The 72089-nt window shown below is 39.2% G+C and overlaps 3 protein-coding genes across 3 annotated transcripts; 1 reads left to right on the top strand and 2 right to left on the bottom strand.

The window, feature by feature from the left end:
• Positions 1 to 12385: 12385 nt before the first annotated feature.
• Positions 12386 to 17743, top strand: LOC109238367 (sarcolemmal membrane-associated protein). Its single transcript, XM_019404801.1, has 6 exons — positions 12386 to 12790; positions 15747 to 15869; positions 16295 to 16471; positions 16567 to 16648; positions 17092 to 17156; positions 17254 to 17743. Exons 1-6 carry the CDS (start codon positions 12500 to 12502, stop codon positions 17542 to 17544), a joined length of 1029 nt encoding a protein of 342 aa, XP_019260346.1. The 5' UTR covers positions 12386 to 12499; the 3' UTR covers positions 17545 to 17743.
• A 5637-nt stretch (positions 17744 to 23380) lies between these two features.
• On the bottom strand, positions 23381 to 28666 carry LOC109238366 (protein trichome birefringence-like 19). Its single transcript, XM_019404799.1, has 4 exons — positions 28202 to 28666; positions 27929 to 28067; positions 25008 to 25297; positions 23381 to 24036 (listed from the first exon to the last, which is right to left on the bottom strand). The coding sequence occupies exons 1-4, from the start codon at positions 28564 to 28566 to the stop codon at positions 23514 to 23516; spliced, it is 1317 nt and encodes a 438-aa protein (XP_019260344.1). The 5' UTR covers positions 28567 to 28666; the 3' UTR covers positions 23381 to 23513.
• Positions 28667 to 28848: 182 nt separating this feature from the next.
• On the bottom strand, positions 28849 to 60939 carry LOC109238365 (protein trichome birefringence-like 19). The gene is made up of 3 exons (XM_019404798.1): positions 60353 to 60939; positions 30120 to 30558; positions 28849 to 29441 (listed from the first exon to the last, which is right to left on the bottom strand). Exons 1-3 carry the CDS (start codon positions 60782 to 60784, stop codon positions 29131 to 29133), a joined length of 1182 nt encoding a protein of 393 aa, XP_019260343.1. The 5' UTR covers positions 60785 to 60939; the 3' UTR covers positions 28849 to 29130.
• Between the last annotated feature and the right edge of the window lie 11150 nt (positions 60940 to 72089).

The following is a 72089-nucleotide window of genomic DNA, read 5'->3' as shown; positions in this document are numbered from 1 at the left end:
CTACATTTCAAAATCAAGCACTTAACCTCTTCTTTAATGGAAAATCCTAGACAAACAAATTTCCATCAAATTAAATAATTTTAACTTTTAGTTATTCTACTTTAATATACTTAGTTATGAATATACCCCTACTTTTAAAATTAAGCATTTATGAAAATCTAATTCAAATTAATATTTTAATCTACAATTTTCATTATATAAGAGTTAATTATGTAAATTTGACATATAAGAGGTGTACTTGCGATTGCATTATGTTAGAGGAGTGTTCAGTGTATTTTAACCTTAAGTTTTCCCTAGCTATATCTGATTTTCTTGGGATATTTGTTGGTATTTGACAAAGTGAAAGGAATATGTATAACTGCTGCAAATTGAGAGGAGAAAATGATATAATTTGTCCTCTATTTGAGTTGAGGTTTAAAGTAATTCTTAAATATACGAATGAACAATTTTAATTTTTTATGTTTGCCAAAAGTAAAACTTTTGGATTCCATCAGATATTTAAAATTTTGACAAATACTTAATTTTGTGCAAATTTTTGTTTAAAAAAATACTGTGAAAGTAATATATGGTCAAAATCGATAAGCATGATTTTGAAATCTTAAATCGGGCTTTAGGTTCGAGTCCGGGAGACCCGAGGTGGAGGTTAGATCCGGCTAAGGGATACCCACCTCGATGAAGCTGATTGAAGGCCTGGCACGACCTGCATCGAAGGTAGCACAATCTCGAAGTGTATCAAGAAAGAGCGGGAATTTCTCAAGGACACGTGGACCAGGGCATTAATTAAAGGATAGGGTTTGTACGAAATGGTATAGGTCCGTACTAGGTCGTTATACACCTGTACCAATAGAATTTTTTACCTTTATGAGGAATGTACTATATTGGGGTTTTCTCCTCCTATATAAAGGGGACCCCAAACATTTTGTAAGGCATCTGAGATCTTTCACTACAATAGAACATTCTATTCTTCTCTTGTTTAACGTGCTCTACATTTATTCTTCAGCTTTATTGCCTTTACTTTATTGTTCATACTTTATTGGTCTCAGCTGACCTCGAGGTCCCTAAATAGCCAAGCTCGAGGCCTCTACTGTTCCAACAACATTGATTTGGTTCATTATTTCTTCTTGCTTAAGCTCAACATTACTTGTATAATCACTAGTATTAGAATATATCACATATCTTTAAAACCACAAATTATTTTTGATTGTTACTTACATTTTTCGAGGTAAACAGTTTGGCGCCCACCGTGGGGCTAAAGATAATAGTGCTTATTTTAGTGCTAGTTTTCTGATAACACACGTTATTTTTCACACTTGTTCTTGTCAAAAATTCTTTGATTTTAGGCTTAATCATGTCTAGCACACAAAATGCACATGCTCACGACAGTGAAGGACTTGGAGAAAACAGCGGTGTAGGGCTCAGTGTACCACCCGTGAACCCTGAGGGAGTGCCAAATGTGGAGCCAGTTGATATCAGCTCCCACAACGCTCTAAACACGGACGCAGGCACAGACCCCGCAAGGAACGCGCACAGGGAAGCCCAGACCGGAGGCCAGGAAGCACGAGGATTGGAAGAAGGAGGAGTCAGCCTCCAATTAATATTCGAGATGTTGCAAGCTCAGCAAGTCGCCATCGCTCAACTCCAAAGTCAGAACAGAACTCCTAATACCGCCGAACCAGTAAATACACAGCACGAACCAGTGCTTGAAAGGCCCGATGCAAGCGGCTCGGGGACTGACCCCACAATCATGAAAATGCTTGAGGAACTGACTAAAAGAATCGAGTCAGGAGAAAAGAGGATAGAAAACAACGATAAAAAAGGTGGAAACTTACAACTCCCGGGTGGACCAAATACCGGGAGCACCTCTAGTTTTGAAGGGTCTAGATGCCAAAAAGTTCATACAAAAACCTTTTCCCCCAAGTGCGGCTTCGATGCCCATTCCCAAGAAGTTTTGCATGACCAATATACCGAAATATAATGGGACAACTGACCCTAATGAACATATTACTTCCTACACTTGTGGAATTAAAGGAAATGACTTGAATGATGACAAAATTGAGTCAGCATTGTTAAAAAAGTTTGGAGAAACACAATCAAAAGGAGCTATGATCTGGTATCACAACCTAACTCCTAACTCCATTGATTCGTTTGCTATGTTGGCGGATGCCTTCGTGAAAGCACACGCCGGGGCCATAAAGGTGGCCACTAGAAAATCGGACGTATTCAAGATAAAACAAAGGGACGACGAAATGCTAAGGGAGTTCGTGTCCCGGTTTCAGATAGAAAGGATGGAATTACCACCGGTCTCCGATGATTGGGCAGTTCAGGCCTTTATGCAAGGTTTGAATGAAAGAAGCTCGATAGCATCTCGACAGCTAAAGCAGAACTTGATCGAGTATCCAGCTGTGACGTGGTCGGATATGCACAATCGATATCAGTCAAAAATTAGGGTCGAGGATGACCAGTTGGGAGCCCCCTCGGGCTTAGTTCACCCAATTAGATTCGCAGCCCAGCCCCCGAGGGACACAGATCGGGGATCAAGATTCAACAAAGAACGATATCAACCATATGATCGAAGAAACAACGGCCCGAACCTCAATACCTCTCGGAGCGATCGAAGAAGTGACCAAGGTCCAGGTTCTCGGGGGCTCATGAGCAAGAGCGGGTGCGATAAGCATGTCTACCCCGCCGAAGCCCCCCGATTATCAGAGTACAATTTCAGCATAGATGCATCAGGGATCGTATCGGCTATTGGGAGAATCAAAGATACTAAGTGGCCCAGGCCAATACAGACCGATCCCTCCCAAAGGAACCTGAACTTGATGTGCAAGTATCATGGCAAGCATGGTCACAGAACAGAGGACTGCAGACAGCTAAGGGAGGAAGTGGCTAGGTTATTCAATGAGGGCCACCCACGAGAATTCCTAAGTTATCGGGCTAAGAATCACTTCAGGGAGAGGGATGCAGGAAGGAAGAGTGGACCAGAAGAACCCCAGCATGTCATTCACATGATCATCGGCGGAGTCGACGTCCCGAAGGGACCAATATTCAAACGCACCAAAGTATCCATCACAAGGGAAAAACGGACTCGAGATTACTTGTCCGAGGACACCCTCACATTCAGCGAGAAAGACATCAAGGCTTTATCTCAACCTCACAACGATGCACTGGTAATTTCTATCCTTTTAAATAAAGTTCAAGTTAAACGTGTTCTCGTGGATCCAGGTAGTTCGACGAATATAATTAGGTCCAGGGTCGTGGAGCAGCTCGGGCTGCTCGATCAAATCATACCGGCATATCGGGTCTTGAATGGCTTTAACATGGCAAGTGAAACAACAAAGGGAGAAATCATCCTCCTAGTCAACGTGGACGGAACCATACAGGACACCAAATTTCATGTCATCGAAGGTGTCATGAGATATAATGCTTTGCTCGGAAGGCCGTGGATCCATAGCATGAGGGCAGTACCATCGACCCTCCACCAAATGATGAAGTTCCCGACGAAGGACGGCGTGAAAACAATATATGGAGAGCAGCATGCAGCCAAGGAAATGTTTGCAGTGCACGACTCAGCAACGGTGTCGACTCCATCCACATCGGAGAAGTTGAAGGATGAATATGTGACCAAATAGCAATCACAGCTCGTGCCCTCGGTTGATCCCGAGGGACAAATGTCCGATGAATAGGTGGTCGAGAACGAGGAAGAAGATTTCCTCACCCCTCGAACTTTCGTTGCCCCCGAGGGATCAGATGCAATGAAATCCACAATCGAAGAACTCGAACAGGTCATATTAGTCGAGCATCTTCCAGAACGAAAGGTACACTTGGGGACGGGGTTAACCCCCGAACTCAGGAGAAAACTCATTCAGTTTCTCATTGATAATATTGATTGCTTCGCTTGGTCCCACTTATATATGATAGGGATTCCACCGGAGATAACTACCCATCGACTAACCGTCGATCCCAAATTGAAAACGGTGAAGCAAAAGAGGAGACCTCAGTCTGAGGTAAAGCATGCATTCATCAAGGAAGAGGTAACCAAACTTCTCAAAATAGGATCCATCAGGGAAGTAAAATATCCTGAATGGCTAGCTAAAGTAGTGGTAGTCCCTAAAAAGGGGAATAAACTTAGAATGTGTGTAGATTACAAAGATTTGAACAAAGCATGCCCTAAAGAATCTTTCCCATTGCCCAACATCTATTGTTTGATCGATGTTATGGCCAACCACGAGATCCTTACCTTTCTCGACGCCTACTCCGAGTACAACCAAATCCAAATGAACCCGAAGGACCGGGAGAAAACTTCATTCATCACCAAGTATGGAATGTATTGTTATAATATAATGCCCTTCGGGCTAAAAAAATGCAAGAGCCACATATCAACGTTTAGTTAATAAGATGTTCAAACATCAAATAGGCAAATCCATGGAGGTTTATATTGATGATATGCTAGTTAAGTCCCTGCGCACAGAGGACCATTTGACCCATTTGCTGGTAACATTCGACATCCTTAGAAAGTATAACATGAAGCTCAACCCCGAGAAATGCGCTTTTGGAGTCGGCTCGGGCAAGTTCTTGGGCTTCATGGTGTCGAACATGGGTATCGAGATCAACCCCGATGAAATCAAAGCCATCGAGGAAATCACCGTGGTAAACAATGTGAAAGCCGTGCAACGGCTGACCGGACGGATATCTGCCCTAGGTCGATTTATCTCGAGGTCATCATATCGGAGCCATCACTTCTTTTCCTACTCAAAAAGAAGAAGAACTTCGCATGGACCCTAGAATGTCATCAAGCCTTGGAAGAATTAAAACGGTATCTCTCGAGCCTACCCCTGCTCCATACTCCAAAAGAGGACGAAACACTCTACTTGTATCTTTCCGTATCAGAGGTAGCGGTAAGTGGCGTGTTGGTTCGAGAAGAGCAAGGTACGCAATTTCCTGTCTATTATGTGAGTCGGACCCTAGGAGATGCTGAAACCAGGTACCCATTTGGAAAAATTAGCACTTGTATTAATAAGCGCATCTAGGAAATTAAAACCATATTTTTAAAGCAATCATATATATGTACTGACTACATAATCGGTTCGAAATATCTTGCATAAGCCCGAATTGTCGGGCAGATTGGCCAAATGAGCCATCGAACTTGGAGGATATGATATCGAATATCAGCCTCGAACGGCTATCAAGCCCAAATTTTGGCAGACTTCGTAGCAGACTTCGCGCCTGCCCTCGTACCCGAAGTAGAAAAGGAACTCTTGCTAAAAACGGGTACATCATCGGGGGTTTGGACCCTCTTCACAGACGGTGCCTCGAATGTGAAAGGATCCGGGCTCGGCATTGTTTTAAAAATACCTACGGGCAGTGTTATTAGACAATCTATCAAAACTTCTAAATTGACTAACAGCGAGGCCAAGTATGAAGCCATGATTGCAGGTCTTGAACTAGCCAAGGGCCTTGGAGCAGAGGTCATCGAGGCAAAGTGTGATTCCCTTTTGGTGGTAAATCATGTAAACGGAAGCTTCGAGGTTTGAGACGATCGAATGCAAAGATACTTGGAAAAACTTCAAATAACACTACACCGCTTCAAGGAATAGTCACTGGACCATGTACCTCGAGAACAGAACAGCGAGGCCGACGCACTGGCAAATTTGGGATCATCAGTCGAAGAAGACGATATTGTCCCGGGGGCTGTCATCCAACTATAAAAGTCAGTGATCGAAGAAGTCCATGCAGAGATTAACTCAACAAGCTTAATGTGGGATTGGAGGAATAAGTACATCGATTACTTAAAGCATGGGAAGCTCCCCGTGGACCAATAGAGTCAAGAACACTTCGAGCCAAAGCAGCTCGATTCTCGCTCGATGAGAATGGAACGTTGTACACAAGAACCTTCGATGTACCACTAGCAGTGTGCTTGGGACCCGGGGACACAGATTATGTACTACAGGAAATCCACGAGGGCTCTTGTGGAAATCATTCTGGTGCAGACTCTCTGGTTCGCAAGGTAATCAGAGCAGGGTATTATTGGGATGGCATGGAAAAGGATACCAAGGAGGTCGTTCGGAAGTGTGATAAATGTCAGAGATTTGCACCAATAATTCATCAACCCGGTGAAAAAACTCCACTCGGTCCTATCCCCATGGTCATTCATGAAAAGGGGATGGACATCGCCGCCCCCTACCAACGGCGCCAGGTAAAGCTAGATTCATTTTATTTATGACTGACTACTTCTCAAAATGGGTTGAAGCGCAGGCCTTCGAGAAGGTAAGAGAAAAAGAAGTCATCGATTTCATATGGGACCACATCATATGTCGGTTCGGGATACCCGCCGAAATAACGTGTGACAATGGAAAACAATTCATCGGCAGCAAAGTGACAAAATTCCTCGAGGACCATAAAATCAAAAGGGTCCTATCAGCACCTTACCACCCAAGTGCAAATGGGCAGGCCGAGTCCACCAACAAAACCATTATTCGAAACTTGAAGAAATGGCTAGATGATGCAAAGGGGAAATGGAGAGAGGTGTTGCCCGAGGTACTATGGGCATATCGGACAACATCGAAGTCAAGCACGGGGGAAACCCCATTTTCTTTGGTGTATAGATCCGAAGCCTTAATCCCAGTCAAAGTTGGGGAGCCTAGCGCCAGGTTTCAGCATGCCACTGAAGGCTCAAATCACGAAGCAATGAACACTTCTCTCGAGCTACTAGATGAGAAACGCGAGGCCGCATTAATACGAATGGCCGCGCAAAAACAAAGAATCGAAAGTATTACAACAGAAGGACAAGCCTTCGATATTTCAAAGTCGGGGACTTAGTACTGAGGAAAGTCACTCTTAACACTCGAGACCCAAACGAAAGGAAGCTAGGTCCCAATTGGGAAGGACCGTACCGTGTCCTCGGAGACATAGGAAAGGATCCTACAAACTCAGCACAATGGAAGGCAAGCAATTGCCAAATAATTGGAATATATCAATGCTCAAGCGATATTACTGCTGAGCTCGAAGACTTTGGGTTTGAAAGCATGCGTTGCACTCTTTTTTCCTTGGATCGGGTTTTATCCCAAATGGGTTTTACCGGCAAGGTTTTTAACGAGGCAACACCTATATGCTACCTAAGGGTCACTCAACAAGTATTCAAGGCTTCTTTTCAATCAACCTCGAATACTGGGTGGCATCACCCTCGGAGGTTATAGCTTTGAGAAAGATATTTCGCGCCTAAGAGGGCCTCAGCAGGAGAACTTTGTAATGGGACAAACGGTCAAATGAACCGTGTCCATATAGAAAAATCGAGCCCCGATGGCAAAGCATGTACGCATGTATTAACTATTTTGAAGAGCATTCTGGTTATATCAAAAAACACTTTGTATCTCATACGAGCTCTATACTTACAAATCCTACGGGAAGCGACTCAAGGGCCAAAGCACCCCGAAATACCCGGGGACGGTCATTGACAGTCAACATATCCGAGTCATCAAAAATTCGGATTCATAAGACCTCAAAGAGGTATCCCCTCGAAACGAAGGCCAAGGCCAACTCACTCGGGGACTAACTTTTCAAACGAGTTCGGAAAGTTATCGGGAAACGAGTCCAAGTGACAAACCCGAAGGCTACGGCCATACTAAAGACTACGGTCACATGAAAGCTACAGCCATACTAAAGACTACGGTCACACAAAGGCTACGACCAAAATAATGCGACTCGAAGACGTCCGATTTCTGCTGTAAAATTAAAGGCCTTCAAACATTAAAAACCAGTTAAATCAGGCTACCCTCGACAAAAGCAAAATATAAGGGGCCTCGATAGATTCGGCCCCGAAAAATCTAAGGGCTTCGATAAATCAGCCGTCGAATAATCCAAAAGGCTTCGATAACACCAACCTTCGGAAAACCCTTAGGAGGCATTCGATTATGTTCATGCAAACAAAATGACTAATAAGGTTCCGATACGTCGAGACTTCGAAAAACCCAACGGGTACAAAAACACATGCTAAGGAATAACTAAATTTCTACCAAGTCTTTTAGCCGAAATGAGGGAAAAATTATACAGCCATTTTTAGAGGCCAAAACGGCCCAACTAAAAGAGCCTAAGGGTCATCCTTAAAGAGCCTAAGGGCCGACCTAAAAGAGCCTAAGGGCCATCATCAAAGAGCCTAAGGGCCATCCTTAAAGAGCCTAAGGTCCAACCTGATAGAGCCTAAGGGCCAGCCTAAAAGGCCTTAAGGGCCAATATTTAAAGAGCTTTAAGGCCGAAGCAAACCATGCTCGGAAACCTTACCCAGCTCGAACTCAAAAGTCCCGAGCCAAAACTTAGCTCGAAGATCGAACATTAGGCAGTGACCTATTATCCATCGATGATCAAAACACAAAGATTTGAGGGTCTACTCTACCCTGAACTTGGCTCAACAATCAGAGGTCAGAGCATCAAAAATTTAACGAACATTGAAGGAAAATCGAAGGCAAACAACCAAGGAAACTCCTTTTTATATATACAGAAAGATATTACACGGGGGTCCTACAAAGCAAAATATACAAAAAGATAGAAAAAATTCTACCTACTCCAGAGGGGTGTTCCCCTCCAGACCTGTCGTTTCCCCGGGATCAACCTCTTCCCCGGGGGTAACCTTTTCGACAACCCCCTCCTCTTCATCATCTCCAGCATCATCGTCGTCATCGGAGGAAAGGACAAATTTGGCATTAGCCTCATCCGCCTTAGCTTGCTTTATCTCCTCGGAAAGATCAAAGCCCTTAGCATGAATCTCTTCGAGGGTCTCCCTTCGAGATCGGTGTCGGACATAGTCATTACTTCTTTTTTCCCGATCAGAAGACTCCCTCAACTCCCTCTGAGCATCGGCAGAATCTTTCAAATAGATGGTCACCGTCCTGTCAGCCTTGGCCTGTATTACGCTGGCTTCGGCTCTGACTTCCACCACTTCGGCCTTGGCCTTCGTGAGACCGGCCTCAAGCTCAGTTGCCAGCTTGATCCAAGATGCTCCCTTGAGCGTTTCGAAGTTGGACCTCGAGGGCCGATGCCTTCGCCAACGCATCATTTTTAGCCACAACAAGGGCGTCCATCTTCGCTTTCCATTTATTGCACTCGGCTCGAATTTGATCGACCTCCCCCCAGAGCTGCCCGATAGTATCTAGCTTCTGTTGTAGCTGAGACATTGAAGTATTAGCCTCCGAAGACGGGAGAGGTAGCCCGTATTTTTTCAGAACAGAGGTTACCTGCTTTTCTAGCTCATTCTCGTATTCACGAGCTTTGGTCAGCTCCGATCGGAGGTGTTTCGGTTCTTCTTCCTTTTCGTCAAGGAGAATCCTAAGTGTTTTCTCCTCACTCGAAGCCCTACGCAATTCGGCTTCACAATGGCGCAATTTTGTCTTCAATTTGTGAAAGGCCTACACAAAAGAAAGGAATAAATAATTAGACAGGAAAAGAAAAGTGTGGCAGTGGAGAAATATCAGGGCCACTAAAGCTTACGATTAAACAAAGACGCTGAGCCTCCTCGAAGATTGAACTCGCATCCGCTGGGTCGGTCTCATCTACCCCGGCAAAATAACGCTGGAAGGGGTTGTTTTCACTCGGGATTCTGCCGAGCTCGGAAATCTTCACATTCTGAGCATCCCTGATGGTATCCTCGGAGAATACCGGAAACGACAAAGGTTGACCTGCTGCATGGCCTCGGGGATATCACCCGAGGCGTTCTATTCAGGCAAAGGAGCTTCGAAGCTCGCTCCTTTTGGGGTATTTCCAGAAGTCTGAGAAGCCGTTGCCACATCAGATGGTGCAGGGCCTTCACTCCCCTTTTCTTTTAAAGTTCCTCCCTCGAGGATAGGGGCCCCGATCTCAATAGGCTTGATAGCCTCGGAGGACTCCCCGGTTCGAGTCACCAGCATCGAACCTTCCGTCTCGCCACCACGTCATCCAAGAATTGGTGGGCCGAGTCAATGTCCACGTTGATAACGGCGCTTCTCCTACGCCTCCGAGCAGGCTCTATTTGGCTTCGAGCATCCTCTCTTGTCGAGGACCTTTTCCTCTTGTTGTCCTCCTTAGGCTTGGGAGCCGAAGATCCTGCTTTCTCCTCAGATGGGGGCGGCCTCATTTCGAAAAACTCACCAATACCTGCGATAAAAGAATCAGGTGGCATGAATAAAAACATTCTTAATGAGGAAAGAGACGTTATGGCACGTATCGTGATGTTTCGCTTCCCACTTGCCCTTCGACAAGTCCCGCCATTTGCGTTTGTTATATGGTGAAGTAGCAGCTAGTTTGAAAACCAGTCCTCGAGGTCGAGGATCGCATTTGGCATCCGTGGAACCGCTGTAGAGAGAGGAAAGAAGTAACTATGAAAAGTTTAGAAAAATTTACGAAAGAGGATTGAGAGAATTCCACTCACGTTCGAAGTTCCATTTCTCGGGGAACGACAGGAATTTCTCGGGAATAATATCGACGGTCCTCACCGGATGAACCGACTCATCCAACCTCGATCCTTGCCTTCGTCGTTACTGGCAAAGAAAGTCTTGGTTGATCGGCGTTGGAGTTTGATTAAACCTCGGAAATGTTGAGGTCGATATAATCGGATGAGGTGGCTAAGGGTGAACTCGAGCCCGGCCTTTTCACTGAAGAACCTTATCATTATTACGATCCACCAAAGACGGACGAATCTGGCCCAGGGTTACTTGATATCTTCGACAGAATTCAAGCACAAGCGGATCAAGGGGACCCAATGTAAAAGGGTACGTATATACACTCAGGAATCCCTTCACGTAAGTTGTGATGTCTTCCCCTCGAGAAGGTATTTGCAGAACGACCTCCTCTCCCCACTTGCACTCCCTCCTCACGGTATCGAGATGACTTTCCTCAATTGACCTTATGTACCTCGATGCATGCTCTCGACGGCCCAACGTCGGGAGGGTTTTCGACTATAAAGTCCTTCTTTAAGGAAAATCTGCTCGGTACGATCTCATGAAAAGCTGGCGATTTACCACCGGCCTAACGGGAAGTAGAAGTAGAGTTCTCTTCTTTCTGAGGAACAGACTTGGAAGTTTTTGCCATCAGTGCCTTAGGAAAAGAAGGAAGAAAATAAGGGAACCAACAAGGTTTTGAGCTGATGCAACGGAGGAACTGGGGAAAAGTATAGAAGAGAATAGATATTGCAGGGTGGAAAGATCCTTAATGAGAAGAGAAATCGAATAAATATAGTAGAAGGCGGCGACGGTTCACTAGTAATGATGGCCGCCCGGCTCTGACGTGCATTTATTATTTTTGGGGAAATGAATTGACAAGATGCTTCGATCATTTCAACGCTTACGTCATAAGACTGGTGTCATCATAAATGACTTCGGGAATCCAAATCGTTTCATATTATTTCATTCTAAGAAACGCGGGGACTATCTATATACGGTCAAAATCGATGAGCATGATTTTGAAGTCTTAAATCGGGCTTTAGTTTCGAGTCTTGGAGACCCGAGGTGGAGATCAAATCCGGCTAAGGGATACCCACCTCGAGGAAGCTGATTGAAGGCCTGGCACGACCTGCATCGAAGGCATCACAATCTCGAAGTCAATCAAGAAAGAGCGGGAATTTCTTAAGGACATGTGGACCAGGGCATTAATTAAAGGATAGGGTTTGTACGAAATGGTACAGGTCCGTACTAGGCCGTTATACACTTGTACCAATAGAATTTTTTACCTTTACGAGGAATGTACTATATTGGGGTTTTCTCCTATATAAAGGGGACCCCAATCATTTTGTAATGCATCTGAGATCTTTCACTACAATATAACATTCTATTCTTCTCTTGTTTAACGTGCTCTACATTTATTCTTCAACTTTATTGCCTTTACTTTATTGTTCATACTTTATTGGTCTCAGCTGACCTCGAGGTCCCTAAATAGCCAAGCTCGAGGCCCCTACTGTTCCAACAACATTGATTTGGTTCATTATTTCTTCTTGCTTAAGCTCAATATTACTTGTATAATCACTAGTATTAGAATATATCACATATCTTTAAAACCATAAATCATTTTTAATTGTTACTTACATTTTTCGAGGTAAACAAAAGTCCCATCAAATCCAGGATACTTCGACAAACATTGAAAAATAGATAAAAAATTATAGAAACTGTACTAAATAAAAAATTGATAAATAATGTACTAAATAAAAAAAAAATTGATAAAAAATAGTCGAAATTACAGCAATGTTTCTCCAAATTTGAGTACAAGTTATATATTTCTTCCTTTTCATATTTTTCATTAATTCTAACCGTCAAAATTTATTAAATATTTGAGGTTGACCAAAAGTACTAATTTTACAAAATTAAAGGACCAAAATTGCTCAAAAATATATTTAAGGAATTATTTTGTACCTTACCCCAACATAAGGGCAACTTATGTTATTTTCGTTAACACAGTTAAACATCCATGGCAGGGTGAACAAAGTTAGAGGAATTACTGCTACTTAAGAAGAAATCAGAGACGCTCTCTAGAAACTGAGCAAGAAATGGCGGGTTTATTGGCATGGGCAGCAGATGTAGTAGGCGGCGGGCAAAGCAACGACGAAGATGACAACAACCCCAATTCGATTCCTTTAATCTTTACACCAGAACAACAAACCTACCTTCAGGATTTGAATCGAAAGGCCACTTCTCTTAGCCGTACGATCCAAGATCTACGGCTCAGACTCCCTCCTCCTGACATCTCACAGCGTCTTCCTCATCTCCACGCTCACTCCCTTGCTTCTAATAATGCTCTCGCTCTTCAACTTAATGCTCACTCTGCTACTAAAGAACAGGTCAAATTTTCTACTTTACCCCTCTTTTTCATTTTCAGCTTTTTTATGACTTAATTTATTTTGTTTGCAACTATAGACATTGTAAAGACGCGGAACAAGATTTTAAGTCAGTGTGTGTGGAGTTTTACAACACCCATTACTCTTTTGTGATAATAAGTGCTGACTTTGTATAACAATATAATGTTGAGCCAGTAGCAATAAGTGCACCTGAATCTGTTACTCAAGGAACCAACTAAAGACATTGTAAAGATTCAATATTTTGTGAAAAAAATGATTTGTACTGTTGTCTGTAGAGGCGATCAAGATTTTTAGATCGATGTGTGCAGAGTTCTACAACACTCGTCACTCTTTTGTCACAGCGAGTGCTGACTTATATAAATTTATACCTATATTGTGCCGATAGGAGTGGGTGCATCTATTGCTGTAGGAGCCAACTAAAGACATAGTAAAGATTCAACATTTTGTGTAAAATGCCTCTAGAGGCGATCAAGATTTTTAATCATTTGTCTTAAACAACACTTATCACCCCTTTGTGATAATGGGTGCTGACTTTATAAATATATACTCCCTCTATTCCACTTTATGTGAAAGGATTTTTCCTTTGACCGCTGTTGTCAATCACATATATATTTTAAAATATTTTGAATTGTTAACTATTGTGGCTTATAGTACTTTTTACGTAGTTTCCAAATATGTAAATTTTATTTTAAAAAGCTTGAAGATTCTGTGTCCAAATTCACACCGAACATTAGTCAGTTTGATCCTCGTACTCCAAACTACGACACATAAAGTGGAAAGAGAGAGTACTCATATTGAGCTGATAGAAGTGTCTGCACATGAAACTATTGCTGAAGGAGTACATTCTCCGGTGATTTTTTTGAAATCATATGTTGGTGTACGGCCCTTATCGTCCAAGTAACATGATTTAAAACCAATACTTTCCATATCTGTTTCAGCAAGCAATTTATGGTGTAGGACAAGAACAAGCCATACTCAACTAGTAGGACCAGGAAATTGGAGGTCTAGCTCAAGTATCCCAAAATTGACCTTTGAATGGATTCAGAGAATAGAATCAGGGGAAAAATTTAGAACTTGTGAAGAAAGGTTGAGTGAAACTTGAGGAGAAAAAGTTATCTGCAAAGATTCACTTTTTTCAGGTCTCCCTTTTCTTTTTTTTGCTTAATGGAGGAGACTTGTAATAGCTGCTAAAAACTCCCTATGCATACAGAAATTATTGTAATCCGGTGACAGAAAATGCCAACATAATCTGAACCGCTAAGTTAATAACTGCCTGTTTCCCCTGATTTCTTGGTGAATTCGGCTAACTTAGGTCTGATATTGTTATTATTGATTATGTTGGGTACACGAGGTCAGGAAAACAGTTAAATCGTTAAACTCGAAAAATGTTCAATGGCCCCTGGCACACTTTATTTATTCTAGATATAAATAGGTGGCATCCCCTAAAGCAAGCAGTCAAAGTTTTATACTAGCTATGGCTGATACCACTTGCTTCACGCACACAACTCGCGTTGTCAAAAATTTCCCATCCATCATCTGGAAGATCCTTGTTGTGTGTCACTTATGTTACATCTCCATATGCCTGGTATAGCCACAAACAGGAGCTTTCAGATTTTCGACAGAAGATGGGATCAGAACTTAATAAATTTATAACTTTCTACTCCATTGCCTGTGGGAGCTTGCTGATAGCGATAATCTATCTATCAGATTGCCTATTTGTCTATTTGTCTGGTGAAGAGAGAATGGAAAAGCTCTCAATAGGGTAAGCACAAAATACCTCGTCAAGTCCAAAGCTCCAGTTCAAGCAAAATAAGTCCAAAAAAGAGATGTCTGCCTTCGTCTCACTCAAGCTAAAGCTCAGTCTGCTTTAAGCAATTCATCACTTTGCATTATCTGGATCTAAAGACCAGTCAAGATATGATATATAAGTCATATATTTATAGCAACAAATATTTTGCATAAACAAAAATTATACTAATGTCAATATTCATTATTTTCTTGTGATCAAAGATATGATATACTAGGAGGCTACTTCATTGAGAGAGCAAGTCTTATGGGATGTTTGCCATTCCTAATTGCTTTTCACACTGACATTATAGAAGTCAGAAGAATCCAAACAGCCCCAGAGCAGAAGTATTGGAATTAGATTTATCTTTCCAATTGGCTAGAAGTAGAGCATAGGACCTTGCTTAATGTATTACACAAAGTTTCCAAATGATATGAATACAATGAAGGTTTTGCCTAGGTGTCAGTTTTCTCGTTACTTTCCTCTGTATTCTTTGAATAGGTGAGGATGTTATTAATAGTACGAAACTTTTACTAGCTCTCCTATTGCTTAACTATTATATTTAATTTGTATTTGCTTTTGTTATTAACTTTAACAATCTGTATAATTATGATTCTTGGAATGCCGTATTAGATTAAGAGATGGTGCTATTTATTGAAGACATAATTTAAGTAAATTAAAAGTGTGCTCTTTCTAACAGCTTAAGCTTTTAGATGAGATGATCACACACTTCCATATGGTATCAAAGCGGGCTAAGGTCCTGGGTTCAAGTCTCACCACCACCAAATATCAAAAAGAATGTCCAAGTGCTTGGATTCAATTATGTATTCGACACGCCCCCTTAGGTGCGGGCTTGATTCTTTTTCAGTAGCCAAGCACGTGAAAATCTTTTTAATAATGGGTGGTGGTCTGACACGAGGGCAAGACCTCTGCTTGCTCTGATACCATGTTGGAGGTGCGTTACCATTTCAAGTAAAAGCTTAAGCTGTTAAAGACAACTCACTTTTATCTATTTATTATATTATGTCTCAACGCTATTGAGTTCTTTGGCTAGATATTAAGGACTTCAAAGATGATACTTTTGAATGCCCTGGAATATGCATTTAGAGCTTGGAAATTTACGTATAATAGTTTGTGCTAACTTGATGGCAGGCACAATTAAGAGAAATTACTCTGCAAGAAGAAAATTCCGAGTATGAGAAGGCTATCTCAAGTTATGAGAATAAGATTCAGGAGAAGTCAAAGGAAGCAGACCTTCTACACAGCAAGTTGAAGGTTGGTCATAACCACCTCCTTTAAAGAGTCTTTTATGAGTCTCTCTCTCTCTCTCTCTCTCTCTCTCTCTCTCTCTCTCTCTCTCTCTCTCTCTCTCTCTCAGAGTTAAGTAAGAATTCAACTTTTTTTTCTGCATGTCCCATGTAGCCATAAACTGATATAAGCTCACCAGCATGCACAACAGATGAGTCAGTCCTCTGTGTAGTTATGCATGGAGTAGAAGATATCATGTACAAATTGTTTTACAAATTGTATTAATGGATAAGTTACATGATCGCCTGTATCAAATGTCTGAAGTTCTCACAAGTTTTTTCTGGCTATATTAACCTTCATCCAGTCCACTGATTCCTTTATACACAATCATCTCTGTTACTGGGATCTTGATTGATATAGAACGAGATTTATGGATCATATCCAATTAGCAGGAACTGGCCTTAATTGAGGAAAACTTGAAGTCAGAGTTAGAACAGGCACAGGCTGCAGCAGCCAGCCAGTCTAAATCAAATGATTTTCTGATTAAAAATAATGGTGAAGATCAAGAAGATGAGGAATCCGCAAATTCTGCATTGCTGGAGAAATTAGAGGAGAGAAAGAAAGAACTGGTGTGTAGCTTAGTTTATCTCTGTTGCATCATAATATCCAATGTAAACTGGTTCTCCTCCTTTTCCATAGCTTGTGCTGAACTATTTTATATTAGACATCAATGGAAGAAGCAGTTCATGACATGGAGAAAAAATGGGCAAAAATTCAAGATTATGCGCTCAAGCAACCTTCCCCAGGTACCCAACTACGAACATATACTAGCTTACATTATTGTGTATAATGAAAGTGGCACCCTTTTTATATTTTAGATTTTCCATTATAAGATTATAAGTTACGAGAAAGGGTCTTTTTTTTATTTTCCTGAAACGGAAAAGGCTATTAAACTTGTCGAATTAGCTTGATGTATTCGTTCATCGAGATTCATCAACACCTATTGTGTATGGTCAAACCATTATAGATAGATTGGTGTCTTTAAGATTTCTTTCACTTCATGCTTATAAAGAAACTGGTTTATTTCATATCTCCATGCACGTTATTTTAAATAAACATTGGTAAACTAGTTAGAAATTTTAGGGGAATAAAGCTACATAATGACATTTTATAACATGATGAGCCTAAAGAATGACATATTATAACATGATATGCCCAAAATCACGATCTCTCATGCTATTTCTTTCAGCTCAGCGAGAGAAAATATTGGATAAGCAGCTTCATAGTCTAATGGAGCAACTTGCTTCAAAGCAGGTGAATGACCTGCTCGTTTGTTATTCTCTTTATATTTGGCTTCTGTTATGCAACTATCGATTTGTGGCTCCTAATTGTTTGTGTTTACCTACTTTAGGCCCAGGCGGAGGGCCTAGCTAACGAAGTCCATCTAAAGGAGATGGAATTAGAAAGATTGAATGGCCTTTGGAGTAAGCTTGAAGCTAGCAATGCCGATATTAATGCTGCCCGGAATAGGTATACAAGAAGCAGCATCGACAGGGGACGTGTTTCTTCAGATTATATTGTTGATCCTCGTCAAAAGCCTGGCAGAATGGAGAATTTGCAGAAGCTTATGTTGCTTAGGTCAGCTTTCGTTGTGTACATTTTAGCACTCCATATTTTGGTATTCATTAAGATATCATTCTAGAGTTGAGCCCAGTAGTATTTGCTTCGTGAATTTTTGTTAAACTTTTAAATGTATAAAATGTAAAAAGTCCCTGCATACAATGTAGTTTGCTTGAGAAGGAACATGTATAACCTGTAATTTCTGCCTAGAAATATTTGAATATTCACAATAGTATTGTCTACTCGGTTATAATGTAACTAGCTTCTGTTCTTTGTTCTAATGCTTCTTATTTAGAGACCAGGAATGTTCCGCGATAACTTTGCTTGATGTAATTGTTTTAGCTTAAAATTTGTCAAATTCCTATAAGTTTTTCAAAAAATATTACGTTTAGTATAAAATTTGACTTAATGTTAAGTTTTTCAAAAGAAAATTTATAGCTGTCAAGAATGGCCGATGAATTCCATGAGCTTTATGTTATTTTTTTCAGAGAGAAGCATTGTCGACTGAATCCATCTACTTCCATTTTCAAAAATGTGAAGCGAAAAGGGAATTATCCTCCCCCCCCCCCCCCATCCCCCCCATGAATCATAGGTCCATTTTCAACTGCTTACAGTTGATCACAGATTTCTTTTGATGCAGTTAACGCCCATAATAATTAGTAGGAGCTACATATTTTCAAAGATCGACTCGGAGGTAGCTATACTTATCTTATGATATAAGTGGAAACCACGAGAGATATAATAGAACTGGTCAGCCTTTGCATCACGATGTCGGTTTAGCAAGGAATCCCCCTTCGAGTTAATGATACAACACGCGATAACTCTTTGAATCCAGAGGAAAAATACTCAAAGGTGAATTTTGGATTTGAAGTCTAAAGATTCCTATAACTACCTCAAGATAATATACAATAATAACTAGGTCCACAGTCAAATATCTATTTGGGCAAAAGTTACGGGGTTCACGTGAATTCATAACTTATAAGCTAAATCCGCCCTTAAAATACTTATACCTGATGTTTACACTAAATTAAGCAATTTAACCTTATTTAATTTAGTTACATGACTTTAATTTTTTCCTGTAGAGGGTGGGGGTGTTTAGTTGGTTAGCAGCTATTGTTTGAACGCTTTAATGTAAGGCTGTATGGTGGGCCGGTCTGGGACCGGGACCGGACCGGGCCCGCGGTCTTAACGGGCTAAACGGTTCCGGCGGGCCGGTCCTGGTGGGCCGGTCCCTGATGGTGTAGAAAGCCCGTGGCGGGCTGGTCTCTTGCGTGAGGCCCACGAGACCGGGACCGGCAGGCGGTCCTGGCCGGTTCAACCGGGCCTAACGGTCCTAACGGGCTCCAACGGCTCTTTTCTAAAAAAAAACTTTTTTTTTTTTAAAAAGACCAACGGTCAGATTTTAAAATCTAGCCGTTGGCCTTTAATTTTCAACCGTTTGGAACTTTAAAAAATAGCCATTTGGCCCCCAAACTTTATTTTAACCCCAAACTTTATATAATTACACTTTTTTCCAATTCTCAACTATAAATACCCCCTCATTCTTTCATTTTTACTCACCAATTCATCAATCTATCTCAATCTCTCTCAATCTATATCTAATTTCTCTTCTATAATTGCTTATTTTATTATTGCAATTTCGTGAAAAATTGTGAAGTTGGTGAATTGAAGTATTCAAGTCTTCAACGATTTTCAATTTTCAAGAAGTTGTTCGGCAATTCGGTAAACTCGTTCCAACTCTTAAGTTTTAAGAATATATTTTTGTGTGTTTAGTTTGCATAATTATAATTAATATGGCATTTTCTTTGAAAAAAATGTTTGGTGGTAAGGGAAAAGCTAAAATTGGTGAAAGTAGTCTCCAACCTACTACCCTTCCCCCGGCTCCCCGACCCAGACCTATTACCCGTCCTGCTGCTCCTATTATTCTTGATAGTGATAACCCTTGTTTTCAATTTTCCGATAGTGAATTTTGCCATAATGTTGCACAAGATGAACAATTAAATGAAGAAGTTATGAATGCTCTTTATCCTAATCAAACTATCTTAGAAAATGATGAGGAAAATAAGGATGTAGATGAAACCCAACCGGATTTAGATGATTCACCTACTAGTCCTGTTAATAACCCAACTGATGCCCCGCCCGACCCACCTGTAGAAACCCCTACTTTTAATAGACAACCTTCTAAACGCCTAGAAACATCAATAGTTTGGAATTTTTTTACTCAAGTAAGAGAACAAAATAAGGCTAGGTGTAAAACTTGTGGGAAATTGCTGGCGCATAAATATACTGGAGACCGTAGCGGTACGGGTAGTTTGGCTAGGCACATACAAACACACCCTAGAGATAAAGTTAAATATTTACAAATGAAAGCGCAGCAAGAGGGGACAAGTGTAGATACTGCGGTTAACCCTAGTACAGGTTCAAATCTAGTTCAACCAGGAATTAACACTGTGACCGGTGGTATTTTATATTACGATCCTAATAAAGATCGTGAAGAATTAGCAAAGATGGTTACTGTTATGTGCTTACCATATACTTTTCCTTCTAACCCTAATTTTGTGCATTATATTAGAAAAGTTTTTAATCCTACTTATAAAGGTTGGCCTCGCGCAACAGTTAAGAGCGATATTTATAAATATAAACATGAATATGAACAATATTTGCGGTATTTATTTACTCATATAACTAATCGGATTTCTATTACTACTGATATTGGTAGAAGTAATAATGACTGTGATTATCTAACTGTTACAAGTCATTGGATAGACGAGGAGTGGATAATGCAAAAACGCATTATCACGTCACACAGGTAAGTTTATTGCTAACACTGTTGCAGATATTTGTAGATATTTTTGCATTAGAGATAAAATAATGGCAATTTCTATGGATAATGCTTCTAGTAACACTAGTGCTATAGCATACTTACAACAACACTAAATCCTGCATTTAGTAATTGTTTCCATGTGAGATGTGTTTGTCACATTTACCATTTAATCGTCGGTGATGGTATGAGAATTTTAAATTTAGAAATTGAAAAGGTTAGAATGGCTCTTAATTGGCTTTTTTATTCAAACCGTAGAAGTAGACTTAGAGAGTATTTTAAAAAATGTGATGAATTTGGCCTTAGAGAAAGAAAGGTTCCTAAACCTTGTCCAACTAGATGGAATTATATGTACGAAAGTTTAGTAGTTGCATATGAATATAGAAACCCAATTAATGCAACGTTTAATGCTCGTGTTGGTGGTGAGGATGATGATGAAATCCTTACAAATCAAGATTGGACGAATATAAAAATTCTTATAGATTTTTTAGAACATTTTCAAATTGCTACAAATGCATTTTCTGGACAATATTATCCTACTATTTCAAATTGTTTAGTTTATATTGCAGCACTATGTGATTTGTTTGTTGAATTTTCGGAGGGTGGGGAAATTTATAAACTTGCTATAAATGCAATGAAAGAAAAGTTTAAAAAATATTTTTCCCTATCCCCCCTATTTATGGTGTTGCTGCAATGTTAAATCCTACAATGAAATTAGGAGGTCCTCACTTTTGGTACTCAAATATTTATAAGGCTTTAGATCTTTCAGTTGAGGAATTTTCTACACTTGCAGAGGCAAAAGCCTCAATTAAAATAAATGCTCAAACAATTTATAATGCTTATCAACTTGCGTTAGATAATGCTAGGCCAAATGTTCCAACCCCTACTTCGTCTAGTTCACAATCATCTAAAAGAGCTGCGGGCCTAAAAGCACTTAAATCTTGGACGGAGTTTAGGGGTTCTCAAGGTGATAATTTTGATGAGACTTCACATCTAAATGAGCTTCAAGTTTATTTGTCGCAGGGACTTGAAAAGGAGAATCCAGACGGCACCTTTGATCTTTTGGAATGGTGGAAGGCAAGGGAAAAACATTTTCCGGTTCTTGCAAGGATGGCTCGGGATATTTTATCTATTCAAGCTTCAACAGTTGCATCAGAGAGCGCTTTCAGTCAAGCAAGACTTCAAATAGGTGATCATAGAGCATCTATGAGGGAGAGCTTGGAAAATCAGTACTATTCAGAGATTGGATCCGCTCGGAAAGAAGAAACTTTGGACTTGTAGAATCACAACCGAGATAGACGAAGCTTATGAAGAAATGATAGCGCGAACTTGCCGGAGGATGCTGCTTCGCCCGGAAGCGGTGATGAACAAGCTTCTTTCCGCCACCACCAACGGAACCTCCTCCGAACCTTGAAGGATTTATGAGATTTGTTAGAGATACAATGTAGGTTATGGTTGTAACTTGTACTTTGGCATATCTTCTTTTAGTTTTTTTCCTTTTAATGGTGGTATTAGACCTTGTTGTGCTCATTCCATTGGGGGAAGAAGACTAAGAAAGATATTGTCATTTTTGGTAATAAAAATTACAAGACATGCCCTTGAATATCTCTTTGCAATATTTTTTTGTCTTTAACTTGCAATTATTTATAAGCTATAATATATATACATAACATACAATATATACTACAAGAAAATATATAAGGGAATATATATACATAACATACAATATATACTACAAGAAAATATATAAGGCTCATATATACATAACATACAATATATACTACAAGAAAATATATAAGGGAATATATATACATAACATACAATATATACTACAAGAAAAAATTATAGGGAATATATATACATAACATACTATATATAGTATACTATACTAGTATACTATACTAGTATACTATATATATTATATTTACATGAAAAGTAGTACTATATATACTACAAAACAAGATTTTTCAAAATGAGGGCCCCACCCCCAATGACCACCAACGGTCATATTAATTGAAACAAATAGCCGTTTTTTTTTTCCAATTTACAAAACTAACCTTCTCTAACACTATGAAGTACCCCCTCCCTCTTCTTCATTTCAATACTCAATACTCATTTCTCAATCTAAATTTCTCTCAATCTCTCAATCTCCAATTTTCAAGACTTCAAGTCTCAATCTCAATTTTCAAGTTAAATCATGCCTCGTTCGGAAAGAGTGCGCTTATTTGTTTCGCAATACTATGAAGTGCTTGAAGAAAATGAAGAAGGCCAAATATTAAAGTGCAAGAACTGTGGAAGAGTCTTAAATTTTCGTTCAGGGTGTACCACAGGCATTTTAAGGAGGCATATAAAGTATTGTGTTGAGGGTATTTATCCGCAAATTCGTCTTTAAAATTTTTCAACAATTTGTGTTATTTTAAAATTATTAGACGTATTTATGCTTCATGTTGTACTTTGTTATTAATTTATTATGCATGCCAATTTAGTTTTACTATTGATTTGTTATTTTACATTTTCGTCAAACACTTTAATAATTAGATTTCTATATTATATATACTACATATATTTATATAGCCATGCATAAGAGCAATTTATATATATACATACACATATGGTTTACAAGAAATTGCCTTAAATAAAAAAAATTAAAAAAAAAACCCGGAAATAAAAAAAGCCCGTTAGGCCCGCTAAGCCCACGAGCCCGACCCATTTAGCCCAGGACCATATGGGCTTAGGCCCGTCACGGGCTGGTCCTACCCGTTGAGCTCACGAAGCCCGGGACCGCGAAGCCCGGGACCGCCAGAGCCCGGGACCGCTAAGCCCAGGCCCGTTTAGCCCGGCCCGTTTAGCCCATTTAGGCCCGGGCCCGGCCCACCATACAGCCTTACTTTAATGAAAAGTAGTATTACAATAACATTTGGACATTACCACCAAATGGCACGAATTAATAGTTACGTCTGCTATAACGCCCTATATTTGGAGAGTTACCGAAGGTTTTTTGTGGAGAAATTCATCACATTAAACTTCAAGCTTACCTGTGAACGTAGTTCTTGTCTCCAGAGGTCAATGTTGTGTAGTTTTAACAGGTTCGACCGTGTTCTATTTTTACACGAAACATAAATATATATGTGAAAAATTACTAACATTTCAACAAATATTAAATTCTAAACTCGTAATTATAGATGTGCAATGAATTCAATGGTTACGAAAATAAATATTGAACCTTTTGCTTAGCTCCATTGTTTCATTAATTGAAGCTTTTCCTCATGAGATCTCTTGCCCTCCAACTTCAACATATGAAGTAAGAAATCACTCCAAGAATCTATAGGACCAGGCAAACACCAATGAACACAGTCATTATACAACACTACATTCTCATTTGGCCAATGTCCATATCTACTTGGATGACCATCTGGTCTTAATACCATGGCTTGTGTTGTATCCAACAATCTAAATCTCTTTCCCTTTTTCTTGCCTGCCTTCTGTGCTGCCTTAAATTCTTCAACTTGAATAGTATATAAATCCAAGTGGAAACCCTCTAAAGTTGTCTCATTGCTTGAAAATGGCTTTCTCCTCACACAATTCCCACCATTATTCCATTCTCCACCTTCAAAATGAGAAGGTGCAAGAGTCCTTAGAAAAGTTATGCCTTTAAAGTTTTCCAAGTTGTTGATGGTTTTCAAAACAGTCCTAATTGCCTTTTGGTAGCCATAACTAGATGGGAGGTCAGTAACATTTGGAAGTCCACAGTACCTGCATAGCGGGTTAATTTCACATAAGGTAACTGAATTTTATCCATTATAATAGTAAGTCATAAAACTATTGTATGCCATATCAAAGTAACTTAATCTTATTTACTATACCAACAAAGTCACTAAACTTTACCAACTACAGCAGTAATGTCATAGGACATTGTCACGTTAAAGTAATTTTGAATTACCTCTATAACAGTAAAGTCGACAAACTTTATCCATTATAGTAGCAAAACTTATCCATCAAGATGATTTTACTGCAATACTGGGTAAAGTTTTGTGACTTTACTGTTAACTTAACCTTATCTGTTATAACAACAAAGTCACTAAACTTTACCAACTACAACAGTAATGTCATAGGACCTTGTCACGTTAAAGTAACTAACATTGACTTACTATAACAGTAAAATCGGCAAACTTTATCCAATATAGTAACAAAACTTACCCATCTAGTTAATTTTACTGCAATACTGGGTAAAGTTTTGTGACTTTATTGTTAATTTAACCGTATCTGCTATAACAAAGTCACTAAACTTTACCAACTACAACAGTAATGTCATACAGAGGCGGACCTGTGCAATAAGTAGAGGGGTCACCGGCACCCGTAAAGTTTGGAAAAAATTCCATATATACATGTATATATCCTTAGAAAATAGTGATATGTTAATAGTGGGTACCCATATACAAACCATATTTTGATTGAATCGAAAAGTGCATCCGCGACCTTCAAATTCTAGATCCGCCCTTGTCACGTTTAAGTAACTGAAATTTACCCACTATAACAGTAAAGCCGGTAAACCACTGTAGTAGCAAAAGTTACCCATCAAGTTATACTGCAATACTGGATAAAATTATGTAACTTTACTGTTATATAGTAGGTAAGTTCAATTCCTTTAATATGACAAGAGATAATTTTACGATTTTATTATTATAGCGGGTAAGGTGAGTGAGTATAGTTAAAATTAGGTGTACCTGCAGCCAACTAGTTCGTTTTTCTCGTAGTATACACTGCACCTAGTAAACCAATGGCCAGCATTGAGGATGACATAGTCAAATTCTTCAATTTGGTTTGCCCATTTCTCATCAACTTCGTCAAGATAAAGATTGAAGAGTCCAGTTTTAGTTGGACCATCAGAGTCTGTATCTTTCATTCTGACCAAGAATGGTGACCAATATGTTGCTAAGGTAAAATTGTAACTCGTATATTTCCACCTTTTGAAGTTTTCATCTGGAGTAGTAGAGACATCAATTGGATATACCGCCTGTAAAAATAAAAGAAATCAAGAAAAACAATTGAAAAAGCCAAGAATTCTCACATAACAATAGGGTCATGTAACCATCAATATATTTTAATATATTATAACAAGTAATTTACTTTATTTTTTAGGCACTAATTCAACTTAATATGAACGATTACCTATAACTGATTTTCAGATGATCGAAAAATTATTTAACGCTGTCGGTTAATTGAAGTTAAACCTTTTTACTGAAATAGTTAATTTATATACACTAATAGTATAATTTTGTTTTGCATTATTCCACTCATTATAGGTAATTATTTGTTGTTATCTTTTAATGACTTGATAGCGTAAAATTTCTAGAACAATATCGATGTATAGAAGTTAAACTCAACATTAAAAGAGTGTAGCTTTTATATATCCATCAACAACGTAAAATTTGATTACACAATTCTACACATCATAAATGGTTGCGTATAGTTATTTTGTAGGAAGTCGGAAAATGTAAAAACTCGTTAACACTGTCAATAAATAAAAGTTAAATTCTTGTACTAAAACGAATATTTAGACACATGCAGAAGCACATGCGGTGTTTAGCAGGCCTCGACTTAAAAAAGAGAAAGAAAAGCACCGATCTTGTTTATGTCAGGATGTAAAATATATAGAAAAACCTGCTGATCCCTGGCTTATTCTAGAGCTTAAATATTTTTAAATTAACCAAAAACCATTTTTATAAGGAGAAAAAGATAAAAAGACCATGGTGTTGGACCTTGGTTGTCAATGAATTTGTCAACAAATCTCTGAAAAAAGACAGTTATCCTCTCATTTCTTAACATTTCTCGAGGGAATAACATGTTAGGAACCCACGTTGTCATGCTTGGATTCTATCACAAGTTTGTCATAACTGGTGAGAACTTCGGATCTACTAAGCTAACCAGTCCTGATAGGATTTTACAAGTATATAGTCTCTGAGTTAGAAAATAATTTTTTGCATCATAATTATATCTTAACATGTTACCAATGTCTCAAAAGGTTTTTTCGGGATGCACTTAGGGTTTACCCTTTGGGCGGGGCACTTGCAAAACACATTGAGGTTTACGGGTAAGACTTAGTTCTGTAAGGTTTATTGTCTCAAGCGCCCAACTATGTGCCTTAAACACACCAATTATTCGAAGCTCGCTTAATAATTCTTATTATGTGTAGAATTTTCTAATTAGTACAATTGATTCCCCAAATTCTTTTAACAAATGAATGATAGATTAGAGTTCTATTCATCTATAGATATGAAGATTGAGAGTAACTTAAATAATGAACCATAGAATTATAAAATTTAACAATTGAGAACATGGTTAACANTATATATATATATATATATATATATATATATATATATATATACTTATATCTCACTTGCTGGTCTTAGTTCATATGTCTCTCAAATTTTCAGTCTTTTATTATTTTGATATTTGAGAGTAATTTTATATTTATTCATGAAGGAGTAATATTTTAAATTATAGTACTTATAACGTTTATTGATTATTTACTTTTTAAGAGGAGAAATGTGTAGTTTGATAGTATTTAATAAGAAATTATAAATAATTGTTTGAATGCTAAGATGTCATAGTAGATTTGTGTTTCATAATAACTTTAATTAATACTATTGCAATGCTTATATTTTAAAAACATGCTAGATTTTTTATTTTTTTTAAACTTTTAATGTATAATTTATATTTTTTGTATTATTATATTATTTAATTTACTCCTAGATATGTATTAAACAATTCACTAAATATCTATTAATTTTGATTGTAAATAACAATTAATACTATATTAACTTGAAACCGCCGGTAAAAACTCATAAACTTTAAACTAAATTTGCCTCTGTTCTGATATGGTTGTGAAGGTGAAAATGCAACACGACAAACTCTATACTAGCACTCTACAAGATTCCATTGTCGTAACTTTCTATTTAAAGTGAGAAGTACTTGTCCAAAAATTTGTTACCAATAGGAAAAACTATTTAACCCTTAAGCTTCTTGTAGTACTGTGTTTTTTTTTTTTTTTTTTTTTTTTTTTTTTTTTTTTTTTTTTTTTTGATGAAATAACCACTTTAAGAATTACGATGACTAGCTACATGATTGTTAATTTCGTATTCACAAGAAAAGAAATAATATAAATTTCAGGTTCAAACCTTAATTTCACCTAAACCTTGAAAAATGTCAATCTTTGGTTAACAAACCTTCCTCCACATCGAACCACAAGCTATGTGGACTTAACCCAAGATAAGCAAAGAAAAGAAAATAAAAAAGAAAAGAAAAAGAAAAAGAAAAATGCACATCCATTTTTCTTCGATCTAACTAGAGTTTCAAGGAACAAGGTGGTTTATAGTATTTTACAAAGTATTTTTTACTGTCTTATAATTATCTGTTTTGTAAAGTTTATGCACATTTTTTAGTAAATACATTTAATTAATAGCCTTAATCATAAGATCAATACTCGCTTAATAAACATTTCACTAATTAGAGAAGTAATGGTGGATTTGCAAAAGCAAGATAACGCAATGAACGTACAAATACTATATGCAGAATGGAAGGAAAGTTGAGGCTTTAAGCAAATGAACCACAATAATAAGAACTATAGAGAAGAAAATGGTACCTGAGACAAGAGACATATCAAGGATTGCATTTGATTTCTTCCCACTGAATCTCCAACAAATGCCAATGACTTGTTCCTCAACATATCCAAGAATTGATATGGATTGAAGATAGGCAACTCACATCCCTTGGGCTTCCACCTGTTGGATATACAAATCAGATCCTGTATCGTTTTATTTGAAATTGAGGCGTAATTGTTGTTGTACATATATCATTTTATTCATGAACGATACATGTACATTGTGATACATGTACTAGACTAAACACACTATACCTCCATTTCAAGAAGTCAGTATCAGGCCTTCCATATTTCATGCAATTTTGATGTTCGTGGATAGCCCAACAAGTCGTGTTCGTGTAATATGGACCATTTGGATTCGGAATCCACTCTCCTGTGAAAATATCACATGTTTCATCTTCTGTAAATTTTATCTCCATCTCTTCCATATGATATGTTGGTGATTTTTTAGACTGATGGTTTACTAAATCTTTGGCATGATACCATTTTGAAGTGTGGTGAAGAGGGATAATACCTAGAATGATGAATGTTAAAGCTAAAAGTATGAATATTTTTGGGGTTCTTTGAGATGCATTAATGGAGTTTTTCCCACAAGGGAACTCCATTGATTGGAGCTTCATCAATAGAGGATTGAAAAAGGGAAAGAAGAGATGGGAGGAAGTAGAAAGTTAACTATTAAATTATATACTTTGTGGAAATGGTATCAAGAAATTAAACAAGGACTAGTTGGCACTGATATGAGACACAACCAACGTGCCAGTTATATTATAATGAATTTAAATTATATACCCTTAGGTGTAAGAAATTTTTACATCACGAGGTCATAAAGTTTTATTATCAAGATTATAAAATTTCTTTATATTATGAATGGTTACACTAAAGCCAATCGCAAGAATTAATCGTACTAAAACAACACATTTTCCATAATTTAAATAAAAAAATTATTCAAACAAAAACAAATATTAGAGAGTTTTCCTCAAAGAATCTCATGCCAGAGGTGAAGCCAGTATTTGAAGCTTATGGGTTCTGAACTTGCCATAGCTTTTATAGGTCATCTTAGTTACTGAGTTTACAATTAAATATTTATGCATATTTAAGAATTTTCTAATACCAATACAAAGTCAAAGCAAATGTAATTGGGTTCACTCGAATCAGTAACTAATGCTCTAGCTCCGTCCTATCTCCTATTGCTCCATCTTCAACATATGAAACAGGAAATCATTCCAAGAATCAATAGGACCAGGCAAACACCAATGCACACAGTCTTTGTTCTTCACTTTCTCAGGCTGCAGATGCCCATATCTACTTGGATGACCATCTGGTCTCAACAACATGGCTTGTGTTACATCCAACAATCTAAACTTCTTCCCCTTTATCTTCCCTTCCTTCTCAGCAACCCAAAATTCTTCCACTTGTGACTTATAAAACTCCAAATTCAAACCCTCCAAAACTATTTCATTGCTTGTAAATGGCCTTTTCCTCAAACAATCCCCACCTGTATATACTTATGGTCAGTGAACTTTATCCACTAAAAAGATAAAGCCGCGAAACAATTTTTTGTCACATTAAAGTACGTAATTGAACTTTATTCCACTACAACAATAAAGTCATTAAACTTTACCCAGTAAAACAATAACAGTAATATCACTATTCTTAGTCACACAAAAGTAACTGAACATTAATTACTCACTATACCCGTAAATTCAATCACTAAACTTTACGCATTATAATGACAAAACCTACCTATTAAGGTGACTTTAATTTACCGCTATCATGATAAAGCCCCTCTATCTCACAAGGTAGGGGTAAGGCCTGTATACATACTGCCCTCCCTAGACCTCATAGTGTGGGATAAGACTGGGTATGTTGTTTTTGTCATGATAAAGCCTAACGACTTTACTGTTTTAGTAAGTAAAGTTTCATTATTGTTACAGTTGGAAAAAAGGGCAGCCAGGTGCACTATATAAGTTCTCACTATGCGCGGTCCGGGGAGGGGCCGAACCACAAGGATATATTGTACACAATCTTACCCTGCATTTCTGCAAGAGACTGTTTCCACGACTCGAACCCGTAACCTCCTGGTCACATGGCAGCAACTTTACCAGTTACGCCAAGGCTCCCCTTCGATTGTTCAGTTGGAAAAATTAAGCGAAAATACGTAAAATGATCTGACCTGTATACCATTCTCCACCTTCAAAATGAGCAGGTGCAAAAGTCCTAACAAAAGTTGTACCCTTAAATTTCTCTAAACTGTTGATGGCTTTTAAAGCTGCCCTAAATGCCATCGTGTACGCATAATGAACTGGGAATTCAGTAACATTTTTTAGTGAACATCGCCAGCAGCCAACTACTTGATTTTTCTTATAGTATAATCGATTAAACCAGTGGCCAGCATTAAGGATGATATAGTTGAACTCATTGATTTGGCTTGTCCAATTCTCATCAACTTGGTCAAGATAAATGTTGAAGACTTCGCTGTCCCTATGACCATCCAAGTTTGTTTTAACCAAGAGTGGTGACCAAAATGTTGCGATGGTAAAGTTGTATGATGTATATTTCCACCTTTTGAACTTGACATCAGGAGTGGGAGAGATATAGATTGGATGTACTACCTGTAAAAAACGAAAATTATCAAATAGGGAAATTAGTGTCTTAATAAATATTATCTTCATGTTCTATTGTAAAGCCACATAAATTTTAGTAGTTAATTCAGGCTAAAAACGAGCTTAAGGGAGTAGTTGAGTTAGCCTATTCCAATAAGACCCATGGCATATAGGTCCTGCCATGCATGCCAATATTTGCTATGTAAAAGTCAAGTCGGGAAGAGAAAAATTTAATTGGATTTGAGTTTTAAGAGCTCTAGAGAGAAGAATTCACGACCACATTTCAAGGTATGTGTTGAAGGATTGAATCACCAAGCCGATACTTAACTATAGTTAACTATTATTGTAATCACTAACTAGGTTGGTTAGTTAGTTAATAAAGGTAGTTAGTAGTTAGTTGTTAGTTAGAAGTACATATAAATATCTGTACTCTTAGTTTGTAAACACACGATTTCATTTTATTTTCTTCTGCAACTATTCAATGAAACAATGCTTGTTTCTCTTCTCTCTTGCTGCGTTAATCTTCTCTCCACTCAAGCTTTAGATCAGTTGTCTATGACAGCTAACATGGTATCAAAGCCATCGGCAATGATCTAGGCTATCGTCGTTCTTCGATTCTCTTCACTGCTTCTAGCTTACTTCAATTCTGCAAAATTAGGTGCAGAATTGTCTTAGAGTAATCGCAAAATCGAAACTAGGGGTTGCATTTTTTCTTCAAAGCTGAAGTCAATAATGGCGATTGGCACTGAAGACGACAATACAACAAATACACTAGCTAATGGCACTTTTGGCAACTTTGCTCCAACTGGTTCATCATTTTCCTCTATCGATCATAATCACCCACTGTACCTACAACCAACTGACACACCAGGTAGTTCTCTAGTCTCTTTTCAATTGACTGGGTCTGATAACTATGCCTTGTGGAGTCGTGCTATGAGAATTGGTCTGCTAGGCAAAAGTAAGCTAGGTTTTGTTGATGGAAGGTTTCCAAAATCAAAGTTCGAGCCAGAACTTCATCATCTGTGGGAAAAGGTTAATGCTGTTGTTTTGTCATGGATACTGAATGTTGTTAGGCCTGGTTTGCTGAGTAGCGTATTATATACATCTAGTGCTCACAAGGTGTGGGAAGATTTAAAATAAAGATTTGACAAAGTGAATGGCTATAGAGTTTTGTTTCTTCATAGAGAAATGCACAATTTGACTCAAGGAACCATGACTGTAGCAGACTACTTCTCAAAATTGAGAGATTTATGAGATGAGTTTGATGCTCTAATGCCTTCCCCAGGGTGTCCGTGTCCTAAGTCTAAACAATATGCTCAGCACTTTGAGGCTCAGAGACTGTTGCAGTTTCTTATTGGTTTGAATGACTCCTATGCACAATCTAGAAGTAAAATTATAATGATGACTCCAGTACCTTCCATTAACAAGGCCTATTCACTACTTGTTGATCAAGAGAGTCAAAGAAATTTTGTAAGCATGGCTCAGGTTACACAGCTTGCAGAAGGTCTAGAGAGCACTGTTTTGTATGGAAATAAAGGTCCAAATGTAACAAGTGGAGGTTATAGACAGAGAACGAACAATGTTCAGTGTGAATATTGTCATTACAAAGGGCATACTAAAGAAAATTGTTTCAAGCTTATAGGCTATCCACCAGATTTCAAGTCTAAGAAGAAAGGAAGAGCACCTGCACTCTATGCTAATTTTGCAGGTAATCCAAACTTTGCAGTAGAGGAAGAGCACATCAGCTGCGCAAATCAGCTGGACACTGGATCTCATCATCAAAAGGGATTCATTTCAGTAAACCCTGTGACACCACAAATGACACAGACACAACCATTTTCTCTCAGGAGCAATACCAGCAGATTGTTCAAATGCTCTCCAAAGGAAGTGCAGAAGGTTCTAGCTCATCTAGCAAAATAGCTGCTGCAGGTATTCTAACTCATGTGAATGCATTTTGTCTCAGTGTATCAATAGTGATTGGATAATTGACATTGGAGCCTCAAATCACATGACATCTAGACTTGAGTTACTACAAACACATAAGTCACTTCCTACAACAGAGAAAAATAAAGTTCATCTTCATAATGGTAATGCAGTGTTAGTTTCACACACAAGAAGTACATCTGTGTTGGATAATCAGAAGATTTTTATGTGCTATACATTCCAGACTTTAAGTTCAATTTACTCTCAGTCTCACAACTCACCAAGGAACTAAAGTGTATGGTAGGCTTCTTTCCTGACTTTTGTATTTTTCAGGATCTTTACAGTGGTCAAGTGAAGGGGTTGGTAAAGAGGAACATGGACTTTATGTGCTTAAAGGAGGTATCTCAGAACAATTTTTAGTTCAAATGACAAATAAAAGTGCATCTACAGTTAATGCTCTCCCTCTTGCAGGCTCAAGCTGTTTGTGGCACATGAGATTGGGACATGCTCCCTTAGATGTAATAAGAAGAGTAGACAAGTTAAATAAGCTGACTGCTAGTGACAGTCACAACTGTACTGTATGCCCAATAGCCAAGCAAACTAAACTTCCTTTTCAGCTTAGTAATACTGCAACTAAGTCCATTTTTGAACTAGTTCACCGTGACATTTGGGGGTCATACAGATGTCCTACTCATGATGGAAGAAGGTTATTTGTCACTATAGTAGATGACTATAGTAGATATAATTGGATATTTCTGTTAACCTCGAAGTCTGAAGCTTATGTTGTGCTAAAGAATTTTCTTGTTCAAGTTCAAAATGTATTCTCTACAACAGTTAAGACTATGAGAACTGATAATGAAAGTGAGTTTTTAAGTACTGATTTCAAAAGCCTGCTATCTAGTCTTGGTATTATGCATGAACGTTCATATGTTTATACACCCTAACAAAATGGAGTTGTAGAAAGCAAACATAGAACTATTCTTAATATGGCAAGGGCACTCAGATTTCAAGCTTCTGTTCCTTTAAAGTTTTGGGGTGAATGTGTTACTACTGCTGCATACATACTGAACAGACTTTATTCTAAAGTGATTGACTACAAATCACCCTTTGAGATGCTTTATTTGCATTCTCCCTCTCTGCCTCACTTAAGAGTTTTTGGTTGCCTATTTTATGCTTCCACTCCTAGAGTACTAGACAAGTTCTCACCTAAGGCTATTCCTACTGTGCTTATGGGATACTTCAACACAAAAGGGTTATTTTCTGTATGAATTGCACTCAAAAAAATTTCTAGTAAGCAAAAATGTCATATTCAAAGAAGATGTTTTTCCTTTCAAACATGTCAAGTCATATGGCAATCCTGTGTTTCCTGTTTTGGGTTTACTCTCCCCAGTGGTTCATGAGAGTCCTACAACACCAGCTACTTCAATATCATCATCCTTGAATTCAGAGATTGACCACTCCTCAGGCATTGAGTTACAACAGAGATCTGATGCACCTCCTTCACAAGAGGAGCATATGCAGACACTTGACAACTTTGAGCCTAATGCTGCACTTGATAATTCTGAACCTTCTGCTGAACTTCATGTCTCTGATGCAGTCAGTGATGAACCTCCCACAGGTTGTAGGAGATCTTCCAGACCAAGCAAGCTTCCTATTTGGCTACATGATTATGTCACAAAGACTAAAGGTACCAAGTGCAACTTCCCTATCTCTGTACATGTGAACTATAGTCATCTCTCCCCTACTTATAGACAAACAATCTCAGCTCACTCAGCAGTTTCAGAACCATCTTCCTTCAAGGAAGCTGCATCTGATCCTAGGTGGATAGAAGCCATGCAACTTGAGCTACATGCCTTAGAGGATAACAATACATGGTCTGTTGTAGGCCTACCTCCTGGCAAGACACCTATTGGTTGTAGGTGGGTGTTCAGGATCAAATATAAGGCCACAGGTGAAGTTGAGAGGTTCAAGGCTCGACTAGTAGCTAAGGGTTATAGTCAAAGAGAAGGTCTAGACTACAGAGAAACTTTCTCACCAGTGGGCAAGATGGTCACAGTGAGATCTGTTGTTGTTGTTGCTGCCTCAAAGCATTGGCACATTTATCAAATGGATGTACATAATGTTTTTCTCAATGGTGACCTAGATGAAGAATTATAAATGGTTTTGCCTGAGGGGTTTGCTAGACAGGGGGAGTCTCATAAGGTCTGCAAACTCCATAAATCCTTGTATGGCCTCAAGCAAGCACCCAGGCAGTGGAATCTAAAGCTTACAGAAGCACTAGTACATATGGGGTTTCAACAGAGTCACTACGATTATTCTCTGTTTGTCAGAAGAGTTGGGGATGTTATTGTGATCATACTTGTGTTTGTAGATGATCTTTTAATTACTAACAGCAACCATAAGCTGCTATGTGATACAAGTCTGGATATTCAAGGCAGGTTCAAAATGAAGGATCTGGGAGAACTAAAGTTCTTTCTAGGAATTGAATTTGCAAGGTCAAACAAGGGGATCCTAATGAGTAAGAGGAAATATGCTTTAGAGTTGATATTTGAAGCAGGCCTCAGTGGAGCAAAGCCAGCTAGCACACCTATGGAGCTCAACCAAAAACTGACCACTGTAGAATATGATCTATCCTTTAAGAAAGGAAATGCCACTGCTGATGAAGTGCTAAGAGATCCTGGTATCTATCAAAGACTGGTTAGGAAATTGCTGTATCTAACTATGAGCAGACCTGATATCTCCCTTATAGTACAGGTCTTGAGTCAGTTCATGCATTGTCCTAGAATCTCCCATATGGAGGCAACATCAAGAGTAGTGAGATATATAAAGCAGGCACCTGGTTTTGGATTACTTATGCCTACAGAAGACACAAAGAATCTGACTGCCTACTGTGATTCTGATTGGGGAGCTTGTGTACAAACAAGAATATCAGTAACTAGTTATCTGGTGAAGTTTGAAATGCCTTGGTATCCTGGAAATCCAAGAAGCAAAGCACTGTCTCCAGAAGCTCAGCTGAAGCAGAATTCAGGAGCATGGCTTCCTGTGCAGTAAAGATCACTTGGTTGATAGAGTTATATATAGAACTAGGAATAAAAGTTAGTCTGCCTATGAATTTAGTGTGTGACAGCAAGGCAAAAATTCAAATTGCTGCAAATCCAATCTTTTATGAGAGTACAAAACATATTGACATTGATTATCACTTCGTAGGAAAAACTATGTGAAGGAATGTTGAAGACTGAATATGTACATACTAAGATCAACTGGCAAATCTACTAACTAAGAGTCTTGGAAGAGCTCAATATGAGTATTTATTGAATAAATTTGGATCGAAGAATGTGTACCAATCATCAGCTTGAGGGGGAGTGTTGAAGGATTGAATCAACAAGCTGATACTTAACTATAGTTAACTATTATTGTAATCACTAACTAGGTTGGTTAGTTAATAAAGGTAGTTAGTTGTTAGTTGGAAGTACATATAAATATCTGTAATCTTAGCTTGTAAACACACGATTTCATTTTATTTTCTTCTGCAACTATTCAATGAAACAGTGCTTGTTTCTCTTCTCTCTTGCTGCGTTAATCTTCTCTCCACTCAAGCTTTAGATCAATTGTCCATGGCAGCTAACAATATGAATATTTGGTTATATTATTATGGATTAAATACTACTTAACGCTAGTCATTCCTACAAATCAAAATCCACAGATTTTGCAAGAATCAACAAGAACGTTCAATTTCCTCAAAAGCTAGGGTTCCAAAAAAAAGGTAAGGATGTCAGTCCAACCTTGAATTTGATTGATCCAATTGGTTAATTTGAATTTTATACCCCATATCCTCGATTTGTAACTTCCTAAAGGTTCATATGATATTTTAGGAATTGCAAGTATGGATGATTTAGACCATGAGGAACTCGGGGAAGATTTGATATCTTATCTTGTTAAATGGAAGTTTAAAGAGCTCAAATCGATTCTAGTATTCAAGCTTTGATTCATGACTTGAATTTTTCAATAAGTTAATATGGTATTTTTGATGTATGTACGTTTCGTTTGGATCCCAAGAGGTCGGGGAGGCGTTCGACACTGTTGCATACAACTTGAGAATTTAAGGATTTCAAATGTTGACTTTACCTCTCGATCTTAGTTTCTGAACATTGATTTATGTTTTGAGTCTTTGGATAGGCCTGTATAGTATTATTGGACTCACAGGAATGATCGGGTTTAGAACGGGCTCAGGTGAGTTTCAGGGAGTTTGGTGCAAGATTGAAAAAAAAAGAAAAGAAAATATTGGAGCTGAGCGGTCATAGAGTTCTTGGGCGAGCTTTGAAGATAAATCAGCTTGCTAGTCACAAGCTGTCATTTTGTTCATGGTAGTTTAGGACCTTGTATTTCTGTAGTATAAATTTTAATAGAAGTTGTATTTTTATATCAGTATTGTATTCCTAGTCTTAGTAGCCCATGACTTCTGACACCAATTCATGGGGTAGTTTGTATTAAATTTCACATTTTGGTAGTTTGTATTAAATTTCACATTTTAATTTTATTATTTATATAAATATCTTCTGTTTGAGTTATAATTGTGTTGGTTAGTTTGCCTAGCAGGTTGAGTCAGGTGCTATCATGACTATGTGGAATGTGGGTTATAACAAAGTTGTATTAGAGTCGGTTCACAGGTCTTACTAGTCATGAGCAGTGTTTTAGTAGAGTCTTATTTATAAGTATGTAGAGTTCCATAGTTATAAGTGAGAGGCTATAGAGGTATTTAGGAAAGTATTTTCTTCTTTCTTTCACTCCTCGTGCTATAAAATTAGAAGTAGGACTCTGAGATTCTCCTTCCCTTTCCTATGCGATGTGCGGAACATGTTATCAATTTAGGCACCAGAGTCTTGAGATGATGTCGTGCATAAGGTGCGAGATATTTTTTCCATGATATAGGGTAGGTCAATCTAGAGGACATGTGGCCAATTATAGACCACAACTTAGGCTCGAGAGAGTCATTTGTGAGGTGTTGATTTAAGACACTTCACTCCAAAATAGTCATAGAAATGAAAGTGATGACACAGTGAGCTATGAGATAGCTAGATTTTCTCCATTAATTTGGGATTAAGCAGGCACCTCTATATCTTTAAAGGATAATAAAGGGTAGAGTTCTCAATTTGAATTGGTGCGATTAGCAAGATAACTATGTGATGAGTGCAATTATGCCTACGGACTATGCTGTGAGTGTGGATATAACGAGAAGAATTTGCTTGGGATGCAAAGGAAAACGAAAATACTTTAGCATAGTGCTTGAGTATTACTTCTGTCATATAGCATAGACGTATCAATGGACCTTCGGTAGTTCATTAGTGAGATAGAAAAAATTCTAATACTTTTTGGATGTAAACACTTAGAAGAATCGATTTATTACATAGAGAGAAGAAGCCATAATAAGGTTATGGTGAGACGTTGGATAATGGTAAGACAGGTAAGGTTATCTCCTATTATGAGGTCCGAGATCGTAAGACTTCATAAGAGATTCTTATGAAGAGTATTCCTTCTGTCCAGTAGAATGAATGTGCTATAGTAAGTGTTGTAATAGCTATAGCAAGGTGACACGAATGTCATAAGGATAAATTGTGCATTTTTGTGGATGTTTTGAAATGGTGTTATGCTTAGTATCACATCAACTAGTGAGAAGAAAAGTTAAGTGTCAGCAAGATGACATGGTAATTGAGCGAGAATAAGTTACTGTAAGTTCTGAGACTAAGTGCTAGTGACTTCGAGCCAAGTGGAGGAGTCTATCATCGACGATCAGATCTTACAGACTTGTGTTGTTATAGTCTCTAAACTAAGATGCACTTATGGATCAGTTATGACATGATAATGGTGAAATCGAGGTCATTGATGATATGCTAAAATTATTGGATGATTCAGACTTGTTATTCTTAGAGCATTGAACGAGAAAAGTTTCACTCGGTTGCGTACTGACAAGGTTATAACTCCATCTAGGGAGTTGGTGTGCAAATAGAATACCGTTTGTTCAAAAGGTTTGGTTATGTATCTGGACACTAGATTAGAGTTATCGACTCTCTAAATGCTTTAAGTGGCTATTAAGTTTCAAGATTTGCTACTCAAGAAATTATCAGATATTCCACTTGTTTGAAAATTTGGACTAGGCATTGGTTTGCCGTTGGGATTCAATATACTTATATATCACTAATATAATAACTCTAGGAATTTCAGTAAATGAAAGTGATAAATCTGGATCCATTGGAAGGTTCCTTAGAGCGAATCTCTCGCCTTGAGGTACTTCGGAGTATGTTATGAGGATAAAAAGTGTTATAGACATTAAAAAGACTTTGCTTTAGTCAAGATCACTTAGAATGACTTTTGGGTGAAGAACATAGTATTTCGAGAAGATATGTAATGTCTTAAAAGGGGATCAAGAATAATTTGAAGGAAGTTAGGTCGGTATAATAGTGGCTTGGATAAGTGTTTCAACAGAAATGACCGGTTTTTTTGGTGTAATCGGGTATTATAGATACTTTGTGGAAGGAATTTTGGGTTAGACAATATATGCAACTTAGTTGACTTAAAGGGATCGAGTTTCAGTGGCTTGGGTGTGTGGAAGCGAGCTTCTAAAAGCTAAAGATGGTTTGGACCATGACTTTAAAGTTGGTGTGACTGTGGGCTTGGGGAATTCGTTACGTGCTTGTGATTTGCCTCACTAGTTGAGTTAAGTACTTAAGTTGTACGCTTCAAGGGCAATGGAACCATGTGAGATTTGCCTTGATTTGCAAAGGATGGGTTCATCTTTGGACGCATCATCTTGAGTTAGAATAGTGATGATGGTGTGGATTGATTAAGTGCATAGAAATTTTATGATGTATCAACCAGGAAGAGTGTGGGTTGTAGAGAACGCTTCAAGAAAGAAGTTTATGGACAATTTGACTAAGTATTGCGATAGTTGTGTGAATGGTAAGCATTAAGGTTCAAATTTTAATTACATCACATGAAAAATTAATGGCAATGGGCTTTACTAGATACTTGTATATATGACTTCACAATCATTTAGTGGAATAGGTATAGTTCATCGGTACAAGAATTTTTGCATTCTTGAGGTTTAGAGATCAAATTTCTAGAGGCGAAACTATCTCTTTAATAGTGAACAAAGTAATAGCTACTTAGATGATTGTGTATATTCAATATGAGTGACTTGAGAATGATTGTGCTTGACAAGCAATGGTACATGATTTGATGTACTTGATATAGGTAAGATCTGCCTAAGTGTAATGAGATATCTCCCTTGAAGATCCTTTGGTTGAGAAGTATGATTTAAGAGAAATTCTTTGCCTTCTTCCCTTATGTTAGAATGGTGAACCAATTAAGGAATGTCTTCAGAGGATTATAGGCTGGAGTATTCCAAGTAATTGGGTTCCACTAGGTTGTATCAGGTAATCTATGACTTTTCTAGTTAGAGAAAAAGTGAAGGGAAAGGATACAAGATGGTTCTTCTCGATAGTTGATAATTGATTAGATATCAACAGTTGAGACTAGTGGGTTAGGAGCTTACTTGGATATCCACTAGTAGAAGTTATAACATGTCAATTTGGATTTGTGGAAGACTTATTACCTTCTTTGGAAAGGTTTGAAATCAATTTAGGTGACTATTGGTAGGCTTGATAAGTGTGAATTTTAACCACTTGTTAGTACCTTTTTGCTATAGTTTTTAGTCCGAAAGTGCTGATTTTTGTCCCCGAATCTAATAAAAATGGTCGAATTGCAGGTGTGCTGGAGAATGTGTGCTTAATGAAGAAAAATAACTCAAAAAGGAGATGATCTAACCAAGTTCACCAAAGAGGAGAAATGCTAAGAAAAGTGTGGTCCGCAGAATTCCATTTGTGGCCACAGAAGCAAGTGCGGTCCGCAAAAGATGAAATGCGGACACAGAAGAAGAATTGGAGCTTCAGGAAGTTTTGACAAAAGTGTGGTCTGTAGACTAAAATGCACGGTCGCACTTGGTCCACGAGATAGGTTCGCACTGACAAGTCTGAAAGATTGGAGAATGTGTAACCAAACAAGTTTGGAGCCTCCTCAAAATGTAGCCCGCAGAGATTTATGTGTGGCTGTAACTCCTCCAAGTGAAAGCACCCGCAATGGTAACCCAGCAAAGCGCGGATTTATCCAACCTTAGTGTGTAAAACTTATGCATGTTTAATATTAATGCTTGCTATTGATTGGGTTATTGTTATTTAGCCTTGTTTATGCTTTAAAGTTAGAATTTATGGTTGAAAACATTAATTCATACCTATTTGACTTTGTTCTTACTTGAGAAAGATGATTTTAGTCTAGGAAAACATGGCTAACAAGAAACTGAACTAGTTGAAGTATCGATTAGTTTAATTAAAGGATTTGAACTAGAGATAGGGATAATCCAACTTGGACTCATATTTTTTATTGCTACCCATTTGAACTTGAGAGAGCCAATTTGGAATAATCACTTTTTAGCCGAGAGGTATTGGGTGAGTACTTGAGAATTGAGAGTCATAACATCCCCGATCTACCAAGCAAGTATATCTTTACTCTACCCGCTAGGTTTACACCTAGGTTAAGGTTACAAACCTAGGATTTTTTCTATTTGACAAAACCTCAGAAACATTTTAGTTAGTACTTGTTCATTAGCTAGTTAAATTTCTTAGTAGTTTAATTTAGCAAAATTGTTACCCACCTTTGTTTGGAAGCTAAATCTAGTTATTTCGAGTTTATCTCTTGAGTATTTACATCAATACCCATTCTAAACTCCTTGTGGAGTCAAACCCGACTTGCGTTAGGTTTATTATTATAATGATTGTTTCATATTCCCTTAATTGGGGCGTGACATGGACATGATCAATTTTTGGCGCCGTTTCCAGAGAGTTTACGGTGTTAGCTTTATTCTTGAGTTTGTTTCTTAGAGTATCTTATTTTACTTTCGTGATTCTAACTTGTTGAAGTGATTATATGTTCCAAATAGCGAACAACAAACTTGGAAACATACCATTGTGAGATGTGGATAGCGAAGAGGAGCAACTTGATAAAATGCCTGAAGCTCCACAAAAAAACTGCCGAGACCGTGGGCAACAAGACAATGTGCCTCCACCTCCCCCACCTCCACCACCTCCACAACCACAATCGGCGCAACACCGGATTTTTCCCAATGAAGGGTATGCAAGTGCTATAGTCTCCCCTCACATTAGGGTGGGGAACTATCAAATTACCAATGTGATGCTCACTTTGCTCAAGCAACGAGGTTATTTCACCGGGGCACCAAATAAAAATACTTACAACGATTTGAAAGGTTTTGTGGATACATGCTGGGGAAGCAAACAAATAAATGTCTCGGAAGATACATTGCGGTTAAGGCTTTTTCCCTTCTCACTAAGGGGTAAGGTTTTGGATTGGTTGGAACGCTTGCCTAATCATTCTATTCATACATGGGATGAATTGGCGGCGAAGTTTATTTCAAAGTTCTTCTCTCCCGGGCACATGTCAACTTTATGGGATGAAATATTGACATTCAAGCAAGAGCTCAATGAACCTTTGCTTGAAATTTAGGAGCTTTATCGAACTATGGTAAAGGAGTGCCCGAATAATGATATGACCAACAACATGATCCAACAAACTTTTTACCGTGATATCAATACCACGAATCAATGTGTGGTTGATCAATTGGCCGGAGGCAATTTCATGACAACACCTTATGTGGAGGCATGTGAAATTCTTGATGAGATGGCGGAAACTTCTTCGGCTTGGCTCCAAGGTGATCCCAACATGATTCATCTTCATAAAGAAATGCAAGACCACGGGAAAGTTATTGCTGAATTGACCACAACCATGACTCAACTTGCTAAGGCTCTACTTCATCAAACTCAAGCCCATAAGAAAGTTCATTCCATGGAAGGGGTGAGTGTTTTGGCCAACAAGAAGAGGACTAAAGGTCCCCAATTTCAAACCCAGGTGGAGACTTAGGCACATGATGATGTTGGTTATAAGCAAGATGACCCTTATCAAGAGAAAGAAGAATAGGTACAATTTGTGAACAGCTACCAAGGGCAACAGAGTAATTTTCAAGGCTCCAATCAAAACCAATAGCGTTCTCAAAACAACCAAGGCAATTGGGTTTCTAACAATCAAGGGAATTGGCATAACAACAATAACAACCAAGGGAATTGGGGAAGTAACAACAAAGGAAATTGGGGGAACAATAATAATTATGCAAATCAGAGTTTGGGTTTTCAAAGACCCCCAATATACCAACAACCGAGCAACCCACCTCTTTATCCTTCCCACGGTTCAAGCTCTTCAAGCAATGAATAGGTCGTACTGAGAACATGTTCGAGCAAATGATGGAAAAGAATGTAGATTCAGATGCCCAACTTGCCTCACATACCAAATCAATCCGTAATCTTGAAGTTCAAATGGGGAAAATCTCTGAAGCTCTTAATAGTCGTCCTAATGGTGCATTACCAAGTGATACAGTAGTGAACCCAAAGGGTGGTAACAATACGGGGCAGGCTATGGAGGTTATCACAAGAAGTGGAAGAGGCGTGAATGCACCCACCTCAAATGAAAAGCAACTCGTGGATGATGACCAAATGATCCAAGAGGAGGGAATCCCACAAAATGATGTGTAAGTAAAAGATGATGTTCAGATTGATTTTGATGATAGTGTGAGGAGACCCGAGAAGAGGTGAACCTTTATAGGGAACATATCATTGACATGCCGGATCCAGTGGTGCAAAAGGATAAGGCACCCTTGCCAAAGCCTCCACCCACATACCCTTAAAGAATCGCTAATCAAGATGGTGAGAATCAATTCAATAAGTTTATTCAAATGATGAAAGGTCCCTCTATTAATGTGCCATTGGTGGAAGGTTTGGAACAAATGCCCGATTGTGCCAAGTTTATGAAAGATGTTGTGACCAAGAAGAGGTTGATGAACTTTAAAACTATCAAGTTCACTCATCAAATGAGTGAAATTGTTCATTCCATGGCTGCTAAGTTGGAGGATTTCGGTGCTTTCACAATTCCTTGTACTATTAGAAGTGCCGATTTTGCTAAAGCTTTTTGTGATCTTAGGGCAAGTATCAATTTGATGCCCTATTCGGTGTTCAAACTAATGGGATTAGGAAACCTAGACCCACATCTATGAGGTTGCAAATGGCAGATCGTATAATGAAGAGACCATTGGAGTAATTAAGGATGCGTTGTTTGAGTTAATAAATTTATTCTTCTAGCGGACTTTGTGATTCAAGATTGTTAGGTATATTATGAAGTGCCTATCATTCTTGGTAGGCCTTTACTTACTATGGATAAGGCCCTTTATGATGTTGAAGCTGAGGAACTCACTTTCTGTGTTGGTGATGAACAAGTGCTATTTTATGCGTGCAAGTGTATGCGGCAACCAAATAGCAATGGTGTGTGATATTTTGTGGACTTGATGACTGGTGTCATTAATGGTGATACAAGTGCTACAATCAATGTTGGTGACATGTTAGAAGCTGTTTTGCTTAACTTTGATGATGATGAGAGAGATGGTTTCATAGAATATGTGAGTTCTTTTCAAGGAATGGGTTCTTACAACTATGCACCCTGAAGGTTGTCATTGGATCTTGAGAATAGGAAGACTCCTCCTACAAATCCTTCAATTGAAGAGCCACTGACCTTGGAGTTGAAGCCATTGCCACCTCACATTTGGTCTGAATTTCTTGTCTCTTGTTCTACTTTATCGGTTATTCTTTCCTCTTATTTGACTAACGTGCAAGTAGATTCCATATTGGTGGTCTTGCAAAGGAGAAAGAACGATATTGGATGGACTTTAGCGGATATTGGGGGGGGGGGGTATAAGCACCTCATTTTGCATGCATAAGATCCAATTGAAGGATGGTGCTAAACCGTCCATTGAACATCAAATAATACTCAATGAGGCTATGCAAGAGGTGGTAAAAAAGAAGATTATCAAATGGTTGGATGCCGGGATTGTCTACCCCATTTCTGATACCTCATGGACTTCTCCGGTCCAATGTGTCCCAAAGAAGGGGGCATGGCGATTATTACCAATGATAAGAATGAGTTGATACCTACAAAAACGGTCACCGGTTGGAGAGTTTGTATGGATTATCATAAGCTCAACAAAGTTACAAGGAAGGACCACTTTACTCTTCCTTTCATGGATCAAACGCTTGATAGGTTGGCCGGCCGTGCCTTCTATTGCTTTCTTGATAGTTACTTGGGATACAACCAAATTCTTATTGCACCGAATGGCCAATAAAAAACTACCTTTATATGTTCATATGGTACTTTTGCTTTCAAACAGATGCCTTTTGGATTGTGCCATGCACTAGCGACTTTTCAATGGTGTATGATGGCTATTTTTACGGATATGGTGGAAGAATACCTTGAAGTCTTCATGAATGACTTTTCAGTAGCTGAGATTCATTTGATGATTGTCTTGCTAATTTGGACAAGGTGTTCGCTAGATGTTAGGAAACAAACTTGGTACTCAATTGGGAGAAATGGCATTTCATGGTTGAGAAAGGCATTGTCCTTGGCCATAAGATTTCAAAGAATTGTATTGAAGTGGATAAGGCAAAGATTGAAGTTATTTCTAAGCTTCCACCCCTACCTCAGTGAAGGGTGTGGGGAGTTTCTTGGGCCATATGGGATTCTACCAGTAATTTATCAATGACTTTTCTAAAGTGGTGAATCCTTTGTGCAAATTCCTTGAGAAGGATGCCAAGTTCTATTTCAATGATGATTGAATGAGAGCTTTTGAACAATTGAAGCTCAAGTTGACAACTACTCTTATCATTTCATCTCCAAATTAGAGTTTGTCGTTCAAGCTCATGTGTGATGCAAGTGATGTAGCAGTTGGGGCTATTTTGGGGAAACGTATCAACAAAGTTTTTCATCCGATATACTATGACAGTAGGACCATGAATAGTGCCCAAGTCACTTATACCATTACAGAGAAGGAGCTCCTTGACATTGTGTTTGCTATTGAGAAGATCTGCCCATACTTGATGGGTGCCAATGTTATTGTCCACACAAATCATGCAGCGCTTCGCTATCTTATGAGCAAAAAGGAATCTAAAGCTCGTTTGATAAGATGGTGCTTTTGTTGCAAGAGTTTGATATTGACATCCAAGACAAGAAGGGAAGTGAAAATCAAGTGGCAGACCACTGTCTTGTTTGGAGGAGGAGGGGAAGCCACATGATGGCCTTGATGTCAATGGCTCTTTTCCTGATGAGCAACTCTTGGCACTTTCAATGAAGAGGTACCATGGTTCACGAATTTGGAACATTTCCTCGTGAGTGGTATCATTCCGGATGCGTTCTCTTCAAACCAAAGGAAGAAGATCAAGAGGGATTGTAAAGACTACTATTGGGATGAATCATACCTTTTCCGGATTTGCATGGATGGTGTGGTTAGAAGATGTATGCTGGAGGAGGAACAACGTGATAATCTTTGGATTTATCAATCTTCGCCCTATGGTGGTCATCATGGTAGAGCATGAACAACGGCTAAAGTTCTATAGCAGGTGGTTCCATAGCAGGCGGTATTGATCAGCGTTAGTGGTACACCCTCTTCCCAACAGACTTGGTGAGCCCCACTTCATCCCAGGGTCATGTATTGTATATTTTGTTCTCATTATTACCACATTTTGAGGTATAGCCGGAGCCTTATTGCCGGCACTATCATAATACTCTTTGTATCTTTTTAGAGGCTCCGTAGACATAGTGTGGGTTGTATATAGGTGTTGGGAAAGCCAAACAATTCATGTTGTGTTTGAATCACTTGTTCCACTTCAAACCCTAAAAATTTGTGTATTTTGAGGTTCTAAAATGAAGTAACTAATGGAAATGATTTGGTAATGCATACATGATCTCTGTATTGCTTGATTAATGGGAATATGCCTTCTCTTTATTCATGAGTGAGTTTGGGTAGAAAGAATCTAATAGGCTTGCTCAGCCGGGTTCACTCGGTTGAGCGCCGGTCGCGCTCCCCGAGTTTGGGGCGTGACAAACTTGGTATCAAAGCTTAAGGTTTTAAAGTGTCCTAGGATGTCTCGGAGCCGTGTCTAGTAGAGTTCTTCTTATCGGTGTGTTGTCTACCATATCTATAATGAGGAGGCTACTTGGATATTTAGGAATAATACCCTTCTTTGATGTTCTCTATCGTGCGATAGAGCTGGTTGTGAAAATGTTCCTCCTCTAACTCGTGCATTGCTCTAACTTTCAGTACATGGCACCTAAGAAGAAAGCAAGAGCTGGCCAAGGAGCCAATTCCGCCCCAGGAGTGGCAGTTGATTCTTTACTTGATGATGCGGGTGAGTACCCGAGAGGTGAGGATATTCCCCCGACTACTACACTGCCTGATTCTACTACACCTGAACAGAATGCACCAGTTCCTATATCTACTGAGGGTGCCGCGATTCCTCCAACTGACATTCTGGTTCCACCTCCAGCCCCAGCTTCCGATTTTGGTATTTTTGATGTGGATCTTAGGGGAGCCATACAGATGTTGACACAGATAGTGGCTTCCCAGGCCCAAAGATCAAATGTTGCACCTACTTCTTCTAGCCAGCAAAGGGATTCTGCTAGTTCCAAGGTAAACAGGTTTCTTCAATTAGATCCTCCAGTGTTCACGGGTGCTAATCCCGAGGAGGACCCCCAAGATTTCATTGATGAAATGCACAAGACTCTACGAGTTATGCGTGATACTGAGACAGAGGGAGCTGAGTTAGCCGCCTATCGCCTGAAAGGGGTGGCCTATTCTTGGTTTGAGTTGTGGGAGGACCCCCGTGGGGAGGGGAGCCCTCTAGTGAGGTGAAATGAGTTTGCTGACGCCTTCAGGATCATTTCTTGCCTGCCGAGACAAAGGCAGCCCGTGCCGCTGAGTTTGAGAATCTAAAGCAAGGTAATAAGAGTGTGTGGGAGTACCACATGGAGTTCGGGCGCCTGTCCAAGTATGCTATTCACATGCTATCCACTATGGAGGCTAGATTGCGTCGGTTCGTGCAGGGCCTTAGCCCCTTGGTTATCAATGAGGCCGCTATAACTGCCTTGAATTCTGACATGAACTATGGGAAGATGGTGGCATTTGCTCAAGCTACAGAGAACCGTACATTGAAGAACAGAATGGAGCGAGCGGGTAGCAGTATGGCCCGATCCCGGGCAACCTTGAAGATACATTTGGTGGTGGTAGGTTAGCCTTTAGGGGAGGGTCACCAGGGCCATCCCAGTCTTTTGCCCAGTCTTCAGCCAGTGCACTGCCATCAGGGCCCAGTCAGCAGTAGTGGAGTCGTTTTAGGCCCCATCAGGGCAACAATGGACCCCACCAGCAGGGGTGGCCCGGAGGGAGATTCCAGTAGCAGCGGAGGCCCCTATGCCCCAGGTGTGGGAAGATGCACTTAGTAATCTGCTACATGGACCTACCTATATGTTATGGGTGTGGAATGAGGGGTCATATTCAGAGAGAGTGTTGTTCATCGTGCCAGGGTGCGGGAAAGGGCACAACACAGCCATCCAGTCCTGCAGCTGCTACATCCTCAACACCCTCTCGAGCTCGAGGCACTCCACCACCCGCAGGGCGTGGTGCATTTAGGGGTGGTGCACAGAGTTCGGGAGGACCCATACGTTTCTATGCTATGCGTGGTCGCCAGAGTGCAGAGGCTTCTCCAGATGTTGTCACAGGTATATTGACTATCCAATCTCATTATGTGTATGCTCTTATTGATCCCGGTTCCACTTTGTCCTATGTTACTCCTTATGTTGCTATGGAATTTAGGATAGAACTGGAACAACTTCATCAACTGTTCTCTGTATCTACTCCAGTTGGTGAGTCTATTATGGCCGCGCCGGTTTATAGGGATTGTGTTGTCACTGTGCGTGGTCGGGATACCATAGTCGATATCATTGAATTGGGGATGGTTGATTTTTATGTAATAGTGGGAATGGATTGGCTTTATTCATGTTTTGCCAAACTCGATTGCCGAACTAGAACTATGAGGTTTGAATTTCCAAATGAGCCAGTTGTTGAATGGAATGGGGATAATGTGGTACCAAAAGGTAGGTTTATTTCTTACCTTGAGGCCACAAAGATGATTAACAAGGGGTGTATCTATCATTTGGTCCAGGTTACAGACATCGATGCTGAGGCACCTATACTTGAATCTGTGCCTGTTGTGAATGAATTTATGGATGTCTTTCCGGATGAGCTACGTGGGATCCCACCAGACAGGGAGATTGATTTTGGGATTGATGTGATGCCAGGCATGTAACCTATATCTATTCCACCATACAGAATGACACCGGCAGAATTGAAGGAGCTAAAGGAGAAATTGAAGGATTTGTTATAGAAGGGTTTCATCTGACCGAGTGTGTCGCCTTGGGGCGCACCGATTCTCTTTGTGAGAAAGAAAGATAGGTTGCTAAGGATGTGTATTGATTACCGACAGCTAAACAAAGTCACAATAAAAAATAAGTACACACTAGCAAGGATATATAATTTGTTTGATCAATTACAGGGTGCTAAGTACTTCTCCAAAATTGATTTACGGTCCGGGTATCACCAATTGAAGATCAGGGAGAAGAATATTCCGAAAACAGCTTTCAGGACCCGGTATGGGCACTTTGAATTTCTGGTAATGTCTTTTGGGCTAACAAATGCCACGGCAGCTTTCATGGATCTTATGAATCAAGTCTTCAAGCCTTTTCTTGACTCCTTTGTGATAGTGTTCATTGACTATATTCTTGTATATTCACGAAGTCCAGAGGACCATGCCGATCATCTCAAGGTAGTTCTGCAGACTCTTCATCAGCATCACTTGTATGCAAAGTTTTCAAAATGTGAATTTTGGCTTGAATCTGTTACATTCTTGGGTCATGTCGTCTCCAGAGAAGGAATTAAGGTTGATCCTCAAAAGATTGCAGCGGTGAAGAATTGGCCCAGACCTACAACTCCAAAAGAGATTCAGTTTCTTAGGCTTAGCAGGGTATTACAGGAAGTTTGTGGAGGGGTTCTCTACTCTTGCCTCTCCGTTTGACTAAATTGACCCAGAAAACGGTTAAGTTCCAATGGTCCGATGCTTGTGAAAGGAGATTCCGGGAGTTGAAATCAAGATTGACTACGGCACCGGTATTGACCCTGCCAGAGGTAAAGATGGGTTTGTGGTATATTGCGATGCTTCAAGGGTTGGGCTTGGGTGTGTACTAATGCAACCTGGCAAGGTGACAGCTTACGCTTCTAGGCAACTCAAGAATCATGGAAAAAACTATCCAACACATGACTTGGAACTTGCGGCGGCGGTTTTTGTATTGAAGATTTGGCGTCATTATTTGTATGGGGTCCATGTGGATATATACACGGACTATAAGAGCCTTCCATATATTTTTAAATAGAAAGAATTGAATTTGAGGTAGAGAAGATGGCTGGAGTTACTCAAAGATTACGACAACGATATTCTATATCACCGATGAAAAGCCAATGTTGTGGCGGATTCTCTCAACTGGAAATCTATGGGTAGTTTGGCTCACTTGGAGGCATGTCAAAGACCGTTGGCTAGGGAGGTTCATAGACTAGCTAGCTTGGGAGTTTTTCTTGCGGACTCTAGTGAAGGAGGGGTAATTGTCCAAAATAGAGCTAAATCATCACTTGTGGTGGAGGTCAAGAAGAAGCAACACAACGATCCATTGTTGGTACAATTTAAGGAGGGGATTCATAAACATAAGACCACAACTTTTTCTCTTAGCATGGATGATGGTACACAACGGTTGCAAGGGAGACTATGTGTTCTAAATATAGATGGTCTTCGCGAAAGAATCATGGCTGAAGCTCACACTTCTAGGTATTCCGTGCACCCAGGTTCTACAAAGATATATCACGACCTCAAGGAAGTCTATTGGTGGAATGACCTGAAGAGGAATGTGGCGGACTTTGTGGCAAAATGTCCAAATTGTCAGCAAGTAAAGTCCGAGCATCAAAGGCACAGTGGGTTGGCACAAAACATAGAAATTCCAATGTGGAAGTGGGAAATGATTAATATGGACTTTGTGGTAGGACTATCGCGCACTCCGCGCAAGTTTGACTCAATTTGGGTGATTGCGGACCGACTCACGAAATCAGCACACTTCTTGCCAGTTAAATCTACCGACAAAGCGGAACAGTATGCATAGTTGTATATTAAGGAAATAGTCAGGTTGCATGGCACTCCAGTTTCTATCATTTCTGATCGAGGGGCACAGTTCACGGCTAATTTTTGGAAGATATTTTAGCAAGGTTTGGGTACTCAAGTGAATCTTAGTACACCCTTTCATCCACATACTGACGGGCAAGCAGAGCGGACTATTCAGACACTTGAGGATATGTTGCATGCTTACGTCCTTGACTTCAAAGGTAGCTGGGATGACCATTTGCCACTCATAGAATTTTCCTACAACAACAACTATCATGCTAGAATTCAGATGGCACCATTTGAGGCGTTATATGGTAGGAGATGTAGATCTCCCATTGGGTGGTTCGAGATTGGGGAAGCTGAGTTGATAGGACCAGACCTCGTGCATCAAGCTATGAAAAAGGTTAAGATCATTAAGGAGCAGTTGAAAACTGCTCAAAGTTGTCAAAAGTCCTTTTCGGATGTTTGTCGTAGAGATTTGGAGTTCAAAGAAGATGATTGGTTATTCTTAAAGATTTCCCCCATGAAAGGTATAATGCGGTTTGGAAATAAAGGGAAATTGAGTTCGAGGTATGTCGGGCCGTACAAAATCATTCAGAGAATCGGTCAGGTGGTGTACAAGCTTGAGCTACCACCTGAGATGTCATTAGTGCACCCGGTATTCCATGTGTCTATGTTGAAGAAGGTAGTTGGGGATTTGTGCCGGTTGAAACTATCAAGGTTAATGAAGAACTGTTAATGAAGAAATTCTAGTTGCCATTCTTGATAGGCAAGTCTGAAAGTTGAGGAATAAAGAAATTGCCTGCGTGAAGGTGTTATGGAGAAACCAGCAGGTTGAAGAGGCTACTTGGGAGGCCGAGGAAGAGATGAAGAAGAAGCATCTTTACTTGTTTGAATAGCTATGTAATCATTTTATGAAATTGTCGCCTATGAATTTTGTACCACTTGTTCAATTAATGTAAAAGTGTTCCTTTTTGGTTATATGTTGCTTATGAGGCCACGGTTGGTGTTATTTTGTGTTGTGTCACGTCATTGGATTATTATATGTGGTTAGGATGTGTTTCTGGGATTCTCTGGCAGTGGATAGGCCTAGTTACAAAGGAAACTCTGGCGAAATATTTGGATATTTAGGGAGTTAGTCAAAATTTGGGACTGGTGTGTAGTATGGTAGTTGAGTTGCATCGAATGCTAATAGTGAACTTTTACCCTCATTCGAGAATGAATGATCTTAAGTGGGGGAGGATGTAAGGCCCCGTAAAATTTTACCTAAAAACCTGGAATTTCGTGGTGCCGAGATAGGCTTATGTGTTAAAAATTGTAACGCAGTACGAATTTTTTGGGTTGAACAGTGCGCTGGGAAGTTGAAGGAAAATGTTTGGCCGAATTGGGCATTTCTGCGGCTCATTATGCGGCTGCATAATCACCCTACGGGCCGCAAAATGGCCGTAGAGTGAGGCAGTCTTTTGGGCCATTTTTGATGCCATTTTCGCGACCCATTATGCGACCGCAAAACCATTTCGTGGGCCGCACTCTGATCGCATATCCAACCTTAAAATTTTTCAGATGGAGGTTCTGTGCTGCATTATGCGATCGCAGAACAGGTCTGCGGGCTGCATAACGGCCGCAGAGTGGGGCAGACCAGCCTAGTTCCGGAGGGCCATTTCGCGGACCGCAGAAGCATTCTGCGGTCGCATATCTTTTCCGGGGCTTCATTTTTGGATTTTTATAACCCGATCCTACTTCGATCAAATAGATGCAATGGACCATTTTTGAGCTAAAATTTGATATTTTGAGAGTGAGAGAGTGCCTAGAGTAGGAGAGTGATCCTCAACCAATTGTCCACCACTTCTTGCTCAAAAATTTGAAGATTATCAAGTAAAATTCACTAGGTCTTCATCCTAAAGGTAAGATTCTAAACCCTAGCCCTTAATTCCAAAATTTAACTAAAAATGGGTAATTAGCAAGTTAACTCATGGGTATGGGAGTTATTCATCTTACATGTATGTGTTAATAAAGGGTGTAGGAAGATTATGAGCTAAAAATGGTAAAGGATGGGTTGTGGGATGAGGAAATCCTCCATAAAAGGGCCTTGAACCCTTAATGCATACTTAGTGGTTGATAAAATGCTCAAATGAGCTGGAACCATAATCATCTTCCTAATTTTGGTTCAATTTGTTATATTCCTAAAATAAATTGAAGTTGCTAAGAAATTTCGGAATATTTTAGAGTTTGAGGAAGCTCAATTGATGTATGTTGGCTAAACCCCCTCTTCTTAGAATTGATTCCCACGGTGTTCATGTAATTGGTGTAAGTCTCAAGTTGATCATTATAAAATTAGCTGATCCGAATAAACTTGTGGTGAAAGATATATGTTCAATATGTGTTCCAAAATGCTTTTATCATGCTATGTGATCACTTGACAATATGTTCAAAGTATGGACTATGTGTTATAAATGTTACAACTTCAAGTCAAGTTGAATGAAGGATCTTTGCCAAATTATGTGAAAATCTCTATATGCCTAAAACTCCTAATTGCTCACATGTGTAGTTAATGTATTGAATTGAAAGGCTTTGTTTGTTGACAATGATGATGATGTTTGAAAATGATTAGGTGAGCACGAAATATGAAATACGGCCAAGTGCTAAGGATCACATTATAATTGTGGCCACTAGTGCCAATGAATCGAAAAGATGTGAAAGAGGTATGATGTTAGATAATTGATAGAAAAAGGTAATGTCTCGGGTGAAACGGCCTAGCCGATCGGGCCGTGATCGGATGCCATGCCGCACAAATGGTGGTGACTATGCTGGAAATGAAATTGGAATTGTGATTGAGGTGGATGTCTCAAATGAGACAACATAGCCGATCGGGTCGTAATTGGACTCCGTGTAAAAGTACGGTGGTATTGCGAATGATGGTATATCGCTACTAAAGATCTCCTAACCTAAAAATATGGCAATTTACTTGAAAACTTATGTGGTTCCTAACTTGATGTTTTGGTATTGTTTGAGGCTTCTATTGGTTTCATGAATGTTTCCCCCTTGTATTATTATTCATTCTATTGAGATGGTGTTTAGTTATACATGCTAGTACTATTCGATAGTACTAACGTCCCTTTGCCGGGGCCGTTGCATCTTTAAATGGATGCAGATGGTTCCATAGCAGGTGGTGTTGATCAGCGTTAGTAGTACACCCTCTTCCCAGCAGACTTGGTGAGCCCCACTTCATTTCGGGGTCATGTATTGTATCTTTTGTTCTTATTATTACCACGTTTTGAGGTATAGCCGGAGCCTTATTGCCGACACTATCACAATACTCTATATTTTTAGCGGCTCCGTAGACATAGTGTGGGTTGTATATCGGTGTTGGAAAAGCCAAACAATTCATGTTGTGTTTGAATCACTTGTTCCACTTCAAACCTTGAAAATGTGTGTATTTTTAGGTTATAAAATGAAGTAACTAATGGAAATGATTTGGTAATGTATACATGATCTCTGTATTGCTTGATTAATGGGAATATGTCTTCTCTTTATTCATGATTGAGTTTGGGTAGAAAGAATCTAATAGGCTTGCTCAGTCAAGTTCACTCGGTTGAACGCCGGTCGCGCTCCCCAAGTTTGGGGTGTGACATTGGCGTTCGGAAAAGCTTATCATCTTACAGTGGAATTAGAGCACAAGGCAATGTGGGCCCTGAAGAAACTAAATCTTGATTGGGATGTAGCCGCTAGCTTGCGGGTTGCACATTTGAATGAATTGGATGAGTTCGGGTATCATGCAATGAGAGTTTGTCCTTATACAAAGAAGAGACGAAGTACCTTCATGACAAGTATGTTTGGAACAAGGAGTTCAAGGCCGGTGATCCAGTGTTGTTGTTCAACTCAAGGTTGAGATTTTTTTCCGGGAAGCTTAAGTCAAAATGGAGTGGGCCGTTTGAAATTGTTGGTGTGACACTTATGGTGCTTTGGACTTGAAGAACAAGAATAATGAAATATTTCGAGTCAACGGACACTGAGTGAAGCACTACTCTGGACAAGTTAGTGAATGCCACGTGGTGGCGGTACTTTACTTTGAGGATGCTATGATATTGTGTCATGCCTCGACGTTAACTAAGGTGCTTCTTGGGAGGCAACCCAAGTTATTTTCCTTTTTCTCTTTTAATTAGATGTTGTTTCTTTTTTTAACTAGATTTGAAGTGTGTTGCAGTGATCAGTGTTAGTTATTGAGATGAATGCTGATGATGTCCCAGCATAGGAAACTGCGAACCGCACATTTATTTGTGTGGCCGCATAAGAGGAGATGCGAACAACATAAATTAGCTTGCGGTTGCAGATTTTACCTACGGAACGCATTTGCAAGAGGTAGCTCATGCGCTAAATTGCAAGTCCTCTGAACTTTTCACCTAATAGTGCAAAGTTAACTTTGCGGACTATCAGAAAATTTTGCGCTCGCAGGAGAGCACTATCAGAGAAGTCACTATAACTAGGTTGACAGAAGTGAGACCGCACTTGAAAACGTGCGGACCGTATAACCTCAAGCTCTCCACCACCCAGGTAACAAAACGAGGACCACATTTGAAAGTTTGCAGCCACACTCCCCCTCTTTCGCCCTTACCCTTGCGTGAGTATAAGTAGAACAGTAGGTCTCCCATTTATACTTTTCACCATTTTCACCACCTAATTGAGATTCTACGGAGGAACTAGTTACTTACACTTTATATGACATACAATTACCCACACTCCAATTGTTCGTATCACACTAGCACAATCTAGTATACATCACTTCTATCTTGTTATTTTTCTTTTTGAATTTATTTTTTGCTTCTTGACCTCATTTTAGGCCATCTATGATTACATCCTTTTTCTGTGTCTATGTGAAGTAGTTTAACATTGGGTATTTATGAAAGCATGCTTAGGTAGGTTTAGGTCTTTAGCTACCATGCCTTTACCATGTTATCCAGTTAGATTGAACACATAATTGCATAACCTAGATAGAAAATGACCTTCACCCATAACTGTTCTTGATTGTGCGGGCCAAATTTGAATTTTTGCTGTCTGCAATCTCTGATTTAGGTAGCTTTGTTGATAACCCAGGTTGTGCGGCTGAACTTTATTTGTGCGGACTGCACTTGAAAATTTTGGGGCTGCGAAGAGAGGTCCGCGCTGTCCTTCAGAGAACTTCTTCTTTGGGACCTGAGTACTTCTACTCAAGTGTGGACCGCAATAAAATTGTGCGTACCACAGTTGGATTTTTGCTGCCGCAGATGCGAGTCCGCATTGTCCTTCAGAGACTTCTCTCTGAAAGTTTGAAACATTTGCGCAGGAGTGCGGCCGCACTTGGATTTTTGCAGATTGTTCTTCCTCTTTGCGGACCGCACTTGCACTCTGTCTTATGCTTGCTACACACTAAACACCCTACTGCTTATAAGCTGTCTTCTATTGCTATTATGACTCTTAATTGCGTTACAACTTGTATATCAACTGACACCTCTCTTTGCACATACACAGACAATGGTGAGATCAAGAGGAAACGAGAGACATCTAAAATAATGGGTGGTCAAGGAAAAGGAAGAGGCAGAGGTGACATGCACCCGAGTTCACAAAAGGCAATCGCCAGGAAAACAACTACTGGCTGGGGGAGAGGTAGAAGCCTCTCAGAGTCTGATTCCTATCTTCCGTCTAGGGAAACGTCCGAAGGAAATTTAGTGTCTCTATCTGAAGAGCACGACCAGGAGCAGTCTCAGCCACAGGGGCAGTGTGAGCCCCAAGTTTGTGACTTCCGCATCTCAAAGCACTTCTCAAGCCACAACTAGCACTAGTCATGAGTCAAATGCAGCTGCACAAGACTCTGATTCTGATGATGCACCTAATGACGGAAAAGGGGAAAAGATTCCATGAGATGGCAGAGTAAGGAGAAAGAGGAAGGTTGTCTGGGAAGATAGCTTCTGAAGCTTCAATGATTATATGGATTTCCGACGGTGGTGGAGAGAAAGGTCCCTCACTCATGAAAGACAACTCCTCACCAAGGACTTAGACAAGTACAATCCAGCAGTCCTGGAGCAGTATACAAAGAGGAAAGGATGGATGCAGTTCACCGAGGAGCTGGTAGATGTCAAGGAACACCTTGTCCGGAAATTCTACGCCAACATGACGCATATTATCAAAGGGACCAAGGTTACCAAAGTGCGCAACCTTAAAATGAAATTTGATCAACGCACTTTGAACGCCTTCTTCGGACTTGAGGATGTGTAGCCGAAGGAGTACTTGGCCAAATTGGCTGAGAATGAGGATGTCCGCCCATGGCTCGCGGAGGTTCTTTCACCCGGGCCTACACCCCCTTGGTTAGGTGCTAGAGTGCCAATCTTCCGCAAGACTCTGAGCTTTGAGACGAAGGATTGGCAGACTTTTGTGTGTACAAGACTTGATCCATGCCTACATAAGAACAACCTGCCTCTGGAGAAAGCAGTGCTAGTAGCTTCTATCATGGCCGGGTACCCAATCAATGTGGGTGCTCTGATGTTGGCCAGTATCTCTTTAGTAGCACAACACAGTAAGACCTCCTACCCCTACCCCAACACTATCATAGAGTACTTGACAGATGCCAAGCTGGGGTCCAGACCATTTGATATGAAAGTTAAGCCAACCAGCCCCTTTGATTTGCACACGTTGCAAGATCCAAGGAATCTAAAGAAGGGCAGTTAGCCTTCCACTACTACTAGCCAGTCTGATGAGCCTGTAGTAGTAGCTACTGGTCCTTTTGATATCCCCTCACTTCAGCTGAGCCTTCCACCTGTGCCAGAGATTTCGTTCTCGAGCCACCATCACCCCTTGCTCCATTGCCTACACCAGCTCTGAGGCCGGTACCTTTGCCTACTGGCCCACTGTCTGCTTTATGGGTTTCTCAGACGCTGGTGAGTCCCAACAACTGGATGCAGACATCTACATCAAAACTGTCCGAGATATCTAGTACAATTGCATGGCAACCCTCTACACAACCTAATACTTCTGACATAGACAAGAAGGTCACCAAGGTCTTGGACAACCAGAAGGTGATTATGGACATACTTGTGCAACTGTACTTTTTCTCCTATATATATATATATATATATATATATATATATATATATATATATATATATATATATATATATATATATATATATATATATATATATATATATATATATATATATATATATATATATATATATATATGAAAAGATTACTGATAGAGTATACTTTCTTATCCTTTTTTTCTCTATATCAGACAATAAATTCTAAAGTCGTATACCTCTTTTCCTCTTTTCCCCCTTTTTTTTTCTCTTTAGAAGTGTAAAAAATTTGATACAATATACCTTCTTCTTTTTTTGCTTTTATTGTTTTTCCTTTTTTTAAGTATGTGTATTACTGTAAATATTTCTGGCATATAATACATCAAACTAGTATATCAGTATAACAAAATGATATATTAATGTTTAATATTATTATAAGATAATTGACATATTTGTATACCAGATGGTATATTACTATTTTATGTGTAGCTTTACACTTAATTTTGATGCAGTAAATAATACCTCCCTGGAACTCTATCAAACAATCGTATAAAAAAACAAAATAAAACAAATCATGATAACTCCAATGGAAATATTTAAGAAAAAAACCTTTGTAACAATATACTATTTACATTATACTGTATAATGTTGCAGTATATTGTATATTCCAGCAATATACTATTACAGTATATTATATAAGTAAACTTTATATTGATGTAGTAAATTGTAGATCATAAAAGTATGCAAATCGTGAGTTGTACCTCATGTTCATATAAAAAGGAATACAATATACCAAACTAGAATGTTGTATTCTACGTGCGACATTAGTAATCTCTTCAATATATGTGATGTTCATGACGGACGGTGGGCTAATGAAGGGGGTCAAGCAGCATTGGCGGACTTCTAGGTTGTCAAGCTTCTGAAGAAGGGGTGCACACGTCACCTTCGGAAAATCCCAGATCGAAATGGGAGGGAAAAGTGAAGAGCTTTATAAAGCATGACATAAGTTCACATGGTACGCGCGCTTTTGGGGCTCGAGGTGGCGTAGCCCAAAAAAGATATATTTGTACGGGTATAGGCCCAAAACGGACAATATGTGCCATGGGTTTGGGTCGTGACAAATATGGTATCAGAGCCGGATTTTCCTTAGTACAATGGTGGAGCAAACCTCATTGAGGATGCTGAGTCTCAAGGGGGTGAAGATGAATGTGATGCCCATGAAGGAGAGCGGGTTGATGAGGGTGGGTCAAGCAGGTTTCTAGGCTAGTAAGCTTCTTAAGAAGGGGTGCATAGGTCACCTTAGGTATATCACACATCGGAATAGGAGAGAAAAGTGAAAGTTTTATAAGCATGACATAAGTTCATATGGTACATGCGCTTTAGGGGATCGAGATGGTATACCCCAAAAAAGATAAATTCATACGGGCCTAGGCCCAATGCGGACGATACGTGCTATGAGCATGGGTCGTGACAATGTATCTAAAAAATTTCGACTCAAATTCCACAAATTGAATCCAAATAAGCTAAAAGTTTAACCAAATTTTCCAAATAACCGTCTAAAACAAACCTCAATCAGAATTGTATGAAACATTAATCATCAAAAATGCAATTGTGCTATTTAAGCTTTCTCAAACCCCAATAATGATGTGTTGAGCTCTCTTCTCTTAAATCTTATCAAATCAACATGTAACTATAAATTTAAGAACAAGTAAATAAGTCTCAATCATATCAACAACAACTTCAACTTTTGAATTTTCAAATCTGAACTTATAGACCTGATTTAGATAATAAATTAATTAATCAAAAAAATTATAACTGCAAAAAAAGGAAAAGAGAAGTTAATAAAACAGTAGGTCTTTTCACAAGCAATAGGGTGTGCATTTGACTATTAGGTAGGAGTCCAAAAGAAGTTCTGTCAAAGAGAAGCACATGATGAGGCGTTTGAAATCTAAACTCACTAAGAGAAACTCATCTTGACAGCGACGGTGTGTTAGCTAATTTTTTGAGCAAAATGGTAGGAAATTGAAACAAGTTCTAGTACGTAAAATACGGGTAGTTATTTTGGTTCCCATAGGCATATTGTATAGTTTTGAGCACTTTGGTTACTGCCCAATATTTAACAAACTCTGTAGTTATATTTAACGAAAATGATGATGAATTTTTTTAAACCCAATGAAAACACAGGAAAAGTCCTGTCAAATCCAAGAAACAACACCATAAATTGTAGTACTAAACACCAGAAACAAATAAAAACTAACACCAACACCAAACTCAAGAAATAGACCAAAAAAAAGCTGAAATTGTGAAACTGTAATTCCAAATGTAAGTTCATGTTACTTAATCAGAGTTTGTTGAATATTTGACGGAGAATAAATACCCTCACGTTTTGGCAAACTTAAAGAACTAAAACAGTTCGGAATTATATTCATGAAGGGACCATTTTGAACCCAGCCCAAAATTTAAGAGACCATTTTTGTTATTTTCTCGTCAGTGCACAAAAGTGACTCTAGTAGTATGAGTTCAAATTAAATATACAGAGAATGCATTTTAATTTACACTATCAATACAATTTAACTGTACAATATATGCAAATACTATTTGACAATATATGCACTGCATAGAGAATGTATGATAACATACCTGGGATAAGAGGCACATTAAGGATTGCATTTGGTTTCTTCCCACTGAATCTCCAACAAATGCCAATGACTTGTTCCTCATCATATTCAAGAACTGATGAGGGTTGAAGATAGGCAACTCACATCCTTTGGGCTTCCATCTCCATTTCATGAACTCAGTATCAGGCCTTCCATGTTTCATGCAATTTTGGAAATCGTAGATCTCCAAACACGTCGTGTTCGTGTAATATGGAGCATCAGGATTCGGAACCCACTTTCCACGAAAAATATCACATTTTGCATGGAGCAGATGATGGTTTACTATATATGTGACATAAGAAGGGTGGTAAAGAGGGATAAAACCTAAAATGATTAATGTTAAAGCTATAATTATGAATAATCTTGGTGTTTTTTGAGCAGTATTAATGAAGTTTTTCCAGAAGGGAAGTTCCATGGCACCGATCAGCTTAATTCTACAATGAAGAATTGAAAGTGAAAGCACATCTAGTTTTTTGGGGGGAGCTAGAAAAATATATAACTTCAAAATTATTGGAGTAGAAGTGGCATCGAGATAAGGAAAACCTAACACAGAGAAAGTGTTAATTAATCACGTAATTAATCCTACCCTTAATAATTAGCTAGCACCTCGATTCGGGTTTAATTTATAAGAGAGCCCCAATAGGACACAATATTCTAGGAGCAAAAATTATGGTCTAGTTCATAATTACTCCTCTCTTATTACGGGATGCTTATCTAACCAATACAAAAAAGCATTACATATATTTGGTGGAGATCATATATATTTCACTCTGGTACCATAATAGGAAACTCTTTGATATTCACCTAATTGTTGTTCCAATTCGGTGTTTACTTTATCTAGTGAGGTATATTTTTTTTACTAATTTCTTTGGTCTGAGAATCCCCATGTCTGAGGTCGAGCAGCTATATATAGTACTCTCGTTGATTGAGGTTAGATACTCGTATGTACCGGGTGCATACTCGACGCATGGCGGAATTAGTATTTCCACTAGGTTTGAGCTTGGATCTATATTGGCTTGTCAATTACTGATCATAGAGCAAATTTTAGAGAGATTCATCATCGTTGTATGTTATATCAATGTAACGACCACCTCTCATGAGAAAATGGATCCCAGAGTATTTGGTTATCTAAAAAAGTACTATATGTAACTGTTCATAATTGATATTTAGTAATAATATGAAGATAAAAGGCATGTAGCCTGTGGCTAAAATAGATTATCGTAAAAACTCGTTCTTCCAAAATCCAAATCTCGATAGCTATCCACATGCCAATCATCCTATTATAATTATCGTGTACGTTAATCAATGATCAAGATGCTAATATAGTATTGTGCGATTAATTAATTGCACATATAAATATGTAGACTTCACATAATATATATTCGCATGAGAACTTAAGTTTAATTGAAGTACAATGTGATAACTCGGGTTATTCACAATTCTAGAGATTAATTGTACCTATAGTAAGCATTTCATCCAAAAATATGAATTAATTAATGAAAAAAATTGACTCTTTCCCAGGTCGAAGCTTCGTGCCGTGGAGAAAAAGTTGGGCAGATGTTTTATAACACCTTTCTATATTTTGAAATACTTAACTTTATAGTTTTATTCTTATCGTCAATGAAACTAGGGGAGATTTGCACAAATAGGATGATTTGAGACCACCATTTTGTATTGGTAAACAAATGAACTTAACGCGTGTACTATTCAAAAGAGGATAGGAATTGTGACAAGAATTCACCATTCATTTTACACAATAACCAGAGTATAAACTGGAAAGTAAGAAAATCGGAGATAAACATAAGACTTCCGAAAGATCAACTAGTATATGTAACGATTCGACCGTTCGTTTTGAGTATTGTAGCCTTGTTCACCCATTTAGTGCTTATTCTATGTTCAATTATGGTTATGTGACTTGCCAGGGTGGTTGGTTTGGTTCCGCGGATGTATCGGAATGAATTGGGACACTTAGTCCCTAGGTGGGAAGCTTGAGTTAAGAGTTGATCGATGTTGACTTATGAGTAAACGACTCCGGAATGGAGCTTAGATAGTTCCAATAGCTTCATATGGCTATTTTGGACTTAGGAGTATATCCGGATATTGATTTGGAGGTCGGTAGGTTGTTTTGGCTTGAATTGGTGAAAGTTGAAAAGCCGAGAAGTTTGACCGAAAGTTGACTTTGTTGATATCGTGCTCGGATTTTTAGTTCCGGGAGTTGGAATAGGTCCGTTATGTCATTTATGACTTGTGTGTAAAATTTGAGGTCAATCGGAGTTGGTTTGGTGTGTTTCGACATTGGTTTTAGAAGTTGGAAGCTCAATAGTTCATTGGGCTTGAATTGGGGTGCGATTTGTGTTTTCGATGTTGTTTGATGTGATTTGAAGCTTCGACTAAGTTCGTATGATGTTTTAGGATGTTTTGGTATGTTAGGACGGGGTCTTGGGGCCTCAAGTGTGATTCGGATCATGTTCGGCTCATTGTTGGACTTGTAGAATGCTGTTATGCCTGATTCTAGTTTACTTAAACATGAATCGCGAGATACGGTCCACAATAGCGAGGGGTTGTTTGGTGATTGGTGAAAATTGTTCAACGCGTTCGCGATCATGGGCATGTGTTCGCGTAGCTTTGTGGTCTCAGGTCACCCCGAACACGAGTGGTATTACGCGTTCGTGTAAGAGGAGTGGTCAGCTGGGGGTATACGACTTCAAACCTACGCGATCGCGCAACTAGAGTCGCGTTCGCGAAGAGTTGGATCAGGTAATATCGCGTTTGCGAAGTGTATTATTGTTGGCAGCATCTTTTGTTCTTCGCGATCGCGAGGTTCTTCCATGATCGCGAAGAGGTACCACTGGGCAGACTATTTAATTTCAAAAATGTGGGTTAGAGTGTTATTTCATATTTGGACTTGGGGAGCTCGACGAGGAGGGATTTTTGAGAGGGATTTCACTACAAATCAAGAGGTAAGCTATTTTTGATCAATTTTGTCCAATAATAGTTAATACCCATTGATTTCTACACTTAGATTATGTGGTTTTAGGTCGTTCATGAATACCCATTTTAGTCTTGTTCTATCCGTGGAATTTTTATGTATTAGAGTAATTAAGTTGTGGTTCATGTTAGAAATCATGCATAGGCTATATGCTTATTATGTTGGGACCCACTGAGATCATTTTTGCTGTTGAGTTGTTTGCTTAAGTTGCAATTATATACTCACTCATATTCATTCATTTGCATATGAGATTTGTGAGCCTGCGAGACCGGAGAGATTGATGACTGAGTTGGGGCCTGAGAGCCAGATTGTGTGATATTTATGGGATCGGGCTACACGCCGCAACAGTTATTTATGGGATCAGACTGTACACCGCATCAGGCCTTATTGGTCATTTATGGGATCGGACTGCACGCCGCAACAGGCTTTATTGACTTATTCTATGATCGAGCTGCACACCGCAACAGACCATATTGGCAGTATATTAGAGCTAGGGCAGGATCTGCCCCTCCGAAATCTAACATACCAGTAGTAAGCGTAGGTAACGTACAGTGCTGAGTGATTGTATGTGATGAGTGGAAGTTGAGAGAGCATTATTGAGTACTCTGAGAGAGTGAGTAACTGGGAGTATCATTGTGATGCATTACATTTGACATGCACATTTAACATGTAGGCATAGAGATGTAATATTCCTCATGCTAGCTGTACTTGGCCTATTTTATCAGTGTTGAACTTAGATTGTTGAACTCGAAAAGCATGCCCACATTTCTATACAGTGTACGAACTCGAAAAGCATGCCCACATTTCAGATGTGCAGGCCTTGGCCAATCAGTTCGTAAGGTTAGATGTTTCAGAGCCTAGTCGGGTTCTAGCTTGTATGGTTTCTCGATCTTCTTTATATGAGCGCATCTGAGAGCGTCCGTATGACGAACCCCATTTGCTTGTCCTTAAGGACACGGTTCAGCACGGTGATCCCAAGAAGGTTTCTATTGGAGATGATAGGGTGTTGTGGATGCAGATTCGGATTTGTGTGCCCAATGTGGATGGATTACGTGAGTTGATTCTTCAGGAGGCCCATAGTTCGTAGAATTCCATTTATCCAGGTGCTGCGAGGATGTATTAGTACTTGAGACAGCACTATTGGTGGAGAAGAATGAAGAAGGATATAGTGGAGTTTGTAGCTTCGTGCTTGAATTGTTAGCAGGTGAAGTACGAGCATTAGAGGCCGGGCAGTTTGCTTCAGAGGCTTGAGATTCCTGAGTAGAAATGGGATCGTATCACCATGGACTTCATTGTTGGACTCCCGTGAACTTTGAAGAAATTTGATGTTATTTAGGTGATTGTGGACCGGTTGACTAAGTCCGCGCATTTCATTTCGGTGGTGACCACCTATTCTTCAGAGCGGTTGGCTAGGATCTATATCCGCGAGATTATTCGTCTTAACGGTGTGCCGGTGTCCATTATTTTTTATCGGCGCACGTAGTTCACATTGTAGTTTTGGAGAGCAGTGCAGTGAGAGTTAGGCACACAGGTTGAGTTGAGTACAACATTCTACCCTCAGACGGACGCACATTCTGAGCGCACCATCCAGATATTGGAGGATATGCTACGCGCTTGTGTTATGGATTTTGGAGGTTCTTGGGATCAGTTTCTACCGCTTGCAGAGTTTGCCTACAACAACAACTACCAACCAAGTATTCAGATGGCTTTGTATGAGGCCTTATATGGGAGTCGATCTCCAGTTGGGTGGTTTGAGTCGATGGAGGCTAGGTTGCTGGGCACGGATTTGGTTCAGGATGCTTTGGACAAGGTCAAGATGATTTAGGATCGGCTTCGCACGCCTCAGCCTAGACAGAAGAGTTGCGCCAATCAGAAGGTCCGTGATGTTGCCTATATGGTGGGAGAGAAGGTATTACTCAGAGTTTCACCCATGAAGGGTTTTATGAGGTTCAAGAAGAAGGGCAAGTTGAGCCCTCGGTATATTGGCCCTTTTGAGGTCCTTGAGAGGATTGGAGAGGTGGCCTACAAGCTTGCACTGCCACCATCGAGTGTTCACCCAGTGTTTTATGTTTCCATGCTCTAGAAGTATTTTGGTGATCCGTCTTATATTTTGGACTTCATCACAGTTCAATTAGATGGAGATTTTACTTTTGATATGGAGTTGGTGGCCATTTTGGATCGGCAGGTTCGAAAGTTAAGATCAAAGAATATAGCTTCAGTGAAAGTACAGTGGAGAGATCAGCCAGTTGAGGAGGTTACTTTGGAGACTGAGCGGGAGATGCGTAGCAGCTATCCACACCTATTTGGGACTCCAGGTATGATTCTAGACCCGTTTGAGGACGAACATTTGTTTAAAAGGGGGAGAATGTAATGACCCGGCCGGTCATTTTGAGTATTTTAGCCCCGTTCCCCCATTTATTGCTTATTCTATGTTTAATTGTGGTTATGTGGCTTGCCGGGGGTGGTTGGTTTGGTTCCGGGGATGTTTCAGAATGAATTGGGACACTTAGTCCCAAGGTGGGAAGCTTAAGTTGAAAGAGTTGACCGGATGTTGACTTATGAGTAAAAGACTCCGGAATTGAGTTTAGATGGTTTCGATAACTCGTATGGTGATTTTGGACTTAGGAGTATGTCCGGATATTGATTTCGAGGTCTGTAGGTCGTTTTGGCTTGAATTGGCGAAAGTTGGAAAGTTGAGAAGTTTGATCGAAAGATGATCTTGTTGATATCCGGCTTGAATTTTTGGTTCCGAGAGTTGGAATAGGTCCGTTGTGTCATTTATGACTTGTGTGCAAAATTTGAGGTCATTCGGAGTTGGTTTGGTTTATTTCGGCATAGGTTTTAGATGTTGGAAGTTCAATAGTTCATTAGACTTGAATTGGGGTGCGATTCATATTTTTGATGTTGTTTGATGTGATTTAAGGCTTCGACTAAGTTCGTATGATATTTTAGGATGTGTTGGTATGTTTGGATGGTATCCCTGGGGCCTCGGGTGTGATTCAGATCATGTTCGGCTCATTGTTGGACTTGTAGGACTGCTGTTATTTCTGGTTCTAGTTTCCTTATACGTGATCACGAGACAAGGTCCGCGATCACAAAGGTTTGTGTTGTGACTGGTGAAAATTGTTCTACGCGTTCGCGATCATGGGCATGTGTTCCCGTAGCTTTGTGGTCTCAGGTCACCCAGAAAGTGAGTGGTATTACGCGTTCGCGTAAGAGGAGTGGTCAGCTGGGGATATAAGGCTTCAAGCCTACCCGATCGCGCAACTGGAGTTGCGTTCGCGAAGAGTTGGATCAGGTAACATCGCGTTCGCGTTCGCGAAATGTATTTTTGTTGGCCGCATCTTTTGTTCTTTGCGATCGCGAGGATCTTTCCGTGATCGCGAAGAGGAACCACTGGGCAGACTATTTAATTTCAAAAATGAGGGTTAGAGTATTATTTCATATTTGGACTTGGGGAGCTCGGCTAGGGGCGATTTTGCGAGTTTCACTACAAATCAAGAGGTAAGCTATTTTTGATCACTTTGTCCAATAATATTGAATACCCATTGATTTATACACCTAGATTTTGTGTGTTTTAAGGTGAAAATTGGGGGATTTTGGACTAGGCATTGGGGAGTAAGATTTGGGGGTTTGAGGGTCAATTTAGGGACGGAATTGGATGATTTTGGTATGGTTGGACTCGTTATTGAATGTGTGTTCGGATTTTGTGAATTTTGTTGGGTTCCGAGGCGTGGGCCAGGGGTTGACTTTTTGGCTTGACTATTTGAATTTGGTTAAAACTTAGCTTTATCGTATGGAGTCGATTCCTTATACTAAGTTGTTTGTGACTAGATTAGAATAGGCCGATTCGTGAGACAAGGGTTTGTTTGATCATTAAGTTGCGCACTTTGAGGTAAGTAACACTTCTAAACTTGGTACTGAGGGTATGAATCCCTGAAATACATATTATGTGGTTGTTGTTAAGGTGACGCGCATGCTAGGTGACGAGCGTGTGGACATGCACCGTGGTAATTATAACTCGTTTGATTCTATCGAATTGTGTAGTTATCTAGTCTTGTTCTGTGGAATTTCTATGTGTTAGAGTAATTTAGTTTTGATTCATGTTAGAAATCATGTTTAGGCTATTTGCTTATTATGTTGGGACACACTAAGTCATTTCTGTTGTTGAGTTATTTGCATAAGTTGCAATTATGTACTGAGTTATATTCATTCATTAGCATATCATATCTCAGTCTCTGTTATCATTTACTATTACATTATGTTATCATTGTTCGGGCCGTGTGGTATGAGATTTGTGAGCCCGTAAGACTAGAGAGATTGATAACTGAGTTGGGGCCTAAGAGCCAGATTGTAAGCGATATTAATGGGATCGGGCTACACGCCGCAACAGTTATATACGGGATCGGGCTGCACGCCGCAACAGTTATATATAGGATCAGGCTGCACGCCGCAACAGACCTTATTGGTCATTTATGGGATCGGGCTGCATGCTACATCATGCTTTATTGATTTATTATGGGATCAGGCTGCATGCGGGCATCATAGCAGCTACCTCATAGTTATGATGTTATTCAGTGATTGCTTGAGACTTGAGTGGCCAAAGCTTGATTACTGAGAATTTGTAAGACTATCAAACGATAACTATTCTAATGATAAATACTCAAGTCTCAAGCGATCACTGAAGAACATCTCTCTTATCTACTGTTCTATAATTCTTTATTTTATCTCGCATTTTTCTTAATTGTCTAGTTATTATTTGGATTGATTATGTTATTTAGCTCTCAATTATAAATTCAGTTATTTTTATCCTTAAATCAGTTTTGAGATTAAACAGTTTGGCGCCCAACGCAATGCTAGAATAATTTTGTTGTTCACCCAAATGTACTAATAATCTTTTCCGTTTGTATTTTGTATCAGTTAAGACTAGCAACATGGTTGGGCATTTTGATCCATGCAAATAAGAACAACTAAGTGACGGATGGTTCCACAGAACATAACGACATCAATGGTAACCAATTGCCAAGAATTGTAGGGGTGTCTTCTCCGAGAAATTTTCCACCACGACATTTAAGGGAATCATCACCAGAACGAGCCGCATGAGTGGCATCCGAAATGTCCAACATTGTAGAGTTCATAAGCGCACAAATATCTTGGAGCCAGCATATTAATAATGCAATATTTAATTTAATGGCAATCGTAAAAGCTAGATCGCCAGGATACCAAAAGTTGATCTCACCAACATGCCTCAAAATTCTGACACTGGGGGACTTCCCAATGATGCCATAATGGAAAGTTCAGGTACACCTAATAATTTTGATTTCTAATTTCAACGGCCAACAATCTCAACCACGGGACCGTGATGTCGTCTAACATCCGCTTGCTAAGGAAGCAAACATTAGCTAAACAATTAAGCAATTTAACAATTTTAAACACAATAATAAGAATTAATGAAATACTCTGAATTATATAATAAATCCAAAACCATCGTTGTTTAAGACTAATCCTAGAAACTGGTGTCACAAGTTCATGGGCTCCTAGAATCCTACAGATAAAGTCTGAAATGAAATACAAACTATTTGATACAAAGTAAACAATACTAAATAGGAAGGGGACATCAGGGTCTGCAAAAGCCATGCAGCTCTACCTCAAGTCTCGTGAAAGGAAAGGTCCGAGCAATCACTATTGGACGCCGCTGGGACAAACACCAGGATCTGCACAAGAAGTGAAAAAGTGTAGTATGAGTACGACCGATTCCATGTACTTAGTAAGTGTCGAGCCTAACCTCGACGAAGTAGTGACGAGGCTATGACAAGACATTCACTAAAAACTTGTATATAAGTAGAAAAGCAATAAAGAAATAGAGAAAACGAGTAACTACATGATAACAGGAATAACAAATAAATGACAGAGGGACCTAGAATATCATGGACGTGAGGCTTAACTCGCAAGTCACCCCCAAGAGAGGAAGTTTCAAGTACCTTGGGTCATTTATCCAAGGGTATGGGGGAGATAGGCGAGGACGTCATACACCGTATAGGGGTGCGGTGGATGAAATGGAGGGTACGTCTGGTGTCCTGTGTGACAAGAATGTGCCACCTAAACATGAAGGCAAGTTCAATAGAGCATTGGTTAGACCGGTGTTGATACACAATTTTTCCCTATAATATTTTTTCAAAATGCATATATACCTCCAAAACTATGCGTTAGCATCAATTATTATTTTTCCATAATTTCTGCTTTTTAAGGGTTTTAATTAATTTATCCCAGTATTTTTATTTATCTAAACAATTACTAATTGCATCACAAAGGGTTTTATAATAATTTGATGGCTTAATTTTATCATTTGTATTTGTACAAAGTCTTAATTATTTCACAAATAGCCACATTTGCATTTTTGGGTTATAATTGCAATAACTTTGCAATTATAGCCCATGTATGCGTTATCATATCATTTTACAAGAAAATAGATTTTTGTATTTTTTAAAATACTAAGTAATTTTTTTAAAATATTTCTTGGCATGAAAATCATTTTTTATAATCTGTTAATTATTTTTTATAAATTATTTTATCAATTAATTGGGTATTTAACAAATAGCCCTTTTATTCCTTTTATTTTCGGACCTAACCCATTAAACTAGCCCAAACCCCCTTAATATACCAGCCCAATTTCAACCCCAGGCCCAATCTATACCTGCCCGACCCAATAACTCCCGTTTAATCGTGGCCGTTGATCCTTTAGATCAACGGTCCACAACAATACATACAATTTTAACTCAACAGCCAACCCTACCCGCCCCCCCTCTCACGCTTTCATTTTCGCCGTCATTGGTTTCCCTAGCCTCTCCAATTCTCTCTCAACCCAACCTAAACCCTAATCGCCATCAGCAACGAAAAACTCCCATCTATGGAGTTTCCATGCATTCTCCGACCACTACAACCTTCTATACCCCCTGGTTGTTTGATTGCATAGATCCTTGAGAGAATCTCATGGAGATTCAACCTGGTTCTTGCCAAAATTTGTCTGTAGGCCTGTCTGTGGCCTTTCTCGTTTGTGAGTAAGGGTTTCCTCTTATTTTTTCAGTGCGAATCCATAGTTTTTGACCGATTTTCTTTTACCTCTACTGTTTTTGAAAACCCTAGTTTTACTAATATTCGAATGTGTTCAGACCTTTGTAGATCTGAAATGATTCGAGTATTATCGGGTGTTTTCCCTTGAAAATCTTTGTTTTAGTGAACTGCTTCGATTTATTTCATTCTTTCTGAAATTAGGGTTCAGACTTTTCTTCAAAGGTTTTTTTTGAACTTTTCAGTGTTTAAACTAATTATTCTTGACTATCTTGACTGATTCTCGTGTTTATGCTTAAACCCCCAAATGGTTTTGTTTGTGACACTGATTTCTTCGAATTATTCCCGTTATTATGTTTATTTCTTTGAACCAGTCATATTGACTGATTCTATTTAGGGATTTGAACAAACTTTCTTGTTAAAATCAGTACTCTTTGGGATTTTTACCTGATTGATTACTATTAGGGATCCAAATAATTGTCCCGTTAAAATCAGTATTTGCTGAGATTTTTACTTGTTTCCGCATTTGTGACCTTGATTAATTATACTTGACTTAATTAATTATCTGTACGATTTGGGATTTGACTGACTCCCTATATGGTATAGTATTGATTTCTTACCTTAGTTAAATCCCAGTTCTGACCGTTAACTGACTCTCCCATTAACGGGGCCTTTTCCGAATTTCTCTATTGGAATTGATTCTATAATTGGCTGATTGATTCTAATTGATTGAACTGTGATTTCCTTTACCTTATTTGTTTTACTCCTTAAGTGCTATATATACACTCTCACTCTGCCTCTTCAAGACACGAACAATAGTTCACCAACACTCACACTCACACATACTTTGCTCTCATCTCTCTGCTACTTGTGCTCATTGCTTGTCTAGCCGGCTGAAAGCCAATGCTAGGCTACTGAATCCTGCATACCTTTCATCTCTTATTTTCTTCCCTTAACTGGTATGTTTCTATCTCTAATGTCATTGTGAAGTTGAACCTATATGATTCTCTGTTGCTCTATTCCTGTTAATGTCCATGTCTCTTCTGCACTAGTCTAATTGCTTATGTATGTAATTTTATATTTTTTCCTGTTTACTGCTTTGATCAGCATGCTTAAGTTTCACTCTTCATTGTTTTAATCAGCATGTCACTTCTGCTTGAGTATCCATTATTTCCTTAATACAGCTTGTTTACTTTGTGTCTAAGAATCTTGTCTTCCCTGTCCTGTAACTCCAACTAGTATGACTACTTTGTGTAATTGAATTAGTATTTTCCTTGGCCCTTTCTGTATTACTCAGCATGACTACCTCCGTATCTAGGCCTATGTCTCACTGCGTTTAACCAACATGTTTATTGTAGTGCTTAAATCCGGTGCTTTCTTGTCTATTGCATTAAGTTAGTATGCTTACCCTATCACTAAGTATGACTGTTAGACTAGAGTGATTCCTATTTAGACCCTAAATCAGTATGTCCTAGTGAATTGTTATCTGTCCCAGCCTGCTCTATGTCCCTGCTAACTAGCATGACTGCCTTCACCCTGTTTCTATGTGCTCCTGATTCAGGATTCTGTGCTCCCAACCCCTGCTCCCTCTCTGTGTTACTGTCTTTTCTCAGCATGATGTATGCCCACCTAGGGTTAACTAATAAACTAAATTAAAGCTGAG

This window comes from Nicotiana attenuata, unplaced genomic scaffold (genome assembly GCF_001879085.1).
Source record: "Nicotiana attenuata strain UT unplaced genomic scaffold, NIATTr2, whole genome shotgun sequence".
NCBI lineage: Eukaryota > Viridiplantae > Streptophyta > Magnoliopsida > Solanales > Solanaceae > Nicotiana > Nicotiana attenuata.
This window is presented reverse-complemented; position numbering and strand designations above follow the sequence as displayed.

Bases quoted from the DNA above. Each gene is read 5' to 3' on its own strand.
- LOC109238367 (XM_019404801.1), top strand. From the start codon at position 12,500: ATGGCGGGTTTATTGGCATGGGCAGCAGATGTAGTAGGCGGCGGGCAA. The intron at 12,791-15,746 runs GTCAAATTTTCT...ACTTGATGGCAG, and splicing joins ACTCTGCTACTAAAGAACAG to GCACAATTAAGAGAAATTAC. The intron at 16,649-17,091 runs GTACCCAACTAC...TATTTCTTTCAG, and splicing joins GCTCAAGCAACCTTCCCCAG to CTCAGCGAGAGAAAATATTG.
- LOC109238366 (XM_019404799.1), bottom strand. From the start codon at position 28,566: ATGAAGCTCCAATCAATGGAGTTCCCTTGTGGGAAAAACTCCATTAAT. The intron at 28,068-28,201 runs GTATAGTGTGTT...TATATCCAACAG, and splicing joins ACTGACTTCTTGAAATGGAG to GTGGAAGCCCAAGGGATGTG. The intron at 24,037-25,007 runs GTACACCTAATT...CCCGCTATGCAG, and splicing joins AACGAACTAGTTGGCTGCAG to GTACTGTGGACTTCCAAATG.
- LOC109238365 (XM_019404798.1), bottom strand. From the start codon at position 60,784: ATGGAACTTCCCTTCTGGAAAAACTTCATTAATACTGCTCAAAAAACA. The intron at 30,559-60,352 runs GTATGTTATCAT...CGTTTTTTACAG, and splicing joins TAATGTGCCTCTTATCCCAG to GTAGTACATCCAATCTATAT. The intron at 29,442-30,119 runs GTCAGATCATTT...AAGTATATACAG, and splicing joins AGGTGGAGAATGGTATACAG to GTGGGGATTGTTTGAGGAAA.